At 31.8% G+C, this 72,089-nt stretch overlaps 4 protein-coding genes across 4 annotated transcripts; 2 read left to right on the forward strand and 2 right to left on the reverse strand.

The window, feature by feature from the left end:
• The first annotated feature begins 266 nt into the window (after positions 1 to 266).
• On the forward strand, positions 267 to 7,969 carry LOC120635566. The gene is made up of 10 exons (XM_039906579.1): positions 267 to 299; positions 562 to 637; positions 2,543 to 2,596; positions 2,997 to 3,062; positions 3,527 to 3,592; positions 4,080 to 4,145; positions 5,089 to 5,154; positions 5,615 to 5,680; positions 6,291 to 6,337; positions 7,688 to 7,969. The coding sequence occupies exons 1-10, from the start codon at positions 267 to 269 to the stop codon at positions 7,688 to 7,690; spliced, it is 543 nt and encodes a 180-aa protein (XP_039762513.1). The 3' UTR covers positions 7,691 to 7,969.
• Positions 7,970 to 9,844: 1,875 nt separating this feature from the next.
• Positions 9,845 to 18,430, forward strand: LOC120635771 (uncharacterized protein MAL13P1.304-like). Its single transcript, XM_039906924.1, has 4 exons — positions 9,845 to 10,004; positions 10,825 to 11,182; positions 13,197 to 13,403; positions 15,255 to 18,430. Exons 2-4 carry the CDS (start codon positions 10,840 to 10,842, stop codon positions 18,050 to 18,052), a joined length of 3,348 nt encoding a protein of 1,115 aa, XP_039762858.1. The 5' UTR covers positions 9,845 to 10,004; positions 10,825 to 10,839; the 3' UTR covers positions 18,053 to 18,430.
• Positions 18,431 to 20,827: 2,397 nt separating this feature from the next.
• Positions 20,828 to 22,495, reverse strand: LOC120635567 (piggyBac transposable element-derived protein 4-like). Its single transcript, XM_039906580.1, has one exon. It carries the CDS (start codon positions 22,493 to 22,495, stop codon positions 20,828 to 20,830), a length of 1,668 nt encoding a protein of 555 aa, XP_039762514.1.
• A 4,118-nt stretch (positions 22,496 to 26,613) lies between these two features.
• Positions 26,614 to 41,308, reverse strand: LOC120635639 (zinc metalloproteinase nas-4-like). Its single transcript, XM_039906678.1, has 9 exons — positions 41,132 to 41,308; positions 40,133 to 40,317; positions 38,472 to 38,559; positions 37,462 to 37,505; positions 35,808 to 36,033; positions 30,776 to 30,948; positions 28,622 to 28,772; positions 28,347 to 28,489; positions 26,614 to 26,734 (listed from the first exon to the last, which is right to left on the reverse strand). The coding sequence occupies exons 1-9, from the start codon at positions 41,262 to 41,264 to the stop codon at positions 26,621 to 26,623; spliced, it is 1,257 nt and encodes a 418-aa protein (XP_039762612.1). The 5' UTR covers positions 41,265 to 41,308; the 3' UTR covers positions 26,614 to 26,620.
• Positions 41,309 to 72,089: the final 30,781 nt, after the last annotated feature.

The following is a 72,089-nucleotide window of genomic DNA, read 5'->3' on the forward strand; positions in this document are numbered from 1 at the left end:
ACCCCTATAATAAAAGAGTTAAAAAAAAACCATAGAGAGTTTTCACAAGGAGTATTTCGTGTTTTAATATAGCTTACTCCCTATGTACCTACCTCACAGCAACACTTATCTGAGACGAAAATTCTCCTGTTAATATTTGCAATGATAAAAAAGAAAATGTAATTAGATTACTTAATATTATGTACATAGGGTTTAGAAGTTTATGTATTCTGTATAAAAGCCGTCTAAATGGTAAGTGCAGAACCAGTGCCCAAGTGTTCTACAAGATGAAGGCTTCCGTTTCTTTCCTCCTATGCGTGGTGAGTATCTTCTTAAAACTGCTGTTCTCCATAATTATTGTAACACCAAAATATGTACCACATTCTAGCAAATAAAGTAATTCTATTAGATTCTATGTTCTTTTTTAACATACTCTGGGCTTTTTCTTTTTGGAATTAAATCGCTTTTGTGATTGGAAGGAAACAAGTTAGACGTTCCCTGTTAGCCTAGCTTTATATCGTCATTGCTAACCGCCATCGTGTTAAGTAAAAAGTATACTTAAATCCCATTTTCTTATTGCAGGCTGTCCTCAGTGTGACGTTCACAAGGCCTTGCTCGGGATCGAATTGGAATGTGTTCGAATTATTGCCTGATCTTGGTAAGTTGGTACCATAGAAATAAAGTTATCCTCCTTGGCGCGCCCAAAAAAAAGCAAAAAATATAATTAAATAATATCCAATTTGTTGTATTGAGTGATAATAATGAATGACGCAACTAAAAAGCCACTTAAATAAATAAAGTGAATCGCCATTCATTCATTCAATACTAGCTTTTGTTTGTGACTTCGTCAGCGTGGACTTCAAAACTGTTTTTAAAGCTTCAAGATCTAAGGAACTATTTGAGAGATCAGTATAGAAAGTACATGATCTTTTCCATAGCGCTGCCTGGTTAAAATGTAGCCTGTAAGGAATCTTGATTAAAGGAAGCCTATGTTCTTTTCCATGTCAAAGGCTACATGCATGCTAAATATCATCCAAATCCGTTCTGCCGTTTTTGCGTGATTGAGTAACAAACATCCACACTTTCAAATTTTTAATATTAGTAGGAAGTAAGATTAGCAGCCACGACCTCTCTGCTAAGAGTGTACGACTAAGAAGAGTTTAGGAAGTGCAGGCGGCTTTGTCAGCTGTGATACTTATTCGCATTCAATGCACCCCTATTTCTCCGCCAGTTTTTTTTTTTTACTACGACATTATACACATCGCCATCTAGCCCCGAAGTAAGCGTAGCTTGTGTTATGGGTACTAAGTTGACTAATTATTTTATTTTAATGAATAATATACATAAATGCTTATAATATACGTATAAACACCCAGACACTGACACAGTTATGTTCATCACACAAACATTTGTGGGAATCGAACCCACGGCCTTGGACTCAGATAACAGGGTCGTTGCCCACTGCGCCAATCGGCCGCTAATGTTATAAATGCAAAAACGTTAATGCTAGCGTGGAGAGGCTAAATTAGTTTAGTAAATTAGTTTACGAAGTACATTCACTCTATTTTTGCCGCCACTTTTAGCCTGTCACCCTGAGCCATGGCCCTTTTGGCCCTAGGGTAAATACGTCATGGTTATCCCGGTATACTTAGCCCGGTTGTTTTAGCCCCCCTCAGGTGGTGGACATTCTGTGGTACACAATTCATTCTTCTTCGTTCTCATTCGAAAGAAGGTCGCCAGACATTTTAGCAACCTTAATGTTGACGCAGCTCTGAATAGTGAGCTTTCAATAAACTGCCGGGATATTCTACTTCTTCCAACATTCTTTTTGGATTGTACCTTACGCTGGATAATCGCTGGACACGAATCATGTTACCCATTCGCGCAAGAAATAGTGTGCGACGGCTAGGTACAGTATGTGACTCTAATCTAATTTGACAGTTATTTAAGAAGAGTCTTAAATAACTGTCAAATTAGATTAGAGATTTGTACACAAACGTGTTGGCAGTTGGCAGCTGTTCTGACACATCCTCTTACCTCTTTGTTATGGAGGGTAGAGGTAAGGAGGATCATCTGTGTATATGAAAAAGTGTCGTCAAAATGTATTAAATTAGGATGGCGCCACATTTGCATCAAGGTAACTCTTAAAAGAAGCGCCAAATATAAATATTGTTAGAGTAGGCTTGAAAAATAAACAAGGAAGTAAGGTTATATTTACCACAATATTTTGTACAACGTAAGTTGTTGAAATTCTCAATAATTAACTACTTTAGTCGATAATGACATTAAATTTTTTAACTCGGCATACTTCAATTCATCTACGATTGCTACACTCATACCATACCCTGTGCATCCACCAGCGCCATTGTGGAGGATTTTTGAACTGTTATTTAGCGCAACAACTGGACACTTTTTCAACTTTTCTCCCATATAAGATGACTCTCCTTACCTCTACCCTCCATACTCTTTGTACCAGTTATGCGTCACTTTATTGCGTCACTCGCCGTTGTGACAGATTGTTATGGTATTATCCCTGGAAATTTATATTGTAATTTTTTTTTAGTGGAAGGTGCGGGCAATGTGGTAGTATCTGTCACAAATAAGACTCTTGAAGCAGGCAAGTACTTAATTATTTGTAAAATAAATTAAATCTGAAAGTGACCAGTCTTAAAATATAGTATAGCACATACTATATTGCCACGGGTAACATTGTAAAAATCACAGCTCTAATTTCAGATCTTTTAATTTAATTTAATTCAGAGAATTCAGAAACATTTCATTCAGAACTCTAAATATAGCCAAATAATATTTATCGTACCCTGTTCGACAAATATTATTTGGCTCTTTAATAAATTTTGATAATTTTGTGATAACAGATAGTGGGGAAACTCGGTTAGAAAGGTCCTTTAAATTAACGCGTGAAGTGATTGTTTAGCAATACTGGAGCGATCAGTGTTGCAAGTGTATAGGAAGATACAACCGCTATAACTACAATAAACCATAATTTTTTGTTCCAGTGAAAGAGACTGTGAATGGCGCGGGCAATCTGGTGACCAACGCTGTTAACGAAACTGTGGGGGGAGGTAATTTCTACGTGGCTTAGGGTCTCGCACAATGGCGGTGGAAATATTGCGATGACTGTTATCTTAACTGAATTAACAGGTGTAGAAATAGTGCTATTCACGGAAAACGTAATCGTATTCTACCTAAAATTCCCTGTAACTAGTGAAAGATTTATTGCCCATATATTATTATTGCCTATTTCAAGTGTTTAGCAATGTCATTGTCAGACCCAAAATTGTGAGTCAAAATTTTCTCTGTAGCACGGGCCACCAGGTGTGAGTTGCTACACCCACTGTTATCACAGAATATAATATCTATTATATTTTCTGATCGTAGTTAGTGGGGAAACTGAGTGCAAAAGGACATCTGATTGAGTTACCGCGTGAACGGATTGGCATTTAGCAATACTGGAGCGTTCAGTGTTGCAAGTGTATAGGAAGATACAAACACTATCACTAAAATAAACCATTTATTTTTGTTCCAGTAAATCAGGTTGTCAATAGCACGAGCAATCTGGCAAATAACGCTGTTAACGGAACTTTGGAGACAGGTAATTTCTGAAATTAGCCTACGTGGCTAAGGGCTTCGAACAATGGCGGTGAAAAAATTTCTAGCAATCTCGACTAAATTAACAGGTGTAGAAATAGTGGTAGTTACGGAAAACTTAATCGTATATCCTCCATCTGGTGGGGGATCAAAGAGTGAAAGCAGCAGTCCAGGGCACGTACGTGCGTTGTATTTTTATTGCATATTTCAAGTGTTTAACATTGTCATCGTCAGACCCAAACATGTGAGTCAAAATTTTCTTTGTAGCACGGGCCACCAGGTGTGAGTTGCTACACCCACTGTTATCACAGAATATAATATCTATTATGTTTTCTGATCGTAGTTAGTGGGGAAACTGAGTGCAAAAGGACATCTGATTAAGTTACCGCGTGAAGGGATTGGCATTTAGCAATACTGGAGCGTTCGGTGTTGCAAGTGTGTAGGAAGATACAAACACTATCACTAAAATAAACCATTTATTTTTGTTCCAGTAAATCAGGTTGTCAATAGCACGAGCAATCTGGCAAACAACGCTGTTAACGGAACTTTGGAAACAGGTAATTTCTGAAATTAGCCTGCGTGGCTTATGGCTTCGAACAATGGCGGTGAAAATATTGCTATAAATCTCGACTAAATTAACAGGTGTAGAAATAGTGTTATTTACGGAAGACTTAATCGTATTCTACCTAGAATTCCCTGTATCTAGTGGGGGATCAAAGAGTGAAACCAGCAGTCCAAGGCATGTACGTGCTGTGTATTTTTATTGCATATTTCAAATGTTTAGCATCATCATCGTCAGACCCAAAATGGCGAGTCCTTATTTTCCCTGTAGCACGGGCCACCAGGTACGAGTTGCTACACCCACTGTTATCAGAGAATATAATGTCTATTATATTTTGTGATAATAGTAAGTGGGGAAACTGGATGCAAAAGGACATCTGATTAAGTTACCGCGTGAAGGGATTGACATTTATGGAGGGTAGAGGTAAGGAGAGTCATCTTATATGGGAGAAAAGTTGAAAAAGTGTCCAGTGTATGCGCTAAATAACAGTTCAAAAATCCTCCACAATGGCGCTGGTGGATGCACAGGGTATGGTATGAATGTAGCAATCGTAGATGAATTGAAGTATGCCGAGTTAAAAAATGTAATGTCATTATCGACTAAAGTAGTTAATTATTGAGAATTACAACAAATTACGTTGTACAAAATATTGTGGTAAATATAACCTTACTTCCTTGTATCTCCATACTTCCTTGTTTATTTTTCAAGCCTACTCTAACAATATTTATATTTGGCGCTTCTTTTAAGAGTTACCCTGATGCAAATGTGGCGCCATCCTAATTTAATACATTTTGACGACACTTTTTCATATACACAGATGACTCTCCTTACCTCTACCCTCCATATTGGCATTAAGGAATACTGAAGCGTTCAGTGTTGCAAGTATATAGAAAGATAAAAACATTATCCCTAAAATAAACGTTTTTTTTTTGTTCTAGTGAAACAGGCTGCCAATGACACGAGCAATCTGGCAAACAACGCTGTTAACGGAACTTTGGGGACAGGTAATTTCTGAAATTCGTTTACATGGCTTAGAGCCTCGAACAATGGCGGTGAAAATCTCTTATCTTAACTAAATTAACTGGTATAGATATAGTGTTATTCAAGGAAAACTTAATCGTATTCTACCTAAAATTCCCTGCATCTGATCTGCACGAACGTGCGTTGTATTTTTATTGCCTATTTCTAGTGCATAGCATCGTCAGACCCAAAATTGGGAGTCTAAAGTTTTCTCTGTAGCACGGGCCACCAAGTGCGAGTTGCTGCACCTACTGTCATCACAGAATATAATGTCTAGTATAATTTGTGATGAAAGTTAGTGAGGAAACTCAGTTCAAAAGGACATCTAGTTAAATTACCGCGTGATGGGATTGGCATTTAGCAATACTGGAACTTTCAGTGTTGCAAGTTTATAGGAAGATACAAACGCTATCACCAAAATAAACAACATTTATTTTGTTCCAGTGAAAGGGGTTGTCAATGACACGAGCAATCTGGTATACAACGCTGTTAGCGGAATTTGGGAAACAGGTAATTTGTACACCACCATTTTTCACCGAACAATGGTGGTGAAATATCGCGATAAATCTATTAAATTGTCAGGTGTAGAAATTCACAGAAAACAATAATATAGGAATATATCTAGAACTTTAGTTGACTTTGTTAACTCTAGATATTTGAGTATACCAACCCGTTCCTTACAAAAACTTCTATTGCCAAAGGTTGTCTGGGAGAAATCGCTTTAGCGATAAGACCGCCTTTGCACACTAAACAAACTAGTTTTTTAGTAAAAAAAACTAAACTAGTTTTTTTTATTATTTGTTAACAACTAATAAAAAACAACATCCAACTTACATTGTAATGAAATGAATTACCAGTTTTTACGTGACACTTTATTAGCTTATATTTAAATATACATATAAAGATATAATTATCAAAACTTTAATGCCTGTTTGTAAAGTTGAAATCACAGCTGTGCATCTATGCCGTTCACACCCCGATTCATATAATTCAGTGGTATGTCTTTAATCTGTGTCATTGTCGAAGTATTACAAAGAAGAAACCAAATAGTATGTACCTCATAATGAACCCTGAATCTGAGTTTGTTGCTGTATCATATTTTTATTTTGCATTTTTTTAGTGAGCCAAGATGACAATGATGCTGACAACACCAAAACCAACTTGGAGGTAAGTACCATAACTATTATGGAGGGTAGAGGTAAGGAGGATCATCTGTGTATATGAAAAAGTGTCGTCAAAATGTATTAAATTAGGATGGCGCCACATTTGCATCAAGGTAACTCTTAAAAGAAGCGCCAAACCAAATATTGTTAGAGTAGGCTTGAAAAATAAACAAGGAAGTAAGGTTATATTTACCACAATATTTTGTACAACGTAAGTTGTTGAAATTCTCAATAATTAACTACTTTAGTCGATAATGACATTAAATTTTTTAACTCGGCATACTTCAATTCATCTACGATTGCTACATTCATACCATACCCTGTGCATCCACCAGCGCCATTGTGGAGGATTTTTGAACTGTTATTTAGCGCATACAACTGGACACTTTTTCAACTTTTCTCCCATATAAGATGACTCTCCTTACCTCTACCCTCCATAATAACTATGAAAGTATTTATAAACTACTAGCTGTTGCCCGCGACTTCGTCTGCGTTTGATTTTGTTTTTAAAGTATTCAGTATCGCTAAGCCTTAAGTGAGTATTTTGTAGTATATATATAAATATATATATATAACATGTGACAAATAATTTGCAATAAAATAAAATTGCGACTATAATTAAAGATCTAAGATATCCTATCTCTTAAGTTGGACCAGACTGCTCACAGTGAGCCAATTTTATTTTAAATCGGTTAAGTAGTTTAGGAGTCCATCGCGGACAAACATCGTGACAGGAGATTTATATATATTAAGATAATTTGGTCCCTAACATTGATTATCATTAAAAAAAACGAATTTCTTCTTTTTTTTGACTTTGCTCTGTCAATGTCAGCTGTAAAACGAGAGATGTATGTTAGACCATGTCAGACGATAAACTTTGTCTTTGTATGCTCTTAAAGCTTAACTGTTTTTAGGTCTGGGAGTTCCTTGGTTCTCTTTTCTGTAGAGAAGGCTTTTAATCTCTTTTATTTTTTTCATTAATAGACCTGCAAAACTTTATTTTCAGCATGTTACTTCATTTTTTTTAAATCATTTTAGTGCCTATATCTTTATTAATATTATAAATAAAAAAATGTGTTCTTTGTCAACGAATCAACTTTTGTTTTTGGCGTAGAATTAATTGCAACGACGGAGAGTAACATCAACAGTTCAGGAAAACAAACTTTTCCTACGAGATTCGGACAACTGTTGTTAATTATTTATCGTATTGAAGCTTTCCGCAGCAGTGGAATTAAGAAGCGTTCTTGCATTTACTTTTTACAGCACTTCGCAAAGTTGCAGCCATACAAAGTTATAACGCTAGACACTACTATATAGATCGCTTCTAATATATTCCTTGTTTTTCATTCCACAGTAACTTCCAACAGCCAATACTGATCGACAGCTGGAGTATATACGGACCGACATCAATACTTTAATTTTTTTCTACAATTCACAAAAGTAACGCCAGATGGACAAGTTACGAACACCAAGAAGGCAAACTCATAGTTACGGCTTTTAACTAGTATTTTGTCTGTGGTTACGGCATCCAGGACGAATGTAGTCTGTAGTATGTCCTCGAGGACATACCGGTCACATCGCAACCTACACAGTGAGAACCTTAAGATTAAACAAAAAAGAATCAAATATTACTACTAATGCTTTACCATCTGGATTTGTAAACTTGTTTTTAAAACTTTTAATGCTGCAATAAAGACTATATTTTCATACAATGCATTTTACATGTTATAGTTATACTATATTTAGCTTTGAGTAGCCAAGCCGGTATTATACAAAACCAAATAGATATTCAAAACCTCAAGCTTGTTCAAAGTATCCAAAATCCTCAATCATCAGCTTCTCAGTATTTTTCCTCCGGATGAATTTTAGTCCTCTGTATAAAACCATCATCGTCAACATACCAGGTCCACTACAGGGCACGGGACTCCTCCCAAAATGAGAGGGGGTTAAGGCCGTAGTCCATCACGCTGGCCCAGTGTGGATTGGGGGACTCCACACACCTTTGAGGACATTATGTAGAACTCTTAGGCATGATGGTTTCCTCACGATGTTTTCCTTCACCGTTGAAGCAAGTGATATTTCAATTACTTAAACTTAGAAAAGTGGGAGGAGCATGCTCGTCCCCACGAAAGTCAAGTTTAGCTCTTGCCCACTGGGCACATCACCGCACCGCTAAGAAGCAGTTTGGACTTATCTAGAACTATAGTCGTAAAAAATGTAATAGGCCCGTTTTGACATTTGTGCAAGACCATAGAATGTAACTTGGAACGAAACTGAAAGAAACAATAAAATAAAAATCAATTACATACAGTGTTTTAAAAAATACGTAAATTTTTTTGGAACGTTTAATAATATAAAAGAATATATCGCGAGTATTCTTTTTGCGCTTACTTTATAGTATCATACAATTTATAATTGTTGCGAAACATTTCGAAAACAGTTACGTTCTGTCTTTTTTTTTTTATACTAGAGCTGTAACCATTTTTTTTACTGAATATCGAAATTAAATATTGTGTAGTAATCTTTACTGCAAAGAATGAGCTTGGTTCTCAAAGCCGCAAATAAAATTTTGAATTGACGACACTGGGTTCTAAATAATGAGTCTGAGTTGATGTATCTGACCAAGCGGCACATGACTGAAGCGCAGGCAGTATTTCGTTCCTCATCTTGTAAAGATGACTGTGCGCTCGTTTAAGTTTGATATATATTGTTTACTATTACGTTAACTTTGGCTCTTCTATTTTGGACATTAATTTAAACATAGTGATTTGACTAGATTTTTGTGTTTGTTGTTACTTGTTATATAGTACTAACTCTGTTTCAACATGTTGAAAAGTGGACGTATAATCAAAGGCCAGTCACGCGTATTGGTTGTGAAGTTAAAGGAATACTTTCAACGAACAAACACTTTACAATACATAATCATATCAATCAAGTACTGATACAAACTTGAATTGATTTATCGTGAGTATCGAGTACCGAGTCTTATGGTTCCATAACTAGTTACGTCGCGATGACAAATGTCAAAACGGGCATATTACTTTTATACGACTATAGTATACGCATACGCATGTTTAGGTACTCATAGTACATTGAAATCGACTGTATCATGATGGGTTAAATTCTATATTACATTAAACGCTATAAAAACAATTTTTGCGTTTTATTTAAGCACTATTATTAAATTTAAAAAATACATACTCAATAGTAGTCCATATCTCTATTGCAAGGGCCTTGACTTAATGCTGCAAAGAGCTCAAATTTTATTTATAATAATCTTCTTGAAGAATCTTTTAGGCCGTTGATAATAATTGTAAGTTGTGAAGAAATTATGTAAGGATAAACAGTTACAATGTCAATAAAAGTTTAAAGTAGGTACAGAAAGGATACCTTATACTGTGACAAAGTTCCAACTTAACATCATTGACAGTAACGTAAGTGCTGCCAGTGATAAATAAAGTAAAATTTAATATTTTTTTTAAATAAAGTGTACCTAAGAATATTGGTCGGAGTTCGGACTTCATAGAATTTCGTATCGAATTAAAAAAACAAAACCCTTTCTAAAAATCTAAAGAAGACTGAAGAACCAATGTTGGAATGTTGATAATGTTTGTGTCAGTTAATAACATCGCACAAACAATGGAATATTGAAAACCTACTGAAGATCACAGGTAAATAATTCATGCTAGTTTTATTATTAATATATAGTAGGTACTCGAAAGGAAATTGTTTAAGAATTGTACGATGCCTACGGTTTTTAAATGTTAGGTACCAAGGCCGATATAGGTAGGTAGTTTAAGAACATGTCGTATAATCTCATACTATAACTACACTAGAATTGTTACAGCACCCTAACTTAAAGCCAAATTAATAGAGTATGCACTATTCATTTACCGCATTATATCATTTTGTACAAGTTATGTATTGATGAATAAAATCTGGTTGTACTATCCAACCCACAGATGAGTTTATCTCTCGTGATTGCTATATATACTAAACAGGTAAAGAGCGTATTATAAAATTAGATTAAACCATAAACATGCTGTAATGCAAGGCTTTGGTAAAAAATTCTTTATCTTCATGTCTGCCACATGGTGATGAAAAACAACACAGTTGAGTAATAAAACAGTAGCTATTAGTTAACCATTATTCAATATCTACCTTTGCTTGATTATTATATTGTATACAAATTATTATGAGTCAAATATATGCCAAATATTTTTTTTTTAATTTTTTTTATTAATGGTTCAAGTTCTTTCAATCCATTAACTCTGCACCTAAATAAATAGTAATACAACCTGGAGACAGATGGACTGAGCCACCATAAAGAATGGCTCAGTCTGATATCAATTCCTGTTCCCATGGGAGCTTAGGGATGAAATGTATTGTATAAAAAACTCTTAAGAAATCACTCCTAATCCTATCAACTCTATCGACCCAATTTTTGTACACACAAACACATAAAAGCTTATTTTGGACATCAATTTTCAGAGTGAATCAATCAAAATGTCCAGTTCTAAAAGATCCCCAAGGGCTATGCCAATGGAAACTATAATAACTCGTTACAAATCCCAACAAAAGCATAATAACATCAAGCAGAACAAAAATGTCACAAAATCAAAATCTAAACCGAAACCTCAAGAGCAATATGTGTGGAAACAGAAACAAACAAAGTCTTTAAACGAAGAAAATAATATAATAGTATTGGATGACGATCGTGAGTTCTATCCTGACAAACCTAAGAGGAACATTGGATGTCCAAAAATTGTATTGAAGCCAAAATATAGCATGAAACTGATTGGTGGTACTAAGAGCAGTAACAAAAGGAAACTGCATATGCCACAAAAAGGTAATTGAACAACTTCCAAGAAGGTTTTAATCATTTTTTGATACAACATATTACATGTTTTATTTATGCATTCTTTGCACCATTTTTTTGCATTGTCTACCTGTATGGGTATTGCACATTCCTTTTACATAAAAGATAAGGTACTTAAAAAAACCAAACAACAGTCATCATTGCTCGCAATGCAGGTATGCGAGATAACATATTGTTGGTATGGTATTTTGTTGGTAAAATACTTAATGCCGATAGCTGGATGGTCTTTTTTGGGGAGTTCCGAAATCCACAGTCCTGGGCAGCCCGCTTCCAGTGGCTCCCAGGAAGTCATTTGATGTTGTCCATCTACCTTATGGGGGTCAGATCAACGCTGCGTTTACCGGGACTCTAATGTAGACGGCCGATTATCGCAGTGGGCAGTGACGCCGCTTTCTTTCTCACTTATCATAGGTGATGATGCAGTCTAAGATGGTAACCGGCTAACCTGTTAGGGAGTATGGTAGTCATACCTACCTAATCGGTTCCCACGCGACATCGCACACTAAATCGCTCAGCGGCACGTCTTTGTCTGTAGGGTTGTAACTAGCCACGGCCAAAGCCATCCACGAGACCAGACAAGAAAAAATTCAGAAATTATAAATTCCGCTCCCGGGAATCGAACCCGCGACCTCCTACTTAAATTACACTCAAAGACGTCACCACATCCACTTAAGTAGGTCTTATTGCTAGAAACGCCGAATACTAATCGGATCTGGGAAACTCTGTAACATCTTTAAGTCCAATATCCCTCTGTGCGTGAAGACCAGAAACTTTAAAAAGAACATGCCAGTAACGACTTTTGACAGTATTTTTTTTTTTTTAAATAAACAAAGCGCTTGACCGCAATCACACCTGATGGTTAGCGATGATGCAGCCTAAGGTGGAGCGCGTTTGCCTAGAAGATGCCTATTCACTCTTGATTTGAAGGTACTCATATTGTAGGCGCTGGGGAAAATGGAAGCTGGAAGGGCATTCCAGATCCTAGCGGTGCGGATCAGAAACGAAGATGCGAAGCGCTTCGTACGCGTCCGCGGTATATCGACCACGTAGGGATAATAAAAATTTAATTTATTTGCATTAAACATGGGTTACATTATATATGGTAAATAGGTACAAAAAAAAAATTAATCCAAACATGTTTTGCCATAAAGGCGTGCAAAATTTTTTTGGATGCAGATCGGTGCCTCGCGGTTCGATGGTAAAAAGGCGAAGGGGGAACTAGATCAAACGGCTCAAACACTCCGAAATATATCCTATGGAATACCGAAAGGCAGGCAACCTTGAGACGATGTTACAGTTCTTAACTGTGGCCCTCAATGGCAATCATTTATATTAAATTCAAAATTCAATAGTGGTTTTTGTTACTAACATTATTTTATATTTATTTTGTGTGTATTTTATTATTTTTATGATTGTGTTTAATTTAATTTGATATTAGTTTTTTTAATTGGCAATTGCACTACAAATATGTGGGCTATGCCTGAAAAAAAAATTTTTCTTAATAATATCATTATTATTAAAATTTATTTACTTCAAGAAACCCTAATATGAACACTTCTGAAACGTCAAGTATTTCTGTTTGTGTGTAGTCACTCTTCAAGTGACTCTACCACTGGTCTCTCAATAAGTTCAAAGTTTATATCAAACGTAACCTTACAAAAAAATCCTATTATAATATTAAGGATTAAATAGCTTGGGTGGTAATTGTCCTAGCTTCATAGCTTGATATAAATTTACTGTGAGATGGTGATAACAAAAAATAATTTTTCTTGGCTAAGTTTGTTGTTGGCTCTTCTTAGACCAGGGCGCGTTTGGGACCCTCGTAGCTTTAGGTTTAAGATGGCGAACGAAGTTATCACCACCCCTTACAATTATGTAAACATATATGTATGAACGCTTCATAAGTGCCTGTGATAGGCCTACATGAATAAAGAAATTTTGAATTTGAAGGCAGATTCCTTATATTATAACTATTTCCTTTCAGATGTAAAGCGGACCAGGCCAAATACACCTTCGTCAGCATCTAGTGATACTGACCCTTCCCCCAACCACCATCAGCCAGAATTGAGTATAAAGGACATGGTGCTTCTGATTGAAGAAGAGGGGGGATTAGACGATGAGGAGTTATTAGAGATACTGACATGTCCTAGCCCCGTGTGGTGGGAAGACCCGCCCAATGGTTATATAGAAGGTAAGCGCCCTTTTTATTTTTATATTCCACTGCAAGTGAGACCTTGACTGCTATACTTGATTAAAAATAAAAAATAATAAGTGATGGGTGTTTATTTGTATATTAGAAGTATTTTTGTATATTATTCATAAAAATATTAATCAGTTATTTTAGTACCCATCCCCCACCCAAAAGTAATCTGGTTATACTTGATTAAAAATAAAAAATAAAAAAAGTGATGGCTGTTTATTTGTATATTAGAAGTATTTATGTATATTATTCATAAAAATATTAATCAGTTATTTTAGTACCCATCCCCCACCCAAAAGTAATCTGGTTATATTTGATTAAAAATAAAAAATAAAAAAAGTGATGGGTGTTTATTTGTATATTAGAAGTATTTATGTATATTATTCATAAAAATATTAATCAGTTATTTTAGTACGCATAACACGAACTACGCTTACTTTGGAGCTGTATAGTAGAAATAGTACTAAAAGTAATCTGTGGAAACAATACTGACCCCCCAAAGATATGGGATTTCCTAGTTGAGGTTTGTTTTGTTTGTTTTAAGTCTTTATTGCACACACACATTTTATATAAATTAAACACAAAAACAGAAGTAACTTAAAATATAAAAATAAAATAGAGCGTGCAAAGGCGGTCTTATCACTAAAGCGATCTCTTCCAGACAACCTTTGACGGTAGGATAAAAAAACCAAGGAACGGGTTGGTGCAGCAATTTCAGTACAAAAAATATATATTTATATATATACAAAATAAGGTGTTAGGATTCCAAAAAAATATTGTACTTTGGTTAGGTTGAGATTGAGGAATAAAGATTTTCTATTCCTTTTGCTACTCTATATTTTAATTACCTTAACCCACAAACGAACTGCCCAATGTCACAAGACAGATTACCGAGTTGCAGCAATAAAAGAAAAGAGAGAAAAAAAATTATTCTATATCAAACTTAGAAGTACTTGTGGACAATATCCTTATTACAATAAGTTGTTCAGAGTCGAACTATAAAGAACCATTAGTCATTCATTAGTGTTCTTATTACCCATAACAGAAGCTACGCTTACTTTGGGGCTAGATGCTGATGTGTGTATTGTAGTAGTATATTTATTTACTTACAATATATCTCTGAAGTCTTTTAGAGAATATTACTACCCCTGTGTCAAAAGACAATTAAAATAAACTTAACAAATTACCGGAAAAGGAATGTAGTTACACATACAAAACAAGATATACAATGATATACAAAAGGATAGACATGTTATACAGAAATTTAGTTCTTTATAAAATAAAAGATTGATACACCTAGTTTCTAAGCTACATCGTACTGGAACGCTGAATCACTTAGCGGTACGTTTCTGTCGCTAGGATTGTAAGTAGCCACGGCGGAAGCTTCCCACAATTCAGAAATAATAAATTTACAAATTTTCAAAGTTATCAACATATATAGATATTTTTTGACGACCTTCCTAGGGCAACGGTGAGCGCTGTGAAATTAAGTAGGCGGGCCTGGGTTCGATTCCCGGCAGGGGTAAATTGGGAAATTATAATTTCAGATTTTACTCTGATCTGGTCGGTTGGGAGGCTTCGGCCGTGGCTAGTTACCACCCTAACGACAAAGACGTGCCGTGGTATAGAAATTACCCGACCTGGGTAGTCAGATTCCGCCCGTGACATCCCACTTGACATCTCGCAAGCAGTCCCGTCGTGACCACGATCCATGGGTCGAAATATCGACAAATCCAATAATATTATCTTGGCTTGGTATCCCGTTCAAATATGTTTAAGAAATAGTGTATATGTGTTTAGTTTTCCATTTAAATTTTAAATAAACGTGACTATATTTTCTAGATCCTATATTCTCAAGATCAAAACCTGCTGAGCAGAAAAGCATCAAGAGTCAACTGCTAGAAGAGGAAAGTAAAGAAGCAGAAAGGCGGAAACAGAGGGATAAAGAATTAGAATCAAAAGATCCCGAAAATCTGGATGTTTCGAAATTAGCTATTAACGTTGAAAATCGCGGAATTAATTTTGTTAACAGGCGTAGTAAACTAGAATCATTACTAGGTAACATAAGAAATAGAATAAAAAGCGACAGCGATGGAAATAATGGAGACAAAAATATGACTAATAGATTAAATGATAGGAATATTGATAAACGTGGCAAAACTGACGATTCGAATACAATTCTCAATTTGGAATCCAAAGCGAAAGAAGTTAAAAGAAATACTGACAAGGCATTAAATACAAATAAAAAAAATAATAGTCACACAAATAAAAATCAAGGTGGACTGAAACCGAAATATCGTAAACGAAAAGTTTTGGATTCGAAAAAAGACAGTACTGCGCCTAAAACGAAAATTACTAAAAATAGTAGGAAAATAAGGCGAAGCAAAAGAAAAACTGCAGTTATTAAACTGGAGTTTGATCTCAAACATGATGATAAGTTTGAGGGTAGCAGAAATATAACTACAAACGTAGAAACTAAATCAACTAATAGTATGAACAACTGTGATGAGAACAATACACCATATACAAATAATCTACAGGATCATAATAAACATTTGAAAAAACGTAACAAAGAATCTTCTAGTTCGAATGAATCATTGGAAGAAGATCATCTAATAGATTTAGAAGACCATGAACTACTCAGTTTAGAAAACATAGAAATTCCCATTGCTCCTAAAATTAGAAACCCAAAGTACAAAATAGTTAAAAGAGTTGGTGTTAAATTAAAGAAAAGAATGAAATGCGAGGAAACCGCAACCGATAAGTCATCGAATAAAATTAATAATACCGCATTAAATTGTAACTTAGTGAACAAACCTTCTTGCAACAATCAAAATGAAGTTGTCTGTACGAAAAAGGAAATAGAAAAATCGGATGAGATTCCAGAATACTGTGATGATACAAGTCCTGATAAAAGCACACATAATCGAGTAAAAAAAATTGATACTACACCTAGACAAATCACAAACAAATCAAAAGTAGATATAAGTTTGACTAACATTAAAAGTGATATTTCATTAGATAAAATTGCGCCTACTAATATAAAAAAGATAAGAGCAATTAAAAAAAGGCCTTTAAATAAAAGAAATAAAAATGGTGGCTTGAAAAACACTCCCTCCATTAAAGTTGTGATACCGTCAAGCTTTAGCAAAGACGATGTTCGCCAAAGTGTCAAAAGGGAAATGTCACACTTTTTAAGCGATATAAAAAAGGTATGTAAATTGAAGAATAAAGAAACGACTGTCATTGAAACTAAAGATATTGAAAGCTGTATTAATAATAGCAAAACAACTAAAAAGGATTTATGCGCTAAGGCCGTTGATGAAATACCAAGTGCTGAAGCTAATAAAGTCGCAAATGAATTAGATGATTTTAATAAAACCATTAACAACTCTGTACCAAACGAAAATATTTTAAGTTATAATATCACCAAAAATGATTCTACTTTGAATCAAATTACCGTTAACTGTGAGAAAGGAAACAAAACTGACATAATAAGTGATACTAAAGGTGAAATTGATAACGCAAGAAGATATTCCATAGACTCTGCTTTTAGTGACAAAAACATGTCTGTTGAATATCTTGATATGAGTTTATTAGATGAAGATGAACATAAAGTTGAACCGCTAAGTAATGAAGTCAAAAGTGAATGTGATGATAAAACACAAGATGTAGAACCAGGTATTAATAAAAATAGTCAAATAGATATCAGATCAGAGCCTGAGTTGTATGATCAATTTAATGAATCCGGTAATAATGACATAATTCAATATATAAGAAGAAATAATAAGGACATAGATAAAGAAATCATAAATAACGAAAGTTTTAACGCTGGTTGTACGATGAGTCGAAATTTTAGATCTTCAAGTCCAATAAAACCAACAAAAAAGTCACCAAATGTATGGGCACCAGAAAAAGACAATTTAGATAATGATAAACAATCAGAATATATTGCGGTTTACAAAATTATAAATAACGATTCCGACATTGAAAGTAATTTATTGAAAACCAGTGGAGTTCAAGCTTATGAAAATAATGATGTGCATTCGATCAAAGTAATCAAAACTGAAGATTCATATGATGCTGAATATTTATCGGAATTCTATGAAGAAGATAATGAAGGAAATACATCTGTGAAGTTAGATAATGAAATAAATTTAATTAACTTAAATAAAGTCCAGAAAATTCCAGGAAAGATAAACAATTCAGAAAACTTAATTAAACCAAATGAAGTTGCTGACACTGCATCTAAATGTAATGAAGGAATTCTAGTAAACCCGGATGCATCTAAAATAAACAATTATTTTCAACAACGAAAACAAGTTCGCAAAAAGAACTCGCGTAGCAACACACCTTGTAATGACAAATATAGCGAAGGAAAACTCAGACAAGTAAAAAAAAATAATTGTCAATCGTGTAGTTTAAAAAATAAATCGATTTTGATCTCAACGAATGATACAGTAAAATACTGCTTGGTGTGCTCCTCTATCTATGACACAGATAAGTGTAAATATTGTATTAAAAAAATTAAGTGTTCATGCAAGACTCTTGAAGAGTACATATGTGATAAATGCAGTATAAAAGTGAGTGATAAAAAAAGTATTATTGATCATTTGAACGTGTGTAATGTGGGTGGGTGAAGAGTGTAACTGACACAGCACAACCAGTTGATACATAAAAGAAAGAAACGAAATTATGGATTGGTACGTCTATGTAATGTTTATTAAAAAGTTGATCTTTCATTTAATTTACTCATTATTGCAATAGGGTTTTTGGCTTTTTTTTATCGTCTCAATTTAACCATAATGCTATTTTGAAGTTTACAATAATTATTTTTTCATTTCGTCACGATTTTTCAGCATTTTAAATGTAATACAGTAAAAAATTAATAAAAAAATGGCGCGTAAACGCTCTGTTTCCGGTCATGTGACTGCAATGGCGTCACAAGTCTAAAAAAATGGATTAACGACTAGTAAACTGCAGTTTCTAAAATCTATTTTTAAAGGTTTATTTAGGAGATTTTTTTTTATTTATATGAGCAATGTTCTATAAATTAATGAAGTATGTTCAGTGAATCTGGTAGACTCTACATTGTCTCGCACGATTATTATATTTTTATCTGTACTAATAAAATACTTTCTAACAGTAGCAATACCACATTGTTTACAGTCTTATGATGTCACAATACTGTAATCAGACAATCATACAATCTATATGTATGCAGTTGAATAAAATAATATATATATATATATGAAAATTAACCTTAATTTGCTATATTTTTGACGGCCGATTGGCGCAGTTTGCAGCAACCCTGCTTTCTGAGTCCAAGGCCGTGGGTTCGATTCCCACAACTAGAAGAAAATGTTTGTGTGATGAGCATGAATGTTTTTCAGTGTCTAGGTGTTTATATGTATATTCTAAGTATTTATGTAATTATTTATAAAAATATTCATCAGTCATCTACTAAGATACTAACCCATAAAACAAGCTATGCTTACTTTGGGGCTAGATGGCGATGTGTGCGTTGTCGTAATAATATATTTATTATTTTTATTAATATTTGTCTTAACATTTATTCATTGTAAAGTCAACATCTCCTGAAGATGCTGGAGGTTTCGGAGCGAAACATTGCCGAAGATCTGTTTGGTGATTGAAGAAATTATAAATTACACCATACAGATTCTCTTGTTCGCAGAATATAGCAAATTAAGCTTAATTTTCATAATATACCAGCACAAGTGATATTTTTATACAATCAAAAACCCTATTGTCCGGATACTGTTGTGATAGTTAAAGGGTTGTTGATATACATGTAGTATGATTTTATAAATTTAAAATGCATATAAAAAAATTCAGAACCGACAGGATTTGAATTAAGCTACGGCTCTCCTACCTACCGTCGAAAAGTAGATCGAAACTGCAACGTTTCCTACTAGATGACGCTACAGTCGCTGTAAGACTGATGTAAAAGGCATATACTAATTTCGGCATCGACGGTAGGAGCGCCGTAGCTTAGTTGGAGAAAGCGCTCAGGCCGCGATTGCCAGAGAGTCGCAGGTTCAAATCCTGTCGGTTCCGAAAATTTTTATATGCATTTTAAATTTATAAAATTGATAATTCCTCCAAGTGTAGGTAAAAAAGCGAATAAAAAGAAATGTAGTATGATTTTAGTCATAAGTTTGTGGAACAAATTATGAATTCTTTAGGAAGAAGTTTAGCTTTTACTAATTTACTTGTTATTGCAATTTTTACCCAATGCTTTTGTGATATAGGTACATGCAGAATGGCTTTAGTCTAAATTTTAGTCACATTTTATCTTCGCAGAATTATTATAAACTATGGCATCTTTGTTTAGCATTATTTGCATAATATTTGATTGGCGCAGTGGGAAGCGATTGCTTTCAGAGTCCCAATGCTGTGGGTGCGAAGCCCACAACTGGAAAATGTTTATGTTATGAACATAAATATTTTTCACTGACTCACACTGTGTTTATGTGTATATAACAAGTACTCGTCAAGTCGTACAAATATTCGTCAGCCATCTTAGTACCCATAACGATGGTGATGTGCGTATTATCGTAGTAAAGTAAATTTATTATATCATTTGAAGATCACTGAGGAACTCTCCCTTTTAGTTCTATTCCATTTTGCTGCTAAAATTCCCTTCTAACGATCTCTCTCTCTCAAGAAGTCGAGTATATCAATAAAAGTTTTCCTCTTTAGAATCCTTAAAAACTAATACTTTAATTAAACAATGTTCAGTATTTTTTAGAAAGAGCAATTTAAAATAGACTTCAATAAGAACTCTGTTTATTAGAAACTATGATCATATTTGATGCCCTCATTATCAAACGTGTGGTTTAAAGTTAAGGTAAATAACCAATGGCTCCAAAATAGACTCTTACTACCATTAGGTATATGTGAATTTATGCTCGGTAAAAATAATATGTATACTGTTGTCTCAGTGTGATCTGATCTTTAACACTCTCACCGCCATACTTATTTAAGGTTTTTCTAGCGCAGCAAGCCCTGTGGGCGGCACGCCTACCATGCGATTTCTTCCACCTATCGCCACGTCCGATTTTAAATAACTTGTGTAGCATGCCATGTGGGCTATCGGCGGGATACGTCGTTGACTTTATCAGCAGGCCGTGGGGTCCGCTGTGATCCCACAAATTCATATTATTTTATAGAGCTTGGCTTGCTAGATAAATATTCAAAGATGACTTCATTGATTAGTTCAGTTAAAACGCTACCCGTGAAAAAAAAATTGATGAAAATTGGACTATATTTAAAGTAATATAAGGATAAAAATTGAATGAGTAAAACTAGTATTAGAAAAATATTATTTATTATTTATTAATCCAAAGCAGTCAAAATCACAGTTATAAAAATCAAAATACGTAATAAAAAAACTAAGGATTAATTTGGATGTGGATTTCTGCGTAACATTGTCCACAAACACTAGGTTTAGTTGGGCATTCCAGGCACACTGTATTTACCTTTTTTGTTTGATCTCTGGCTTCTTTAGCTGATAGTCCAGCATCTCTGTTTTTTTTATAACAATGGATGCATCGTCGCCGAATAAGTCTTCCTCTATGATCAGTAAGTGTTGATTTACTGAATTTATGTTGTATTTGCCGCCTTGGCAAACTACCCACTGAGTTCGAACTGGAAGTGATTCCCAACATCTGCAAGCAGAGATTCTCTCTGAAATCCGTTATGGTGTACTTCTTGCTACTAAGCTGCTTATGAGTTTTGTAAATTATAAAAGCGTTTGTGACAGCAGTCGAAAATAACAGTTCTATGGCTAGCTTCTGGAACCAACGGATACTTCTTCTGGCAGGCTTGGCATAGCTTGCCATTTGATCTGATAAATCTATGGAGCATTTGTGTTTGTTATAATCAGCAATCAGGGTAGGTTTCATAACTTTCTTGTTACGGTTCCTTTTGCTCGTAACAGTAACAAAACCAACAGAGTGTTTTGTCGACAAAGCTAAAACATCACGCTTGTCCTTCCATTTGAGTATAAGAATACCGTCATTGTTTTCTAAAGCGATCATTTCACCTTTGTTCAATTTTTCTTGAACAACTTTTTTCGGCAATCCTTTCCTGTTTCTGCGTAATGTACCAATCAGATGCGTATCGTTTTGCAATAATTGTTGCGCTAAGTCGACGCTGGTATAATAATTATCCGTCACCACACTCCTGCCTACCCCTAGGTAAGGTTGACATAGTTTCATTACTAAATTCGTAGGTGTATTGGTTTGCCCGCTTGAGTTTTTACCTTCGTAAACGATAAGGTCGTACGTATAACCGTCATCATCACAGACTTTAAAAAGTTTGATCCCATACTTGTGTCTTTTGCCAGGAATGTACTGCATAAATTTTATACGCCCTCTGAAAGCTACCATGGTCTCGTCCACAGTGATATATTCTCCAGGTGTTTTGGCATTTCGAAATGTGGCTGTGAGTAACTGCACCAAACGTCTTATCTTTATAAGACGGTCTGTATTTGATGCATGGAAAAAACTGTCTTCAAAATGCCAACATCTCAATAACAGCTCGAATCGGTTTCTACTCATAGCTTGGCGAGCTATTTCGTTTTTATACAGTTTTTTATTGCTCCAGTAGTCGCTAATTTTAGGTAATTTATTGAGTCCCATAAAAATCAGCAGGCCCAAGAATTTTAAAATTTCTTCTTCAGTACAGTCTGTCCATTTGGCAAGTCTCATGTTGCGTGTGACAACTTTAAGTATTTTTACCTTATTAGCATAACAATTGGTCATTTGCACCATAAGATCCATAATATCTTGGTTTAAAAATAATCGAAAAATATCAAGTTCCCTGTTACAATTGTTAGAAATATTAATACCTGGTTGTATATCCAATGGAAACCTCTTTTGTCGCGATCCGTTAGGTTGATGCCAGTCAGGTCGCGGTGGCTCCGGGGGCACTGGTGTGCTTTCGTGCAGAAGTGAAACATCGTCTTGAGATAAACACGAGTCGCTGCTAGTCGAATTAGATCCATCCCATAATGGCGGCGGTTGATAGTCCGAATCAGAGTCACTAAAATCCGACATTGCAAAAATGCGCGCCAAAAGTCTTTCTCCGCAGGCTAGGTGGGCGGCGCGCGGTCAACTGACCTAATTACACGGGTGGCGTGCCTTATAACTTTTTGACAAGTTATGACAAGTAAATATAACAGCAAATTTGGCGCGCTAATTTTGGTATGCCGGCCGCCCACGTGGCTTGCCAGTTAAAATTTAAAAAACAATATTGGCTCGTTACACTCAAATTTACGTGGGCGGCCAGCAGTCCACGTGGCGGTGAGAGTGTTAATTAGTATCACTCATGCCCGTTTTCAATAACGACGCCTTTGCCTTGTTGGCAATGCCTAAGTAAGTAACGCCTAATCAAAGATTTCTAGGCATACATTTTTTACCTTTCACCAATCTATTTTCACTACTCATAACCTAACTTGTCTATGGTCCTTGCCATAAGATGTGGTATTTTGTGTTTGTATTATCATATTATTCCTTTCTTGGATGGATTTCAGGTTATTAAAAAAATGAATTTTTATTTTTTATCTGTCAAGTGTACTTACAATTGACAGATAAAAAAAATATAAATTCGTAAAGTTAGGGTGCACTGACTGCAGTGCTTCCTAACTTTAAGATCCGCCGAATCGGTGTCTTGTAGCTTTGGACGGAGCCTAACGTTTTTATTTATCACATAAAGTGTTCGTGAAACGTTTTTATTCTTTAGGAATCATACAAATCACTAGGCATCCGATTGAGGCTATTCTTAAGTTTAGTGAGAACGGGCATAACTTTTTTATCTTGAGTAAGATTTTCTTATTTCCGTACGATTACTTTTTTTTTTACAAATTTAACTACGAATTGTGTGACATCAAAAAAGTAGCACCGCCTTCTCGTGAAAATACTGGGAAACAGTAAGAGCGCCAACTAGTGACGATAATGAAAAACAGTAACAGCGCCACCTACAGACGATACTGAGAAACAGTAACAGCGCCATCTAGTGAAAATACTAGGAAACAGTAACAGCGCCATCCAATGACAATGCTGGGAAAAGTAACAGAGCCACCAAGTAACAATACCGGGAAACAGGAAGAGCGTCATGGTTCTTTACTTTCCATACAAATCGTAGTTAATTTTTACGTAAGCGAATAAGTAATAAACGTATTCAGTAAATCTCATACTAGGCTTGAAGTTAATGTGAAATTCTATTTAATCATAAGAAATGTATCGAAATCTTCTCAGTAATGCGATTAGATGCTTCAGAACTAGCTTTACTAGAAAATTTGTTCGCTCACAGTTTAGGAGTAAATTGGATTTGCATCCAATTAAAGCTCGAATTGCCTACAACTCCTTAGCTTGAGCTCTTGAGGATCTGAGGTACTTACTTGAGTTATATTAGGTCCATTTTACTATGACGATACAGAGTTTGATATGCGAAACTCGTCATCAGTTTGTATACTACACTTAAAACTATTTGAATATTGTCTTCAGATACTATAAGAACTCTGTGTATTATATATGTAGTGAAACTAATATTGTCTGTCTGTATATATTGAGTCATGATATATGTGGTTTTGACGTTAATTAAACCTTTATTGGAAGTCATTTTTGGTGTTATTTATCAACCGAATTCAGCATTCTAAGCAAACTTATCATTTGCGTCCTAGCTAAAGTCATCCCACTTTTATGTTTCATCTTTTTTGACGGCCGGGTGGCGCAGTGGGCAGCGACCCTGCTTTCTGAGTCCAAGGTCGTGGGTTCGATTCCCACAACTGGAAAATGTTTGTGTGATGAACATGGATGTTTTTCAGTGTCTGGGTGTTTATCTGTATATTTTAAGTATTTGTGTGTATTATATTCATTCAGCTATCTTAGTACCCATAACACAAGCTACGCTTACTTTGGGGCTAGGTTGCGATGTCTGTATTGTCGTAGTATATTTATTTATTATTATCTTTTACTATAGTAGGATTTTTAATTCAATGTTGAAATAAATCAGTTGGCAACCTGTGGCAAGTTCTTTGATGGCAACTGTTCACAGTGCCCAGCTTAATTTCAACTGTGATGCAGAATATTCCTGTGACGACGGTGCTGCCATTGGAAATATAATATGTAAGTATACTATTTAAAAAGTATAAACATCCCATTAACATTATCAATTACCGGCCTACCACACGGGGCTCCTCTTAAAATAAGAAGGGTTTAGCCGGAGTCTAGATTGGTAGACTTAGTTTACTGGAGTAGATGTTTTATTACTGTACTTTCTTACAACATTGACTACTGTACAACATATTCGCAAGTTTTATGTCCGACTTGCTTAACTCTTTGGTATGTCCCATAGACATACCACACCAAGTGAGTTGCCATAGTTTATCCTTATTATGAAAATGAAGCTTAATTTGCTATACTCCGCGAACAGCAGGAGAATCTGTATGGTGTAATTTATAATTACTTCAATCCGTATAAATGATTTTAACATAGTAGTAACTTAAGTAACTTAACAGTTATTTATTATAAAGTCCACATCTCCTGAGGATGCTCCGGTTTGGAAATGTGAATGCGAAACGTGCGTAGAGGGTGCATTGCCGAGGATCTGTTTGGTGTGGAGTATACGGATTGAAGTAATTATAAATTACACCATACAGATTCCCCTGCTGTTCGCGGAGTATAGCAAATTAAGGATTTCCCCAAAGTAACGCCTGCCCCTATCTAATAGTTTATCCTAAAACAAAGCTCATGACGTAAACAAGCTTTAGCAGCCTTAAGAAATAACAATATCTGTAATCTGTATATTGAGAACATTATGAGAAACTCTCAGGCATGCAAGTTTCCTCACAATGTTTTCCTTGACATTAATATATCAAACATTAATTAATAATATTTATTATTTGCTAATATTTCAAATATAATTCCGAAAAATAAGTGTTGCAAACTCTGTCCATCTGAGAGTGAGCCCAAACCTAGACTATCATAGCTACAATGTCAACATAAAATGTCGATTTTTCCACATTTATTTATTTATTTCCAACTTACGACTAGTTTACAGGAATTTCCTCATGCACTAGCGTAGATACTGATGCCTACCTACACACTAAACTTTATCAGAGTAGCAAATGCACCACAAAGCAACCTTTGTGAGTTCAGTCAGAGTACAACAAAACAGATCCGTTCTCTCAGCTATGGCTATGTCGTTTAGGGTGCGAATCGCGCGCGTCAGCGGCGCCTTGTTGAGCAAGTTGGTTTGTCCGCGCGGCACCGCCAGCAGGGGCGGCCTGCGCCTGCGTCACACGAACCGGTCCGGGGCACAAATATTAATCTGACCTAAAACGTCCGCATTATGCAACTTCCTCCTAAATTCAAATTCAAAATTCAAATTCAAATTCAAATTCATTTATTTCAAGTAGGCCTACTTTATAAGCACTTTTGAAACGTCAAGTATGCATGTTTGTGTGACTCTACCACCGGTTTGGAAAGCAGATTCTACCGAGAAGAGCCGGCAAGAAACTCAGTAGTTGCTCTTTTCCAACATCAACATTTACAATCATTTTGCTATCTTGCGGGAGATGAGAGCGAGGCTGGCTGCTTCCATTCTACCTTGTCATTGAGGAATTCATCAAATGTATAGTAACCTCGCTGTACTAGATGCGTTTTTACACATTTTTTAAATGTATGCATTGGTAGGTCAAGAATTTCCTTAGGAATCATGTTGTAAAAGCGTAATTATTTTAACCTAATTATTTTAAACCTATACAATATAATTAAAATTACCCGCTTCAGCTCCAAAAGCAAATTAAAATGTTATAAGAGAGTAGGTTATCTAAGATATTAATCATATATTTGAATTTTTAGTTTTTTTTATTATTGAATTTTTGGTTATTATTAATGATTTTTTTTTAATTCTTAATTTTGTTACATTCTTTTGATAGCCCCGGGGAGACGAATTGGGCAACTGTAATGTCTTCACGGGGTGCTTTGCTAAATAAACAAATAAATAATTTCATAATAATTCTTAATAAAACACAGTGGTAACCATTTCTATTTTAATTAATGACCATAGAACATTGCACAATACAGACTCCATAGCCACCATGCGTAAAAAGTTTACCGATTTATATTTACGATTTTGAAGTTGAATGAAATAAAAAGTTTATTGGAGTAAATGTTTTATTACCGTAATTTCTTACTACATTGACTACTGTACAACAAATTCACAAGTTTTATGTCCCACTCGCTTAACTCTTTGGTATGTCCCATAGACAAAGTGCGTTGCCATAGTTTATCCTGAAAAAAAAAGCTCATGACGTAAACAAGCTTTTGCAGCCTTAAGATATCTACAATACAATATCTGTAATCTGTATATTACACAAAATCGCTGCCAAATCGGACTAGTACTTTCTTTGATTCCTCACGATCCACTCATTCGTTACCCTGTAGGATCGCTGAGTTTACTCGCACAGAGTTTATGTTATAAGTTCTTATATTAAATACCAAGCAAGCGATGTTTTCTAAGTATGATTTGACAACTCGATTCGAAAAGAGAATCGTAAGATAGAGACGATCTCTCTACAGCTGTTGAAAGTGCTAGATGCAAAAACAAAATCGGTGTTAAAAAAAGAAACGCACGGCGTTTCTTAACGTTTCATTGTTGAAGTTATACTTCTTTTGGCGCGTTAGGTAAAAATGATGAGAGTAAATTTTTACGATGCGTCACAAAAAACCGACACCCTGAAGTCCGCTATAAGGTTTGACAGTGTACACTTTCAATTGTCAAAGTCTGCGGGCGCATTCAGGTGATCAATTGTATATAAATATCAAATTTTAATGTTGGTTGTCCGTTAATGAGTCTTAGTATTCCAAATTTGTTTATGTTTATTATGTCCATTTCTTTAATTAAATAGAATATGTTTTTTGTGATATTTAAATAAACTTTATTTAACTAACTGATATTGTGTCAAAATAAAACTTTCAATGTATTAAATACCTTTTTCTGCAAACGTAGAATAAGGTGAAAGATGAAATTTTTGAGTTTAATTTTTTTTATCTTGCCAAAGGAATATTACTTCTATCGTTTAGCGTTTTTTTATTTACAATAAATAAGTACATACATTCTAATTTCGAATAACTTATCCACGCTATTGGTCTAACTACTTTGCGCGCGGATTTTGAATAATAAAGATCAAATACTAAATGACATTGATTAATGTCAATGTCATGTAGTATTTGAAGATCTGTTGAATGTTGTTATTAGATAATGGGAAGATCACCGCAACAAACCACAGTGAACCACTTATCATCAATAATCATATATATATATATATATTAAATATACATACATGTATATATATATATATATATATATATATATATATATATATATATATAATATATATATATAAAGGGTCTTACCCGCTTTTAGTTTGTTATAGGTATGGAGGGTAGAGGTAAGGAGAGTCATCTGTGTATTTGAAAAAGTGTCGTCAAAATGTATTAAACTAGGATGGCGCCACATTTGCATCAGGGTAACTCTTAAAAGAAGCGCCAAATATAAATATTGTTAGAGTAGGCTTGAAAAATAAACAAGGAAGTATGGAGATACAAGGAAGTAAGGTTATATTTACCACAATATTTTGTAGAACGTAAGTTGTTGAAATTCTCAATAATTAACTACTTTAGTCGATAATGACATTAAATTTTTTAACTCGGCATACTTCAATTCATCTACGATTGCTACATTCATACCATACCCTGTGCATCCACCAGCGCCATTGTGGAGGATTTTTGAACTGTTATTTAGCGCAACAACTGGACACTTTTTCAACTTTTCTCCCATATAAGATGACTCTCCTTACCTCTACACTCCATAGTTATAGGTTACATAGTAGCTGTATTATACCTGTATAGGCTGCACAGTGGCGCCCCCAAGGTCGCAGTTGCCGCACATATAGTTGGCGGGGGCATGAGTGACGCTTCCGAAGTCATACGGCAACTGTACGATCCATGCTTCTTCTGGATACCTTTCTAGATATTGTTCTTTACCTAGAACAAACGCCTTCAATATTATTTATTCTTTTATCGTAAATATTAAAAAGCCCGGCTGCTGCTGTGCGCATTTTGACATTTTAAAATGGCGTCGCCCCGCCGCCATATTGAATTCAGTATGGTTCTTACCCATATCAACGTTGCTCCAGTTTATAACGACGTAATTATCACGGTCGTATCGGTTTGACATCATTGGTATTGCCAGTATCCTCAAGAGGTTGTTTATGGTATGCGCGGTGTGACCTGGAGTCCCAGTGATCATTGAAGACAGCTTTATTGTCTGCAATCGAATGATCTAGCACTGATCGGAAAAGGTAACGAATACACATAGAATTAAAAACATTCAGAACCCTTGTATAAGACTTATATTGAAGCATCAAGAACCACTCCACTTTAGTAGTGTTTCTCGGACAGGAAGTTAGTCACGTCATTTCATTAAGCAGTTGACAGAAATTATTTTACCACTAATGTTCCAAACGCTAAAAATAAAATTGGGAAAATGGGCTAAGAACAAATTTACAGTGCAATATACTAGGTTACATAAAATTCATAATTCGTTTAAAGGAAATTGCATACAATTCTACAATAATCTACCCCATTGACATCTTGGAGATGTCTCTTAAAAAGTTCAAAGTTTGTATTAAACGTAAGCTTATAGAATAGCCCTATTATAGTATAAAAAGGACTACGTAATCAATAAAAAACCTTGGGTGTGGATTATTTCTCTAACCAGGTTGCTCTTGTTATAATTTTAAATGAAATTGCGAGATGGTGATAACAAAAAAATAACACCCGGCTATGTTTGTTGTGGGCTTCTTCTTAGACAAGGACGCGTTTGGAACCTTCGTAGCTTTAGTTTTAAGTTAACGAATGTGGTTATCGTCATCATCTCACTACCGTGTAATTCTTATGTACGCATCAAAAGTGCCACCTATAGTGGGCCCCTACTTGAATAAAGATATTTTTAAGTTTGAAAAAGTTAGTGAGCTAGCAACATTCCGCGGGTGTTAGGTGAGAACTGCGCCGGGCGTTTTCTCTGTTTTTGCACTGCAAGCAATAATGGCTGAATGAGGGTTCTGTATTTTCTCAAATCTGTGATACATAATTTTGAATTTAACATTTTAAAAACAATATGATATACGTTAGGCTAGGGTTTAACTAATGTTAAGCTCTTTCACAAAAATTTAATTCGCCATTTTTAATGGCGGCCATCTTGGACAGTTTGATAAAAATGGGTCAGAACACTCTCGACTAATCAGCGTTCGGAAAAAAAACAATATAAAATCGTTTCATCCGATTGTGCGCTACGATGTCACCGACAGTTACAAACACAGACATGTCAAACTTATAACAACTTGTCGTTTTGCGTCGGGAGTTAATTAAATACCAGATGTCCCCGCGTATTTACGGTTTTTTACAAAACCGTTTCTTTTCCTTTGCTATAAAATCCTATAAAAAATAGCTTTTGCTACTCCGTCCTTCCAACTAACTCTATGCAAATAAAAACGTTCATTCGTTGCTCTGTTAGGGCGTGGAGGAAGGACAAGCAAACTCGCATTTATTATTTTAGTATGGTTTTTCGGACCAAGCAGATTAATTCATGTTAGAGGACGTAATCGTCGAGCGTAATGCAGTTAGCTTGTTACTATTTCTGTGAGATTACGCGGAAGCGGTGATAGCTCAGTGGGTAGGACTTCGACTTCACTTTCGGGAGGCGAGTTCGAATCCCAGCACGCATCTCTAACATTTCTAAGTTATGTGCGTTCTAAGCAATTACAATATCACTTGCTTCAACGGTGAAGGAAAACATCGTAAGGAAACCTGCATAGATAAATAATAGATAAATAAATATACTACGACAATACACACATCGCCATCTAGTCCCAAAGTAATCGTAGCTTAGTACCCATAACACATGGGTACTAAGATAACTGATGAATAATATTATACATAAATACTTATAATATATAGATAAACACCCAGCCACTGAAAAACATTCATGTTCATCACACAAATATTGTCCAGTTGTCGGAATCGAACCCACGGCCTTTGACTGAGAAAGCAGGGTCGCTGCCCACTGCGCCAATCGGCCGTCAAAACACGCATACCTGAGAGTTCTTCATAATGTCTAAAAGTTGTGTGAAGTCCACCAATCCGCACTTGGCCAGCGTGGTGGACTACGGCTTTAATGCTTTCTCATTTTAGGAGGAGAACCGTGCTCTGTAATGGCCCGGTAATAGGTTGATATAATAATAGTAACATATTGAATCAATGCAATTTTACCTGCTTGCCTGCAACGAATCCAAACCTCGGCATTTCTTCACCTATTCCGTCGAACCATATATAGCTTTTTGGTAACAAAACGTCATCTAATACGACTTCTTGGAATACTACACACGTTGAAAGCTCTATTGTTGTCATTGCGTGTCTTAGAGCTTTGAAATCTTGAGTGTTAGCTGTAAAAGTATGCTCTTGAATTCCAAAGTCAAAGTCAAAGTCAAATATTTCTTTATTCAAATAGGCACATAGCTGGCACTTTTGATGCGTCCATAACATGTAAAATGTGACATAGGAGAGAGTTGATAGCGATAAATAAATTTGTCAACTTAAAACTAAAGCTACGAGGGTTCCAAACGCCGCCTGGTCTTTTTTTCGTTATCACCATCTCACATTGTCATTTAAAAACTATTTAAGAAGCAACATGGTTAGAGCAATAATGTAAACCCAAGCATTTTTATCGTTGACGTAATCCTTAATACTATAATAGGACTTTTCTATAAGCTTACGTTTAATACAAACTTTGAACTTTTTCAGAGACATCTCCAAGATATCAACTGGTAATTTATTGTAAAATTGTATACAATTTCCTTTAAATGAATTACTTATTTTATGTAGTCTAGTATATTGCAATGCAAGTTTAATTTCAGGTTAAAGAATCATTTATTTCTCTTAAAAGAATAATTTATATATTCACTTACAGAGAAATCATATTGAACTTATATTATTTGATAAGCAATCATATTTAACTTATTATTAAGGTATACATATAAATTATTAAAGACCTACCCTCAGAAACTTCGATAACCGTATGTTGCGAAATGCGAAGTCGTTGCCATAGTGTCATAAGCGGTATTACAACATTACAACTGAGATAGTATGCGATTTTTTAGGTTGCGTTTGAAAATTGTAAACGACTTCGCATTTTTCACTTCCGTGGGTAATTTATTGTAGAGTTCAAATTTCCCCTTCAAATTTCACATTTCTTCGCCCGAGGTAATTTTGCTTCTAATGTTCAAATTATTGCAGTCACATTCCTTAATAACCTATAACCTATTGCTGGGGGGTTTGCCCGTAATCACGCTGGGCAGACGGGTTGTTGACCGCATTAGGTAGTAGTTGCACAGACGACGGTGCTGTCCGCTCTCCGTTATATTCCCTCAGTCTCCTCGTACGACACCCGCGGTAAGAGGTGGGGTGACCAGTGGGGTGCACAGGAATTCGGACCAGGGTAAGCATAAAGAAGTAGAATTGCATAAAATGGCAAACTCCTCTTTCGTTGACTGTAGACGTACTTGGCTGCCGTCGAGTGCACACGCATGCACCGGCGCTCGGGTCCGTCATAGTTCGGTTTCGCACGACTGCCTACCGAACTCAAAGCGACCAGCGGCGGAGTTCGGAACTACACGCCTCTCCTCTCCGATTAGGTTCCCGGTCTGCCACTAGCGGCAAGACCAAGGGACCTTGGTTGGCGTGCCGACACCGCTGCTCGGACCGCGCCTAGGCAGCTCCGCCCTGCAATACGCACCGCGTCCCGCGTACCGCGTACCGTGTTCTGCGTCGAGCCCCCCGCGCTTTGCCCCCTCCTCCCCCCGTTTCCGCGTCGAGCGCCTTGCGCTTCGCACCGCCGCGTTCCGCATTGAGCCTCGCGCTCCGATCATGCCGCCACCGGCGCCTAACCCGCCGCCGCTACCGCAGCGGCGTGCTACCCGTCCGCGCGCATTACGGCGCAGAGTGTTCGTGCGGAACACTGCTGCCGCGCTCGAGGTCGGCCAGGCCACCTTTGCCACCCGCACCACCAAGGCCCACGGTGCTGGGCCCTCCACCGGAGCGGGAGAAGACTCTTTTGTAGCAAGCCCGCTCACCGCGACACCGACCCCGATCCCGACCACCGCTGCTGATGCACCTTCCAGCCGAAGGACTACCTTCGTTTCCTACCCAAGTCGGACCAGGAGTTCCACCTTATCCAGCGGTTCCTGACCCAGCTGGAGGGCGTTAGCGGAATCTCCTGGTTCTGCTACTCACTGCCAGCGGAGAGGAGCTTCAAGGTGGCGATCCGCGGCCTGTCGGCCGACACGGATCCGGCACTTGTGGAGCAGACCCCCAGACCAGGGCAGACCGGGCTGTTTGATGTACGCACATCTGCAGCGTACGTCGGACCTCACTCCAGGCATAAACGAGGTGCGCGAGCTCCTCTGTATGCCGGCGTAATTATCGAGGCATGGCGCGGCAGGAAGGGGCCCGCGCAATGCCATCGATGCCAGCAGTTGTGAGATGTGGGGGAAGTCACCCAGCCCGGGACTGCCCGCGTCCCTTGGAGGAGCCGCCGACGTGCGCCAACTGTGGTGTGGCGCACACGGCGAATAATGCAGCCTGCGCGGTCTTCCGTAAGGAGGCCCGCAACCGCCGAGCGGGCACCACTGCGCGCACTTTTACAGTTGCGCGCGCCACGACTGCTGTCACTTTGCAAGGAGAAGCAGACGCACCCGGCTCGCTGACGGCCGCTGCCAACCAGCCAGGACAGCAGCAGGGCCGCAAGCGACGCCGCAAGCGCGGCGGCAAGCGGGTCAAAGCGCGAAAACAAAGTGCGCCACCCACAACGGCGCCTCTCACCATGACATCCTCCGCGACGGTGCAGCCTCCAGCGCAACCAGCCGGACCGTCCGAGCCCACCGTGGTCCCTGCCCCCGAAGGCGAAGCGAGTGGGAGTACCGCAGTCGGCAGCTCAGCCGGCCCGCGGTCCTTTGGACCCAAGGACGACCCGCGTCATCAGTGCCCTGAACCAGGTCCTGATGGCGATCCAGGAGCAGCGCGAACCAGTCCCGCTCATTCTGGCCTGCATTATGGAGCTCTGCACTGGGTGAGCTTCATATTGCCTTCTGGAACGCCGATGGGCTTTCGAAGCACAAAGCCCATCTTCTCAAGGACCTACTCTCTCGATTGGACATCGGCCTGATCAACGAGACCCACCTCAGACCAGTAGACAAGTTGAAGGTTCCCGGATACTTTGTCTCTCGGGAGGACCACCCCTCGCCGATCGGGACTGCTTATCGCGGTTTAGCAGTCTTGGTACGTCGGAATATCCTCCACCAGCTTCTGCCAGTACCTCAATTGCTGACGTCGTACGGGGTGGAGATCTACAGCCTACTCGTGAATTCGCGAAGCACACGGCATGGAACTCCGTCTCCGTGCGTCCGGATGGCAGACGCCTCCTTAACGATGCAGACCGCCACGGCTACGAAGTGCTCGGACCAGAGGTCCCGACACACTATCTGTAGTGTGCAGCAGACACGCCGGACGTCATCGATATTGCAGTAACGCGCGGCCTCGCCGCAGCGCCATCGACCGACGTCCTGGATGATCACCTCATTTCCGACCACCAAGCAGTCCTCTTGACGCTGAGAAATGCACCGACGAACCTCCTGCGTTCTCCGAAGCATCGCCAGGACTGGCGGGTTTTCGCCACATACATGGCAAAGAACTCGCCGTCCTTTAGAGTAGAGAACATAGAATTTCGTACTATAGAGGTTACAATATGTGTTTAATATTGCCCAAACTTTGGTTGGAGATAGAGGAGAGAACTCCTCAGCGGACAGCAGCAATCCCCTCATTTAAGGCTAAGCGATACTGAATATTTTAATTTTTTTTAGATCTACAACTAAATTTAATGCCACATCGAAAAACAAAATCAAACGCAGACGAAGTCGCGGGCAACAGCTAGTATACATATAAACACCCGGACACTGAAATACATTTAAGTTCATCACATAAATATTTTCCATTTGTGGGAATCGAACCCACAGCCTTGACTCAGAAAGCAGGGTCGCTGCCCACTGCGCCAATCGGCAGGCCGTGTGAGATGATACAAAATAAAGAAAATCTCCAGTACTAGTTATAAAAACTTAAGGGTAGGCTTTTTATAACTCTTGCAAAGCCTATCCTTATATTTATTATTATTAGTATTTTATGTGTGTAATCTTGATAAGTATTAGTGCGTAATTGTTCATATAGTATGTATAAAATAATAATACACCCCACCAATCGGTTTCCCTTGGTTTTCCTAATCTTAAGGTTGCCTGGAAGAGATCGCTACTAAGCGATAAGGCCGCCCTTTGTATCCTTACTTTTTAAGTTATTTTTGTTGTGTCCATTGTTTTTTTTTCCTATTTGTGGTGTACAAATAAGTGTATAAATAAAAAAAAAAATATATCCTTATGTTTTTTATAACTCGTACTGGAGATTTCCTTCATTTTATATCATCTGCATACCCTGCGCATACCCTCTATGCTCGCCACTGGTCACCACACATGGTAGGTAAAGCCCGCAAGTTTTTCTAGCCGAAATATTCAATTGATGTTTTTTTTTAATTCCACTGCAGGTTAGCCCTTGACTGCAATCTCACCTGGTTTTAAGTAATGTTGCAGTCTAAGATGGTAGCGGGCTAACATAGCCGGGCAGGTTTGTGTTAAGGGTACTAAGATAGCTTATGAATATTTTTATGAAATTAATCCACATATTTTCATTATCACTTTTCTTTTCTTTTCTTTTCTTTTCTTATATATAATAATCTAATAATAATAATCTTGGTTTTTTTTAAGTTTATTTTTGTTGTGTCATTGTTTTTTTTCCCTATTTGTGGTGTACAAATAAAGTGTATAAATAAATGAATAAATAAAAATACTTATAGTAAATAGATAAAACCCACACAATGAAAAACATGAATGTTCATCACATAAACATTTTCCAGTTGTGGGAATCGAACCCACGGCCTTGGACTCAGAAAGCAGGGTCGCTGCCTACTTCGCCAAACAGCTTTTAAGGTATCATCATATCGACTCATTACCGGGCCACTACAGAGCACGGATCTCGTCCCAACATGAGAAGGAGTTAAGGCCGTAGTCCACCACGCTGGCCCAATGCGGATTGGTGGACTCCACATCCCTTGAGAACATTATGGCATGCAGGTTTCCTCACGATGTTTTCCTTCACCGTCGAAGCATGTGATATTTGTAAGGTATGTATGTACAAAAAAAATTACCCAACTTCTCCGCTACCCCGTACAAAACTATGCCCAAAGGCCACAGCTTGTCTCTGTAATAATTTAAGTTGGCATGACTGGGTTGCGACGTGTCCAGGTTGTCTTCTTGTACACGCCTTCGTGCAGTTGGCACTAATGGAGGGGCTATCAGTCCACATTCCGACTTGTAGTGAGAGTTTATGAAGTTTCTATCTTTCGTAGGTATTAATGATTTTATTAGATCCTTCTAAAAATAAGTCAGACGCCGGTCACTTTTATTTGCATGAAATGTATTAAATTAAATAAGTCTGGAATCGAAATTAGTGTTAATTGCTCGAAAACAAAGCGCGTACATCTAGGTACAGAGTACAGACACATTCTAGTCACAGAAAAAAGTGATAAAATGTAAACAGTAAAAAGATTTTTATTATGTAGTCCCATCGCCCCTGTTGAATGTTTTCTCGTTAACGGGGACAGTGGTATTTTAATAAAATGATTAAAAAATAGTCCCGTAGTCCCCGTTAGCGTTATCCGGTGTACTTAAAATACTATAGTCGTAAAAATGTAATAGGCCCGTTTTGACATTTGTGCAAGACCATAGAATGTAACTTGGAACGAAACTGAAAGAAACAATAAAATAAAAATCAATTACATACAGTGTTTTAAAAAATACGTAAATTTTTTTGGGACGTTAAATAATATGAAAGAATATATCGCGTGTATTCTTTTTGCGCTTACTTCATAGTAGCATGCAATTTATAATTGTTGTCGAAACGTTCCGAAAACAGTTACGTTCTGAGTCTTTTTTTTTTATACTAGAGCTGTAACCATTTTTTTACTGAATATCGAAATAAAATATTGTGTAGTTATCTTTACTGCAAAGAATGAGCTTGGTTCTCAAAATGGGTTCTAAATAATGAGTCTGAGTTGATGTATCTGACCAAGCGGCACATGACTGAAACGTCCCCGTGCGCACCGCGCAGTTTTTCGTTCCTCATCTTGTAAAGTTGACTGTGCGCTCGTTTAAGTTTGATATATATTGTTTACTATTACGTTAACTATGGCTCTTCTATTTTGGACATTAATTTAAACATAGTGATTTGACTCGATTTTTGTGTTTGTTGTTATATAGTACTAACTCTGTTTCAACATGTTGAAAAGTGGACGTATAATCAACAGCCAGTCACGCGTATTGGTTGTGAAGTTAAAGGAATACTTTGAATTAACGAACACTTTACAATGCATAATAATATCAATCAAGTACTGATACAAACTTGAATTGATTTATCGTGAGTATCGAGTCCCGAGTCTCATGGTTCCATAACTAGTTACGTCGCGATGACAAATGTCAAAACGGGCCTATTAAATTTTTACGACTATAGTAACGAAGTACATCAATGCTTTGTAATATTACAAATTGGCCCGTTGACCCCGTTATCTGTCCTCGTTAACGGGGACAGTTGGAAATGAAAATAAATATAAAAAAATAGTCCCGTTGACCCCGTTATACAGTGATCTTACAAAAACTAGTAGGTAACATAGTAAAGCAATGTTGCTATCTATCTTCATTAACGGGGCCAAATTCTTTAGGGGTGAACTGTCGTAGAAAAGTTATTGTGACATTTGCGTTGCAATTTTTGTCGTTGTCTAAACTTAATGTAACAAAAGTTTTTACCTTTCCCGCAAATCTGTCATCTAAGTCGTTATTTACTGCGGCGCCTGTAAAATACAAATACTGCAAAGCGTTTTGATCGGAACGGATTTCAGTTACAGCCGACACTCTTCAGATGCGGCTCCTCTTTCATCTCTCACAAGATAGAAAAATGAATGTTACAATGTAAATCGTTGATGATGGAAAAGAGCAACTGCTGAGTTTCTTGCCGGCTTCTTCTTGAAAGAATCTGCCTACCAACCCGGTGGTAGAGTCAGTACAAACAGACTGTGAGAAATAAAAACAAAAAAATAAAATAGTCCCGTTGACCCCGTTATCCAACCTCGTTAACGGGGACAGTGGAAAATAAAATAATATTACAAATGGTCTCGTTGACCCCGTTATCTGTTCTCATTAACGGGGACAGTGAGATTTGAATAAAATTATTAAAAAATAGTCCCGTTTTGTTAAATAGCGCCCAATCCAAGATTCGTAGACATATATTTACCTTTTACCAATCGATTTTTGCCAGGCAACTTATAAAACCTTACTTGTCTATGGTTCTTGCCACGAGGTGTGTTATTTTGTGTTTATATTCTCATATTTTTAATTTTTCGTAAGAACTTAAGGTTATTAAAAAAAACCAAATTGATATTTTTTTAATTTGTCAAGTGTCAGTGTAGGAATCCCTTAAAGCGTAACTTTAGACCGCGCCTAACGTAGTTAGACATCACATAAGAGTTCATGAAACGGTTTTTCATCTTCTAGGAATCACATAAATCACTAGGCATCCGATTAAGGCGATTCCTAGGTTTAGTGTAAACGGGCATAAGAAGCTGGGCGTCACTTACGATCTGAGATCCCAGATCCACTGCCGAAGACGACCCGTTCCTGACAGAAGACCGATTTCACCGATTTCAGTATGAAACATTGCAATAAGAATTTCATTATAGCAAATATAGCAAAATTATTTACACATTTGATGCATGGTTCTATTACCCTAGGCTGAGCTAAGTCAAAATGCCACATCTTACCACTTGAATCAATGCTTGCTCGTAGCATTTCGACAACAATCCTCGCGATGTCCTTTTGATTCAAACATTTGTAGCCTATAGGCATCTCCTGTGGACAGAAGAAAGACGGACATATGGTAAACAAGGATCTGTAGGGCTAAGATTTATAAGAGAAGGACGCATAATTTTTTTCTATACACACGTCACCTAACCCCAAAGTAAGCGTAGCTTGAATGATGAATATTTTAAAAATAATATACATAAATACTTAGAATGTACATATAAACACCCGGACACTGAAAAACATTCATGTTCATCATACAATTTTATATCTTGGAAATGTCTCTGAAAAAGTTCAAAGTTTGTATTAAACGTAAGCTTATAGAAAAGTCCTATCATAGTATTAAGGACTACGTTAACGATAAAAACGCTAGGGTGTAAATTATTGCTCTGACCAGGTTGCTTCTTTAATAGTTTTTAAATGACAATTATCACCATGATAACGAAAAAAAAAAATAACAACCGGCTAAATTTGTTGTGGGCTAATTCTGGAACAGGGCGCGTCTGGAACCCCCGTAGCTTTATTTTTAAGTTTCGAATTTATTTATCGCCATCAACTCACTCCTATGTCATATTTTACATGTAATGTACGCATCTATGTACCTATTTGAATAAAGAAATATTTGACTTTGCAAACATTTTCAAGTGTGTGGGAATCGATTGGCGCAGTGGCCCTGCTTTTCGAGACCTAGGCCGTGGGTTCGATTCCCAGCAAATAATGAGATTATAGAAATATAAATTACACCATACAGATTCTTTGCTCGAGGTTTAGCAAATTTCATAATATGCAAGAGCTCTATCTCTATCTCTACTAATATTATAAATGTCAATGTAAGTTTGTTTGTCACGCTTTCACGCAAAAACTACTTTACCGATCCTCATGAAACTTTGTACATATATTCTTGGAAGTGTTAGAAGTAATATAGGATACTTTTTATCCCAACATTAAGCTCGGTTCCTTTGGGAGAGGGGATGAAAGTGTTTGACGACTTTACACCATAACTCCGACAAATTATAACCGATTTAAATAATTACTTTTGTACTATAGAGGTTATAATATGTGTGTTAATTTTGCCAAAACTTTGGTTGGAGATAGAGGACAAAACTCCTCAGCGGACAGCAGCAAACCCCTCATTTAAGACATAGCGATACTGAATACTTTAATTTTTTTTAGATCTACAACTAAATTTAATGCCACATCAAAAAACAAAATCAAACGCAGATGAAGTCGTGGGCAACAGCTAGTCTTATATAAAACTGAAGAGTGTATGTGTTTGTTTACTTGAACGCGATGATCTCAGAAACTACTGGTCCGATTCGAAAAAATATATTTCAGTGTTGGATATAGGTATATCATCACGCTTAGGCCAATAGGAGCATAGCATCAAAGAAGAATATGTCCAATGAAGAATGTTTCAGAATCGAGGGTTTTTTTTACCTTTTGAGGGCTTCCGTAGTGTGCGCTGCGTAAACGGTTAGTTTCGATAAAATCATGTATGACAGAGTTGTTTGTTTAAAAGTTCTAAAAAAAGTCCGCGACAGCATATGTCTACCTTTTAAGGTTGCCTTATATGCGGGTGAAGTCGCGACACTAGTTTAGTATAGAAACAATCTTTACTTACCACAACATTCTTACTAAAATCATAAACACTGAGCGAACATGTTTTCATCTTATTAGGATTGTTTATGTACAGAATTTTATCTTTCGCCGTTGTGTTGAAGTCCTGCGTTATTTTAAAGAATTTTATGCATAAACTCTCTTGTATTTGTGATAGAGTCGACACTATTATGTCTTGGGAATGCACATCTGTAATAATACTTAGATTTGAACACTTCCTTTTGTCTGGTTAGAGGCTTCGGCCGTAGCTTACCGCCTTACCGACGCCTTTGATGTCGCGTAGATTTTATTTTTTAAGTAATATGTTACAGTAAATTTATAAACTCCGTAAATAAATTAAACTTTTGATAACTATAAATTCATATTGGCCAGATATTTTATTAAATTGATTAAGATTTTTACAAATTTGATTAAAAACCAATGTTCACGAACTATATTTACCCACTTTATAGATTTACTGTAACACTTGCTTCAACGGTGAAGGAAAACATCGTGAGGAAACCTGCATGCCTGAGAGTTCTCCATAATGTTCTCAAAGGTGTGTGGAGTCCACCAATCCGCACTGGGCCAGAGTGGTGGACTACGGCCTTAACCCCTTCTTTGGGAGGAGACCCGTGCTCTATAATGGGCCGGTAATGGGTCGATGTGATGATGATAAAGGCTTAACATGCCTTGAGAAGTGTTGCTCTGTCCCGTGAGCCATCCTCTTCAATTCAAAATTCAAAATTCATTTATTTCAAGTAGCCAATAAGCACTTTTGAAACGTCAAGTCGGTCGGTTTGTAGTGACTCTACCACCGGTTCGGAAGGCAGATTCTACCGAGAAGAAGCTGGCAAGAAACTCAGCAGTTGCTCTTTTCCAACATCAACAACTTACATTTTACATTTTAACATTCATTTTTTTATCTTGTAAGAGCTGAAAGCGGAGCCGGATGCTTCTGAGCAACCTTTTCATTATCATCATTGTATCTTGGGCCGTCAATAAAAAAAAAAAAAAAACTTACCATAGTCCTTACTGTTTATTGCATAATGAACAATGCCATTATTCCAGAGGACTCCTTGCACGATATTCAAGCACAATATTAAATGTATGCACCCATACAACATGGCGGATATATTATTCAAATAGTTTGCCATTATTTTTTTATTATTAAAAACTTCGTAAATTGAAAACCGAACGCATAGAGCTATAAAAGGTGAATTGCTTTTAGAAATGCCGCAGTTTAGCAATCTTACAGCGGGGATAATAATACCCTAATTTGCTACAGCAACAAAAAATTTATAGTTCTTAAATCGACATTAATGAGGCTTTTCTTTGAATCAGTTTTTTTTTCCGTTTTTTTCCGTATGTGTTTGTGTGTGAAAAACACTATAGTAGCAGGGCTGTAATTTGTTTCTGGCGTATGTACAGACGAAGTATCTAGCGTTTCCATGGACACTGCCTGTGGTAGGCTTCTTGGTTTAGATCTGTAAATTTTATATTCCGCACCATGTTTTATTTTTAATTTTATTTTTATTTTGTATAGACTGTGGCATGGATGATGTAGTCGCAAACACGTCTGTGAGCACACATGGTCCCCCTGAAAACCAGCGCTGCAGCTCGCTGCGGCTTCGTGCTGAGGTGGAACCCTATTTGTCCACATGCCATTTTATTAGGATATATTTTTGTATTATAATTGTAAGCGATTTTGTGGGCAAATAAATAAATAAATTTCAAATTTCAAATTTTACCCGTTTTCACTAAACCTATTACAGTAGAGTCAGCTTATAATGACATCAAAAGGAATTGACAAACATGTCATTATAAGCGGACTTTGACTTTGACTTTAAGTACATACATATGTAAATATGTGCATACGTATGTACTTACAAGTCAAAAATATCTTTATTCAAGTAGGCCCATAGGTGGCACTTTTGATGCGTACATAAGAATTACACGGTAGTGAGATGATGGCGATAACCACATTCGTAAACTTAAAACTAAAGCTACGAGGGTTCCAAACGCGTCCTGGTCTAAGAAGAAGCCCACAAACTTAACCGGGTGTTTTTTTTTGTTATCACCATCTCACAATGTTATTTAAAATTATTAGAATAGCAACCTGGTTAGAGCAATAATTTACACCCAAGCTTTTTTATCGATTAAGTAGTCCTTTATATTATAATAGGACTTTTCTAAAAGCTTACGTTTAATACAAGCTTTGAACTTTTTAAGAGACATCTCCAAGATGTCAATTGGGAGTTTATTGTAGAATTAAGTAGTAAACTTAAGTATTTTAATACAGAAACATAGTAATTATGTACATATGTATACATGCATATTAAATCAAAATCAAAATTGCACGTAATCAGCACATTATAACACATACAAGTGTATTTTTTACTGTAAGTAATCTGTAATTTTTGTCTGCTTTTGTTTTTTCATTTTATTGTAAAAACAGTCTCTAATAATATTGTGTAAAATTGTGATAAAGATTATTTTTATAGATTGCGAAAGCGTTTATAATAATGGATATTATAATTATATTAATATTGTAATATAAAAATCAACCGATAATTTTTATCTACTATAATATCGGAAACCTCATCAGAAATGGACTTGGAATTCACCTGGACATAAATACTTTAATGAAATAGACTACATTATAACTAATAAATCTTATTACATAAGTAGTTTTGACATAATACAAAATCTTAATTTTAATACTGACCACAGAATGATACGTTGCAAATTAAATCTCGACTGTAAAATAAAGAAAGTAAGAAAAAGACTAATGGCATCTACTAACAGAAATTTAAAAAATGTACTAACTGTTACAAATGATAACGGAAAGAACTTGGAAGAAACTTTCCTAAGTGCCGTAACAGAGATGAGTAATGTTCAGAAGTACATTATTTACTTCAGTACATTAAATACTTAAGTACATTATATACTAAAGTACATTATATACTTAAGTACATTATATACTTAAGTACATTACATACTTAAGTACATTATATACTTAAGTACATTATATACTAAAATACATTATATATTAAAGTTCATTATATACTAAAGTACATTATATACTTAAGTTCATTATATACTTAAGTACATTATATACTAAAGTACATTATATACTTAAGTACATTATATACTAAAGTACATTACATACTTAAGTACATTATATACTTAAGTAGATTATATACTAAAATACATAATATACTTAAATACATTATATACTTATGTACATTATATACTTAAGTACATTATCTACTTAAGTACATTACTATTATTATATACTTAAGTACATTATATACTAAAGTACATTATATACTTAAGTACATTATATACTAAAGTACTTTATATACTAAAGTACATTATTTACTTAAGTACATTATATACTTATGTACATTATATACTTAAGTACATTATCTACTTAAATACATTATATACTTAAGTACATTATATACTAAAGTACATTATATACTTAAGTACATTATATACTAAAGTACTTTATATACTAAAGTACATTATATACTTAAGTACATTATATACTTAAGTACATTATATACTAAAGTACATTATATACTAAAGTACATTATATACTAAAGTTAATTATATACTTAAATTAATTATATACTTTATATACTATATACTATATACTTAAATACATTATATACCTAAGTACATTATATACTAAAGTACATTATATACTTAATACATTATTAACTTAAGTACATTATATACTTTATATACATAAGTATATTATAGACTTAAATACATAATATACTTAAATACATTATATACTAAAGAACATTATATACTTAAGTAGATTATATACTAAAATACATTATATACTTAAGTACATTATATACTAAAATACATTATTTACTTAAAATAATTATATACTTTATATACTATATACTATATACTTAAATACATTATATACTTAAGTACATTATATACTAAAGTACATTATCTACTTAAATACATTATATACTTAAGTTCATTATATACTAAAGTACATTATATACGTAAGTTCATTATATACTTAAGTACATTATATACTAAAGTACATTATATACTTAAGTACATTATATACTAAAGTACATAACATACTTAAGTAAATTATATACTAAAGTACATAACATACTTAAGTACATTATATACTTAAGTAGATTATATACTAAAATACATAATATACTTAAGTACATTATTTACTTAAGTACATTATATACTAAAATACATTATATACTAAAGTACATTATATACTTAAGTTCATTATATACTTAAGTACATTATATACTAAAGTTAATTATATACTTAAATAAATTATATACTTTATATACTATATACTATATACTTAAATACATTATATACCTAAGAACATTATATACTAAAGTACATTATATACTTAAGTACATTATTTACTTAAGTACATTATATACTAAAGTACATTATATACTTAAGTACATAACATACTTAAGTACATTATATACTTAAGTAGATTATATACTAAAATACATAACATACTTAAGTACATTATATACTTAAGTAGATTATATACTTAAGTACATTATATACTTAATACATTATTAACTTAAGTACATTATATACTTTATATACTTAAGTATATTATAGACTTAAATACATAATATACTTAAATACATTATATACTAAAGAACATTATATACTTAAGTAGATTATATACTAAAATACATTATATACTTAAGTATATTATATACTAAAGTACATTATATACTTAAGTTCATTATATACTTAAGTACATTATATACTTAAGTACATTATATACTAAAGTACATTATATACTAAAGTACATTATATACTAAAGTACATTATTTACTTAAATTAATTATATACTTTATATACTATATACTAATACTATATACTATATACTTAAATACATTATATACTTAAGTACATTATATACTAAAGTACATTATCTACTTAAATACATTATATACTTAAGTTCATTATATACTAAAGTACATTATATACTTAAGTTCATTATATACTTAAGTACATTATATACTAAAGTACATTATATACTTAAGTACATTATATACTAAAGTACATAACATACTTAAGTACATTATATACTTAAGTAGATTATATACTAAAATACATAACATACTTAAGTACATTATATACTTAAGTAGATTATATACTAAAATACATAATATACTTAAGTACATTATTTACTTAAGTACATTATATACTAAAGTACATTATATACTTAAGTACATTATATACTTAAGTACATTACATACTTAAGTACATTATATACTTAAGTACATTATATACTAAAATACATTATATACTAAAGTTCTTTATATACTAAAGTACATTATATACTTAAGTACATTATATACTTAAGTACATTATTTACTTAAGTACATTATATACTAAAGTACATTATATACTTAAGTACATTATATACTTAAGTACATTACATACTTAAGTACATTATATACTTAAGTACATTATATACTTAAGTAGATTATATACTAAAATACATTATATACTTAAGTACATTATATACTAAAGTACATTATATACTTAAGTTCATTATATACTTAAGTACATTATATACTTAAGTACATTATATACTAAAGTACATTATATACTAAAGTACATTATATACTAAAGTACATTATTTACTTAAATTAATTATATACTTTATATACTATATACTAATACTATATACTATATACTTAAATACATTATATACTTAAGTACATTATATACTAAAGTACATTATCTACTTAAATACATTATATACTTAAGTTCATTATATACTAAAGTACATTATATACTTAAGTTCATTATATACTTAAGTACATTATATACTAAAGTACATTATATACTTAAGTACATTATATACTAAAGTACATAACATACTTAAGTACATTATATACTTAAGTAGATTATATACTAAAATACATAACATACTTAAGTACATTATATACTTAAGTAGATTATATACTAAAATACATAATATACTTAAGTACATTATTTACTTAAGTACATTATATACTAAAGTACATTATATACTTAAGTACATTATATACTTAAGTACATTACATACTTAAGTACATTATATACTTAAGTACATTATATACTAAAATACATTATATACTAAAGTTCTTTATATACTAAAGTACATTATATACTTAAGTACATTATATACTTAAGTACATTATTTACTTAAGTACATTATATACTAAAGTACATTATATACTTAAGTACATTATATACTTAAGTACATTACATACTTAAGTACATTATATACTTAAGTACATTATATACTTAAGTAGATTATATACTAAAATACATTATATACTTAAGTACATTATATACTAAAGTACATTATATACTTAAGTTCATTATATACTTAAGTACATTATATACTTAAGTACATTATATACTAAAGTACATTATATACTAAAGTACATTATATATTAAAGTACATTATTTACTTAAATTAATTTTATACTTTATATACTATATACTATATACTTAAATACATTATATACTTAAGTACATTAAATACTAAAGTACATTATCTACTTAAATACATTATATACTTAAGTTCATTATATACTAAAGTACATTATATACTTAAGTTCATTATATACTTAAGTACATTACATACTAAAGTACATTATATACTTAAGTACATTATATACTAAAGTACATAACATACTTAAGTACATTATATACTTAAGTAGATTATATACTAAAATACATAACATACTTAAGTACATTTTATACTTAAGTAGATTATATACTAAAATACATAATATACTTAAGTACATTATTTACTTAAGTACATTATATACTAAAGTACATTATATACTTAAGTACATTATATACTTAAGTACATTATATACTTAAATACATTATATACTAAAGTTCATTATATACTAAAGTACATTATATACTTAAGTTCATTATATACTTAAGTACATTATATACTAAAGTACATTATTTACTTAAATTAATTATATACTTTATATACTTTATACTAAATACTTAAATACATTATATACTTAAGTACATTATATACTAAAGTACATTATATACTTAAGTACATTATTTACTTAAGTACATTAAATACTAAAGTACATTATATACTTAAGTACATTATATACTTAAGTACATTACATACTTAAGTACATTATATACTTAAGTACATTATATACTAAAATACATTATATACTAAAGTTCATTATATACTAAAGTACATTATATACTTAAGTTCATTATATACCTAAGTACATTATATACTTAAGTACATTATATATTAAAGTTTATTATATACTAAAGTACATTATATACTTAAGTAGATTATATACTAAAATACATTATATACTTAAGTACATTATATACTAAAATACATTATATACTAAAGTTAATTATATACTAAAGTACATTATATACTTAAGTTCATTATATACTTAAGTACATTATATACTTAAGTACATTATATACTAAAGTACATTATATACTTAAGTACATTATTTACTTAAATTAATTATATACTTTATATACATTATATACTTAAGTACATTATATACTAAAGTACATTATATACTTAAGTACATTATATACTTAAGTAGATTATATACTAAAATACATAATATACTTAAATACATTATATACTTAAGTACATTATATACTTAAGTACATTATATACTAAAATACATTATATACTAAAGTTCATTATATACTAAAGTACATTATATACTTAAGTACATTATATACTAAATTACATTATTTACTTAAATTAATTATATACTTTATATACTATATACTATATACTTAAATACATTATATACTTAAGTACATTATATACTAAAGTACATTATCTACTTAAATACATTATATACTTAAGTTCATTATATACTAAAGTACATTATATACTTAAGTTCATTATATACTTAAGTACATTATATACTAAAGTACATTATATACTTAAGTACATTATATACTAAAGTACATAACATACTTAAGTAAATTATATACTAAAGTACATAACATACTTAAGTACATTATATACTTAAGTAGATTATATACTAAAATACATAATATACTTAAGTACATTATTTTCTTAAGTACATTAGATACTAAAATACATTATATACTAAAGTACATTATATACTTGAGTTCATTATATACTTAAGTACATTATATACTTAAGTACATTATATACTTAAGTACATTATATACTTAAGTACATTATATACTAAAGTACATTATATACTAAAGTTAATTATATACTTAAATTAATTATATACTTTATATACTATATACTATATACTTAAATACATTATATACCTAAGTACATTATATACTAAAGTACATTATATACTTAAGTACATTATATACTAAAGTACATTATATACTTAAGTACATTATTTACTTAAGTACATTATATACTAAAGTACATTATATACTTAAGTACATTATATACTTAAGTAGATTATATACTAAAGTTCATTATATACTAAAATACATTATATACTAAAGTTCATTATATACTAAAGTACATTATATACTTAAGTTCATTATATACTTAAGTACATTATATACTTAAGTACATTATATACTAAAGTACATTATATACTAAAGAACATTATATACTTAAGTAGATTATATACTAAAATACATTATATACTTAAGTACATTATATACTAAAATACATTATATACTAAAGTTCATTATATACTAAAGTACATTATATACTTAAGTTCATTATATACTTAAGTACATTATATACTTAAGTACATTATTTACTTAAATTAATTATATACTTTATATACTATATACTATATACTTAAATACATTATATACTTAAGTACATTATATACTAAAGTACATTATATACTTAAGTACATTATTTACTTAAGTACATTATATACTAAAATACATTATATACTTAAGTACATTATATACTTAAGTACATTACATACTTAAGTACATTATATACTTAAGTACATTATATACTAAAATACATTATATACTAAAGTTCATTATATACTAAAGTACATTATATACTTAAGTACATTATATACTAAAGTACATTATATACTAAAGTACATTATATACTAAAGTACATTATATACTTAAGTAGATTATATACTAAAATACATTATGTACTTAAGTACATTATATACTAAAGTACATTATATACTAAAGTACATTATATACTAAAGTTAATTATATACTTAAATTAATTATATACTTTATATACTATATACTATATACTTAAATACATTATATACCTAAGTACATTATATACTAAAGTACATTATATACTTAAGTACATTATTTACTTAAGTACATTATATACTAAAGTACATTATATACTTAAGTACATTATATACTTAAGTAGATTATATACTAAAATACATTATATACTTAAGTACATTATATACTTAAGTACATTATATACTTAAGTACATTATATACTAAAGTACATTATATACTAAAGTACATTATATACTAAAGTTAATTATATACTTAAATTAATTATATACTTTATATACTATATACTATATACTTAAATACATTATATACCTAAGTACATTATTTACTAAAGTACATTATATACTTAAGTACATTATTTACTTAAGTACATTATATACTAAAGTACATTATATACTTAAGTACATTATATACTTAAGTAGATTATATACTAAAATACATTATATACTTAAGTACATTATATACTAAAGTACATTATATACTTAAGTTCATTATATACTTAAGTACATTATATACTTAAGTACATTATATACTAAAGTACATTATATACTAAAGTACATTATATACTAAAGTACATTATTTACTTAAATTAATTATATACTTTATATACTATATACTATATACTTAAATACATTATATACTGAAGTACATTATATACTAAAGTACATTATCTACTTAAATACATTATATACTTAAGTTCATTATATACTAAAGTACATTATATACTTAAGTTCATTATATACTTAAGTACATTATATACTAAGGTACATTATATACTTAAGTACATTATATACTAAAGTACATAACATACTTAAGTACATTATATACTTAAGTAGATTATATACTAAAATACATAACATACTTAAGTACATTATATACTTAAGTAGATTATATACTAAAATACATAATATACTTAAGTACATTATTTACTTAAGTACATTATATACTAAAGTACATTATATACTTAAGTACATTATATACTTAAGTACATTACATACTTAAGTACATTATATACTTAAGTACATTATATACTAAAATACATTATATACTAAAGTTCATTATATACTAAAGTACATTATATACTTAAGTTCATTATATTATTAAGTACATTATATACTAAAGTACATTATTTACTTAAATTAATTATATACTTTATATACTATATACTATATACTATATACTTAAATACATTATATACTTAAGTACATTATATACTAAAATACATTATATACTTAAGTACATTATATACTTAAGTACATTACATACTTAAGTACATTATATACTTAAGTACATTATATACTAAAATACATTATATACTAAAGTTCATTATATACTAAAATACATTATATACTTAAGTACATTATATACTTAAGTACATTATATACTAAAGTACATTATATACTAAAGTTAATTATATACTTAAATTAATTATATACTTTATATACTATATACTATATACTTAAATACATTATATACTAAAGTTAATTATATACTTAAATTAATTATATACTTTATATACTATATACTATATACTATATACTTAAATACATTATATACCTAAGTACATTATATACTAAAGTACATTATATACTTAAGTACATTATATACTAAAGTAAATTATATACTTAAGTACATAACATACTTAAGTACATTATATACTTAAGTAGATTATATACTAAAATACATAATATACTTAAGTACATTATTTACTTAAGTACATTATATACTAAAATACATTATATACTAAAGTTAATTATATACTTAAATTAATTATATACTTTATATACTATATACTATATACTAAAATACATTATATACTTAAGTACATTATATACTAAAGTACATTATATACTTAAGTTCATTATATACTTAAGTACATTATATACTTAAGTACATTATATACTAAAGTACATTATATACTAAAGTACATTATATACTAAAGTACATTATTTACTTAAATTAATTATATACTTTATATACTATATACTATATACTTAAATACATTATATACTTAAGTACATTATATACTAAAGTACATTATCTACTTAAATACATTATATACTTAAGTTCATTATATACTAAAGTACATTATATACTTAAGTACATTATATACTAAAGTACATTATATACTTAAGTACATTATATACTTAAGTAGATTATATACTAAAATACATAATACACTTAAGTACATTATTTACTTAAGTACATTATATACTAAAGTACATTATATACTTAAGTACATTATATACTTAAGTACATTACATACTTAAGTACATTATATACTTAAGTACATTATATACTAAAATACATTATATACTAAAGTTCATTATATACTAAAGTACATTATATACTTAAGTTCATTATATACTTAAGTACATTATATACTAAAGTACATTATTTACTTAAATTAATTATATACTTTATATACTATATACTATATACTTAAATACATTATATACTTAAGTACATTATATACTAAAGTACATTATATACTTAAGTACATTATTTACTTAAGTACATTATATACTAAAATACATTATATACTTAAGTACATTATATACTTTAGTACATTACATACTTAAGTACATTATATACTTAAGTACATTATATACTAAAATACATTATATACTAAAGTTCATTATATACTAAAGTACATTATATACTTAAGTTCATTATATACTTAAGTACATTATATACTAAAGTACATTATATACTTAAGTAGATTATATACTAAAATACATTATATACTTAAGTAAGTTATATACTAAAGTACATTATATACTTAAGTACATTATTTACTTAAGTACATTATATACTAAAGTACATTATATACTTAAGTAGATTATATACTAAAATACATAATACACTTAAGTACATTATATACTAAAGTACATTATATACTAAAGTACATTATATACTTAAGTACATTATATACTTAAGTACATTACATACTTAAGTACATTATATACTTAAGTACATTATATACTAAAATACATTATATACTAAAGTTCATTATATACTAAAGTACATTATATACTTAAGTTCATTATATACTTAAGTACATTATATACTAAAGTACATTATTTACTTAAATTAATTATATACTTTATATACTATATACTATATACTTAAATACATTATATACTTAAGTACATTATATACTAAAGTACATTATATACTTAAGTACATTATATACTAAAGTACATTATATACTTAAGTACATTATATACTTAAGTAGATTATATACTAAAATACATTATATACTTAAGTACATTATATACTAAAGTACATTATATACTTAAGTTCATTATATACTTAAGTACATTATATACTTAAGTACATTATATACTAAAGTACATTATATACTAAAGTACATTATATACTAAAGTACATTATTTACTTAAATTAATTATATACTTTATATACTATATACTATATACTTAAATACATTATATACTGAAGTACATTATATACTAAAGTACATTATCTACTTAAATACATTATATACTTAAGTTCATTATATACTAAAGTACATTATATACTTAAGTTCATTATATACTTAAGTACATTATATACTAAGGTACATTATATACTTAAGTACATTATATACTAAAGTACATAACATACTTAAGTACATTATATACTTAAGTAGATTATATACTAAAATACATAACATACTTAAGTACATTATATACTTAAGTAGATTATATACTAAAATACATAATATACTTAAGTACATTATATACTAAAGTACATTATATACTAAAGTACATTATATACTTAAGTACATTATATACTTAAGTACATTACATACTTAAGTACATTATATACTTAAGTACATTATATACTAAAATACATTATATACTAAAGTTCATTATATACTAAAGTACATTATATACTTAAGTTCATTATATTATTAAGTACATTATATACTAAAGTACATTATTTACTTAAATTAATTATATACTTTATATACTATATACTATATACTATATACTTAAATACATTATATACTTAAGTACATTATATACTAAAATACATTATATACTTAAGTACATTATATACTTAAGTACATTACATACTTAAGTACATTATATACTTAAGTACATTATATACTAAAATACATTATATACTAAAGTTCATTATATACTAAAATACATTATATACTTAAGTACATTATATACTTAAGTACATTATATACTAAAGTACATTATATACTAAATTTAATTATATACTTAAATTAATTATATACTTTATATACTATATACTATATACTTAAATACATTATATACTAAAGTTAATTATATACTTAAATTAATTATATACTTTATATACTATATACTATATACTTAAATACATTATATACCTAAGTACATTATATACTAAAGTACATTATATACTTAAGTACATTATATACTAAAGTACATTATATACTTAAGTACATAACATACTTAAGTACATTATATACTTAAGTAGATTATATACTAAAATACATAATATACTTAAGTACATTATTTACTTAAGTACATTATATACTAAAATACATTATATACTAAAGTTAATTATATACTTAAATTAATTATATACTTTATATACTATATACTATATACTAAAATACATTATATACTTAAGTACATTATATACTAAAGTACATTATATACTAAAGTACATTATATACTTAAGTACATTATATACTAAAGTACATAACATACTTAAGTACATTATATACTTAAGTACATTATATACTAAAATACATTATATACTAAAGTTCATTATATACTAAAGTACATTATATACTTAAGTTCATTATATACTTAAGTACATTATATACTTAAGGACATTATATACTAAAGTACATTATATACTAAAGTACATTATATACTTAAGTAGATTATATACTAAACTACATTATATACTTAAGTACATTATATACTAAAATACATTATATACTAAAGTTCATTATATACTAAAGTACATTATATACTTAAGTTCATTATATACTTAAGTACATTATATACTTAAGTACATTATTTACTTAAATTAATTATATACTTTATATACTATATACTATATACTTAAATACATTATATACTTAAGTACATTATATACTAAAGTACATTATATACTTAAGTACATTATTTACTTAAGTACATTATATACTAAAATACATTATATACTTAAGTACATTATATACTTAAGTACATTACATACTTAAGTACATTATATACTAAAGTACATTATATACTAAAATACATTATATACTAAAGTTCATTATATACTAAAGTACATTATATACTTAAGTTCATTATATACTTAAGTACATTATATACTAAAGTACATTATATACTTAAGTACATTATATACTAAAGTACATTATATACTTAAGTACATTATATACTTAAGTAGATTATATACTAAAATACATAATACACTTAAGTACATTATTTACTTAAGTACATTATATACTAAAGTACATTATATACTTAAGTACATTATATACTTAAGTACATTACATACTTAAGTACATTATATACTTAAGTACATTATATACTAAAATACATTATATACTAAAGTTCATTATATACTAAAGTACATTATATACTTAAGTTCATTATATACTTAAGTACATTATATACTAAAGTACATTATTTACTTAAATTAATTATATACTTTATATACTATATACTATATACTTAAATACATTATATACTTAAGTACATTATATACTAAAGTACATTATATACTTAAGTACATTATTTACTTAAGTACATTATATACTAAAATACATTATATACTTAAGTACATTATATACTTTAGTACATTACATACTTAAGTACATTATATACTTAAGTACATTATATACTAAAATACATTATATACTAAAGTTCATTATATACTAAAGTACATTATATACTTAAGTTCATTATATACTTAAGTACATTATATACTAAAGTACATTATATACTTAAGTAGATTATATACTAAAATACATTATATACTTAAGTAAGTTATATACTAAAGTACATTATATACTTAAGTACATTATTTACTTAAGTACATTATATACTAAAGTACATTATATACTTAAGTAGATTATATACTAAAATACATAATACACTTAAGTACATTATATACTAAAGTACATTATATACTAAAGTACATTATATACTTAAGTACATTATATACTTAAGTACATTACATACTTAAGTACATTATATACTTAAGTACATTATATACTAAAATACATTATATACTAAAGTTCATTATATACTAAAGTACATTATATACTTAAGTTCATTATATACTTAAGTACATTATATACTAAAGTACATTATTTACTTAAATTAATTATATACTTTATATACTATATACTATATACTTAAATACATTATATACTAAAGTTCATTATATACTAAAGTACATTATATACTTAAGTTCATTATATACTTAAGTACATTATATACTAAAGTACATTATTTACTTAAATTAATTATATACTTTATATACTATATACTATATACTTAAATACATTATATACTTAAGTACATTATATACTAAAGTACATTATATACTTAAGTACATTATATACTAAAGTACATTATATACTTAAGTACATTATATACTTAAGTAGATTATATACTAAAATACATTATATACTTAAGTACATTATATACTAAAGTACATTATATACTTAAGTTCATTATATACTTAAGTACATTATATACTTAAGTACATTATATACTAAAGTACATTATATACTAAAGTACATTATATACTAAAGTACATTATTTACTTAAATTAATTATATACTTTATATACTATATACTATATACTTAAATACATTATATACTGAAGTACATTATATACTAAAGTACATTATCTACTTAAATACATTATATACTTAAGTTCATTATATACTAAAGTACATTATATACTTAAGTTCATTATATACTTAAGTACATTATATACTAAGGTACATTATATACTTAAGTACATTATATACTAAAGTACATAACATACTTAAGTACATTATATACTTAAGTAGATTATATACTAAAATACATAACATACTTAAGTACATTATATACTTAAGTAGATTATATACTAAAATACATAATATACTTAAGTACATTATTTACTTAAGTACATTATATACTAAAGTACATTATATACTTAAGTACATTATATACTTAAGTACATTACATACTTAAGTACATTATATACTTAAGTACATTATATACTAAAATACATTATATACTAAAGTTCATTATATACTAAAGTACATTATATACTTAAGTTCATTATATTATTAAGTACATTATATACTAAAGTACATTATTTACTTAAATTAATTATATACTTTATATACTATATACTATATACTATATACTTAAATACATTATATACTTAAGTACATTATATACTAAAATACATTATATACTTAAGTACATTATATACTTAAGTACATTACATACTTAAGTACATTATATACTTAAGTACATTATATACTAAAATACATTATATACTAAAGTTCATTATATACTAAAATACATTATATACTTAAGTACATTATATACTTAAGTACATTATATACTAAAGTACATTATATACTAAATTTAATTATATACTTAAATTAATTATATACTTTATATACTATATACTATATACTTAAATACATTATATACTAAAGTTAATTATATACTTAAATTAATTATATACTTTATATACTATATACTATATACTTAAATACATTATATACCTAAGTACATTATATACTAAAGTACATTATATACTTAAGTACATTATATACTAAAGTACATTATATACTTAAGTACATAACATACTTAAGTACATTATATACTTAAGTAGATTATATACTAAAATACATAATATACTTAAGTACATTATTTACTTAAGTACATTATATACTAAAATACATTATATACTAAAGTTAATTATATACTTAAATTAATTATATACTTTATATACTATATACTATATACTAAAATACATTATATACTTAAGTACATTATATACTAAAGTACATTATATACTTAAGTTCATTATATACTTAAGTACATTATATACTTAAGTACATTATATACTAAAGTACATTATATACTAAAGTACATTATATACTAAAGTACATTATTTACTTAAATTAATTATATACTTTATATACTATATACTATATACTTAAATACATTATATACTTAAGTACATTATATACTAAAGTACATTATCTACTTAAATACATTATATACTTAAGTTCATTATATACTAAAGTACATTATATACTTAAGTTCATTATATACTTAAGTACATTATATACTAAAGTACATTATATACTTAAGTACATTATATACTAAAGTACATAACATACTTAAGTACATTATATACTTAAGTACATTATATACTAAAATACATTATATACTAAAGTTCATTATATACTAAAGTACATTATATACTTAAGTTCATTATATACTTAAGTACATTATATACTTAAGGACATTATATACTAAAGTACATTATATACTAAAGTACATTATATACTTAAGTAGATTATATACTAAACTACATTATATACTTAAGTACATTATATACTAAAATACATTATATACTAAAGTTCATTATATACTAAAGTACATTATATACTTAAGTTCATTATATACTTAAGTACATTATATACTTAAGTACATTATTTACTTAAATTAATTATATACTTTATATACTATATACTTAAATACATTATATACTTAAGTACATTATATACTAAAGTACATTATATACTTAAGTACATTATTTACTTAAGTACATTATATACTAAAATACATTATATACTTAAGTACATTATATACTTAAGTACATTACATACTTAAGTACATTATATACTTAAGTACATTATATACTAAAATACATTATATACTAAAGTTCATTATATACTAAAGTACATTATATACTTAAGTTCATTATATACTTAAGTACATTATATACTTAAGTACATTATATACTAAAGTACATTATATACTAAAGTACATTATATACTTAAGTAGATTATATACTAAAATACATTATATACTTAAGTACATTATATACTAAAGTACATTATATACTAAAGTACATTATATACTAAAGTTAATTATATACTTTAATTAATTATATACTTTATATACTATATACTATATACTTAAATACATTATATACCTAAGTACATTATATACTAAAGTACATTATATACTTAAGTACATTATTTACTTAAGTACATTATATACTAAAGTACATTATATACTTAAGTACATTATATACTAAAATACATTATATACTTAAGTTCATTATATACTAAAGTACATTATATACTTAAGTTCATTATATACTTAAGTACATTATATACTAAAGTACATTATATACTTAAGTACATTATATACTAAAGTACATAACATACTTAAGTACATTATATACTTTAGTACATTACATACTTAAGTACATTATATACTTAAGTACATTATATACTAAAATACATTATATACTAAAGTTCATTATATACTAAAGTACATTATATACTTAAGTTCATTATATACTTAAGTACATTATATACTTAAGTAGATTATATACTAAAATACATTATATACTTAAGTACATTATATACTAAAGTACATTATATACTTAAGTACATTATTTACTTAAGTACATTATATACTAAAGTACATTATATACTTAAGTAGATTATATACTAAAATACATAATATACTTAAATACATTATATACTTAAGTACATTATATACTAAAATACATTATATACTAAAGTTCATTATATACTAAAGTACATTATATACTTAAGTACATTATATACTAAAGTACATTATATACTAAAGTACATTATATACTAAAGTTAATTATATACTTAAATTAATTATATACTTTATATACTATATACTATATACTTAAATACATTATATACCTAAGTACATTATATACTTAAGTACATTATATACTTAAGTAGATTATATACTAAAATACATTATATACTTAAGTACATTATATACTAAAGTACATTATATACTTAAGTTCATTATATACTTAAGTACATTATATACTTAAGTACATTATATACTAAAGTACATTATATACTAAAGTACATTATATACTAAAGTACATTATTTACTTAAATTAATTATATACTTTATATACTATATACTTAAATACATTATATACTTAAGTATATTATATACTAAAGTACATTATCTACTTAAATACATTATATACTTAAGTTCATTATATACTAAAGTACATTATATACTTAAGTTCATTATATACTTAAGTACATTATATATGTCGCCGCGGATATACCAAGGCGTGAAATTTACATCTAGACGTAAACAAATTAGCTCATAGGTCTTGATAGTTTTATTGTAATATGGTTATCCAAAACTGCTTCTTTATTATAACCTTACTTTCCCAACCATTTAATATAAACTTGGGTAACAATTAATGATTTAAAGGTAGAATGTTGTTGCAATGATTTGGACTTAAATAGTTTTAATTTCTACTAAAACAAACTAGCTACAAAAAGTGTTTATGAATTGTTAATGGATGACATTTTGACGCAGGAAATAAATTATTAAGTTTGCATTTTGGTTAATATTATTTCTGAGAGGTTTTAGACCTCCGTAAAATCGTTTCATATTTTAAAATTAATAACTGCATTGTAATTTAAATTATTAGGCAACTTAGAAAACATTGTAAAAATAAATGAGTGCAATAACGAAGCAACTTTGTCGCCTCTGAGTTACGAAGAGTGGGGATTCGTGACACGTGCACTCGCTTATTTAAGACCGAACGCGGCGGAGCTCAGACACCTTTTGTGTCGAGCGCTCGAGCGGTGAGGTCTTTCATTTCTATTTTTGTGCGATTATTTTTTTAATAATTTTACTTGATTTTTGATTGTTTGTTAAATTATTTACGTTTCGAGATTAACTAAACTATAAATCAAATATTAATTGCTTTGTCTTTTTTATTTACAGTCAAATTAAAATTACCCTGTTAGATTTAAAATTCATCGAAGTAATAAAATTAGGTTTAGATTAATAAGTCATTTCACTTGATTTCTATTATTTTATTTGTGATTAAAAATGAATAAAGACAACATGGCCGATGGCTCTAAAGGAGTCAGCGGTCATGACCTTTTTAAAAATTCTGATTCTAATCAAACTCCGACATCAGAAGTGGGATCACTCCTGCGATCCCTTTCTGCCGGTCATAATGTTACAGACCCTGACATTATCATAGGACCCTCCAGTGCAGATGTTTCTTCAGCAGTTACGCCTCAACAAATCAGTCAAACGTCACCTACGGACCCTGTAGCATTGCCATCGATTGGTAACGTTATACCTCCCCAGTTCTTTTTGCAGATGATGACCATGATGCAGAGCATGAGCGATCGTCTTCTACAGAAGCCAAGTGAGAGGGTAAAGATAACGGACATATTTTTACCTTCCTTTGACCCAGATGGCAGCGTTGGTGTACGTGAATGGTGCAATCACATCTCTACGGCTGTAAGTACGTACAAACTTACTGATTACGACATCCGGATGAAAGTAAATAGCTTACTCAAAGGACGTGCTCGTATATGGGCTGACAACTGGTTAGTCACTACCTCCACTTGGGACGAACTTCGTGAGACCATTTAAAACAAACTAGCTACAAAAAGTGTTTATGAATTGTTAATGGATGACATTTTGACGCAGGAAATAAATTATTAAGTTTGCATTTTGGTTAATATTATTTCTGAGAGGTTTTAGACCTCCGTAAAATCGTTTCATATTTTAAAATTAATAACTGCATTGTAATTTAAATTATTAGGCAACTTAGAAAACATTGTAAAAATAAATGAGTGCAATAACGAAGCAACTTTGTCGCCTCTGAGTTACGAAGAGTGGGGATTCGTGACACGTGCACTCGCTTATTTAAGACCGAACGCGGCGGAGCTCAGACACCTTTTGTGTCGAGCGCTCGAGCGGTGAGGTCTTTCATTTCTATTTTTGTGCGATTATTTTTTTAATAATTTTACTTGATTTTTGATTGTTTGTTAAATTATTTACGTTTCGAGATTAACTAAACTATAAATCAAATATTAATTGCTTTGTCTTTTTTATTTACAGTCAAATTAAAATTACCCTGTTAGATTTAAAATTCATCGAAGTAATAAAATTAGGTTTAGATTAATAAGTCATTTCACTTGATTTCTATTATTTTATTTGTGATTAAAAATGAATAAAGACAACATGGCCGATGGCTCTAAAGGAGTCAGCGGTCATGACCTTTTTAAAAATTCTGATTCTAATCAAACTCCGACATCAGAAGTGGGATCACTCCTGCGATCCCTTTCTGCCGGTCATAATGTTACAGACCCTGACATTATCATAGGACCCTCCAGTGCAGATGTTTCTTCAGCAGTTACGCCTCAACAAATCAGTCAAACGTCACCTACGGACCCTGTAGCATTGCCATCGATTGGTAACGTTATACCTCCCCAGTTCTTTTTGCAGATGATGACCATGATGCAGAGCATGAGCGATCGTCTTCTACAGAAGCCAAGTGAGAGGGTAAAGATAACGGACATATTTTTACCTTCCTTTGACCCAGATGGCAGCGTTGGTGTACGTGAATGGTGCAATCACATCTCTACGGCTGTAAGTACGTACAAACTTACTGATTACGACATCCGGATGAAAGTAAATAGCTTACTCAAAGGACGTGCTCGTATATGGGCTGACAACTGGTTAGTCACTACCTCCACTTGGGACGAACTTCGTGAGACCATTATAACAACCTTTGAACCAGAAAATAGTACCTATTTTCTGGTTCAAAGGTTGTTATAATGTCTCGCGATATCCTCAAATTTCGAGAACATATTTATAGCCCCAATAAGAATATTTCAGAATTCTTGTCCGAAGGTTGGTTACTGTGGAGACGAGTTACCAAAGACAAATTGGACAACAGTGATGCAGTGGAAGCCGTCATTGGAATGGTAAGTGACGAACGTTTGAGGATAGAATTGATGAATGTTAGGGCCAAGACTGTACCTGAACTGATTTCAGTGGCATCTTCCATCAGAACTAAACGCCCTAACATGCCTCCTCCGCATTCAAATACGCCCCCTCAGAAACGAGCTAGATTCTCTCAAGATCATAGAAACATTCCTCAATGTAGTTTCTGTAATAAGTTAGGTCATGTCTGGCAAAACTGTCGAAACAGAAATGAATCTAGCCATCAAATAAAACAACCTATTCCATCCAGCAGCACGGCACCAACCACCGCTGTCAACGTAAGTAAATATTGCTCATTTTGTGCTAAACCTGGTCACACTTTTGATACCTGTTTTCGTCGTGAAAAACAAGTTGCCTCCAACGTAAACTCCATAACCAACGATAACAAAGGTAAGCTAAATACTATGCGTATGCATGTTGGGAAAATGGAAATTGACACAGTTTTTGACAGCGGTGCTGAGTGTTCGGTGATGCGAGAGACTGTCGCTAAGAAGATTCCAGGACGTAGGCAGCAGGTAGTAAATTATTTACGTGGATTAGGCCCAGTACCCGTCATATCTACAAATACGCTAAAAACTGTTTGTACTATCAATAATATTAATGTAGAAATACTTTTTCATGTACTACCCGACTTTGAAATGACAACTAATGTGTTGATTGGATCAGACTTACTGAGCAATACCGGTTTAAGCGTAATTATAACTCTCAACACTGCGACATTAGTATCTCAGCCCCAAATCATGCATGTTCGTTCTAATAGTTCAATTTTCAGTAACTTAAACCATGGCTTATCTGACCAATCTGAGATTGATCAATTACTGTCACTACTTAACCGATATTCGTATCTCTTTACTAATGGTTTTGCAAAAACCCGCGTTAATACTGGACAGCTCGAAATTCGTTTGAAAAACCCAGATAAATATGTAGAACGTAAGCCTTACCGATTAACCCCCATTGAGCGCCAAAAAGTTAAGTCTATTGTTTTAGAGTTGATCGAAAACCACATAGTTAGAGAAAGTAAATCCCCTTACTCTAGCCCGATTATTCTAGTAAAGAAGAAGAACGGTGACGATCGATTGTGTGTTGATTACCGAGAGTTGAACTCTAATACCATTCGTGACCACTATCCACTACCTCTTATAGGAGACCAAATAGACCAATTAGCAGGTGGTAAATATTTCCATACACTCGATATGGCATCTGGTTTCCACCAAATCCCAATTTCCCCTGAATCAATAGAAAAAACAGCGTTCATCACACCCGACGGGTTATACGAATATTTAACTATGCCGTTTGGCCTTTGTAATGCACCTTCAGTGTACCAAAGATGTATTAATCGTGCTTTAGGACAACTTCTTAACCCTGGTAGTGCCCACAATGGTATAGATAGTATCGCTCAAGTCTACATTGATGATGTCATTAGTAAGAGCTATGATTTTCCCTCTGGTCTTACATATCTTGAAAGAATTTTTATTGCTTTACGAGATTCAGGATTTTCAATTAATGTCGAAAAATGTTCATTTTTTAAGCGATCCATTGAGTACCTTGGTAATATAATAGAAGACGGTAAAGTTCACCCAAGTCCCAAAAAGGTTGATGCCCTACTAAAAGCTCCAATTCCAACCTCCGTAAAGCAGGTTCGTCAATTTAATGGTCTCGCGGGTTATTTCCGTAGATTTATCCCAGATTTTGCACGCATAATGGTTCCCTTGTACAATTTAACAAAGCAAGGAGTTAAGTGGTCCTGGACAAATGACCATGAAGAGGTACGTCAAAAAGTCATCCATCATTTAACTTCTAGCCCTGTACTAACAATATTTAGGGAAGGCGAACCAATTGAACTCCACACCGACGCCAGCTGTCTTGGATTCGGAGCGGTTCTCGTGCAGGTAATCAATGGTCGACAACGCGTCGTGGCCTATTTCAGTATGCGGACGACTGACATTGAAAGCAGATATCACTCCTATGAGCTGGAGACACTAGCCGTTGTGCGAGCAATCAAGCACTTTCGACACTACCTCTACGGGCGTAAGTTCAAAGTCATTACAGATTGTAATGCCTTAAAAGCTTCAGAGCATAAAAAGGATCTTCTACCAAGGATTCATAGATGGTGGGCTTACCTACAGAATTTCGAGTTCGAAATAGAGTACAGGAAAGGCGAGCGTATGCAGCATGCTGATTTTTTCAGCCGAAACCCCAACTCCTTTACGGTCAACGTGATGACAAGAAATTTGGAATGGCTCGTTGTGGAGCAGCATCGAGACCCTCAGCTCAGACCAATCATAGATGCCCTGCACAACGGTGAAGCGGTACCCGGATACGTTCTCGAAGGTAACGCCCTCAAGTATGTACGGACAGACCAGGTGTTAGGTGCACAGAAGCTTACTATGGTTCCTAAATCTTTCCAATGGAGCCTGATAAACACTTTTCATACCGCTCTTAAGCATGTAGGCTGGGAGAAAACTCTTGGTAAGATAAAAGAAACCTATTACTTTGATAAGATGAACACCATTATCCGAGAATTCGTCGACAATTGTGTGGTATGCAGGATATCTAAGCAGTCTTCTGGGGCAACGCAGGTACAGTTACATTCCATACCAAAGCCAACAGTACCGTTCGAGGTGATCCACATGGACATCACTGGGAAGCTTGGGACACCTCAAGACCAGGAATACGTCGTGGTCACCATCGATGCCTGCACCAAGTATGTATTGCTTCGTTACGCTAACGATAAAAGTCAGCATAGCGCTCTTGGAGCTCTGAAACAAGTGATACACCTATTCGGAGCACCGAAGCAAGTAGTGGTAGATGGTGGACGTGAATTCCTTGGCGAGTACAAGAACTATTGCGATAAGTACGGCATAGAAATACATTCAATTGCACCCGGAATCAGTCGAGCTAACGGCCAAGTGGAACGAATGATGGCCACATTGAAAAATGGTCTAATAATGATCAAAAACTATGAGGTAGCTGAGTGGCATACTGCCCTTGAAAGTCTACAGTTAGCATTTAATTGTACGGTGCACAAAACAACTGGTATCGCTCCACTCACACTGCTGACTCGACGCCAGAATTGTGTACCGCCAGAACTACTGAACTTGGTAGATTTTGACAACCAGATAATCGATTTTGAAACAATTCAGAGGCGAATTCAACAAAGGATGGTTGAAGCGGCTGGTAAAGATAAAGAAAGGTTTGAAAGAGGAAGAGCAAAAATACAAAGGTTTCAGAGAGGAGATTTTGTTCTGATCAAGAATAACCCAAGGAACCAAACTTCACTTGATCCAAAGTTCAGCATGCCTTATGAAATCCATAGAGTACTCGATAATGACCGCTACCTTGTGAAGAAAGTTATTGGTCATCACGGACGTCCTCGAAAAGTAGCTCACGACCAACTACGTCGAGCACCACAGCCGGGATACAGTAGCGAAAGGTTGATGACCGTGTCGCCGTCTAACGAACTTGAATCTGTACAGATAGAAGCCCAGCCAAACGAACAGGAAACTAGTCCATCGACTCGCCCAGCGGAAGCTAACGATTCTTCTCAAGATGACTAGTTGTCTCTGGCTGCTTGGTGAATCCATCGTAATCTGGTGAGCTCTTTTCACACTAGTTGCTTTTAAATTATTTAACACGTGGTCTTATTATTGTTCTATTTCCAAAAAAAAAATAAAAAAAAAAATGTGATAATAATAATAATTACTAGTCACTGGTTTAATTAATATGCTTACTAAGCTATTTACGCACATGGTGGTGTTCAAATAGCTCATCTCAAAAGATGCCTTTGGCGTGCGGATCCGACCCACAACCACAAAACTTGTTGTTGACGATGTGGAGGCGTCATACAACCACGAAAAGAACAACCCTACTGTTGGGCAAATAATAATAAAAGAACAACCCTACTGTTGGGCAAATAATAATAAAAGAACAACCCTACTGTTGGGCAAATAATAATAAGAGAACAACCCTACTGTTGGGCAAATAATAATAATAAAAGAACAACCCTACTGTTGGGCAAATATTACTAAAAGAACAACCCTACTGTTGGGCAAATATTACTAAAAGAACAACCCTACTGTTGGGCAAACATTACTAAAAGAACAACCCTACTGTTGGGCAAATATTACTAAGATAATGTTATAGGCGGGTGGAGACGTTCTATAACGAATTAGAAAGATGTTGTGTGTGTTCGAGTGATGCCCCAAAGCCATATTAAGAAGACTAGATAGAAGATCGTTTAGACGATCCATATCCAACAATAAAAATCCAAGTATTAAAGTAACCAAATAAATTTCCTATGTACTGGTTTGCGTAATGCTAGAGTATTGAGCCGATTAATCCATGCATTTATAATTTAGATAACAGATGAATTAATATTGAGTTACAAATTACCAAAATATTAATGTGAAACTATAGATAATAAATACCTAGGTTTACTGTGGAAGTACCTAGCTAGACTAAAACAAATCAGTTTCATTACAGATACACGGCGCAGAGCACGCGCCGCACATCAGTATGGCCGTGTCGCCGCGGATATACCAAGGCGTGAAATTTACATCTAGACGTAAACAAATTAGCTCATAGGTCTTGATAGTTTTATTGTAATATGGTTATCCAAAACTGCTTCTTTATTATAACCTTACTTTCCCAACCATTTAATATAAACTTGGGTAACAATTAATGATTTAAAGGTAGAATGTTGTTGCAATGATTTGGACTTAAATAGTTTTAATTTCTACTAAAACAAACTAGCTACAAAAAGTGTTTATGAATTGTTAATGGATGACATTTTGACGCAGGAAATAAATTATTAAGTTTGCATTTTGGTTAATATTATTTCTGAGAGGTTTTAGACCTCCGTAAAATCGTTTCATATTTTAAAATTAATAACTGCATTGTAATTTAAATTATTACGCAACTTAGAAAACATTGTAAAAATAAATGAGTGCAATAACGAAGCAACTTTGTCGCCTCTGAGTTACGAGAGTGGGGATTCGTGACACGTGCACTCGCTTATTTAAGACCGAACGCGGCGGAGCTCAGACACCTTTTGTGTCGAGCGCTCGAGCGGTGAGGTCTTTCATTTCTATTTTTGTGCGATTATTTTTTTAATAATTTTACTTGATTTTTGATTGTTTGTTAAATTATTCGTTTCGAGATTAACTAAAACTATAAATCAAATATTAATTGCTTTGTCTTTTTTATTTACAGTCAAATTAAAATTACCCTGTTAGATTTAGAATTCATCGAAGTAATAAAATTAGGTTAAGATTAATAAGTCATTTCACTTGATTTTTATTATTTTATTTGTGATTAAAAATGAATAAAGACAACATGGCCGATGGCTCTAAAGGAGTCAGCGGTCATGACCTTTTTAAAAATTCTGATTCTAATCAAACTCCGACATATACTTAAGTACATTATATACTAAAGTACATTATATACTAAAGTACATTATATACTTAAGTACATTATTTACTTAAATTAATTATATACTTTATATACTATATACTTAAATACATTATATACTTAAGTACATTATATACTAAAGTACATTATATACTTAAGTACATTATTTACTTAAGTACATTATTTACTTAAGTACATTATTTACTTAAGTACATTATATACTAAAGTACATTATATACTTAAGTACATTATAAACTTAAGTAGATTATATACTAAAATACATAATATACTTAAATACATTATATACTTAAATACATTATATACTTAAGTACATTATATACTTAAGTTCATTATATACTTAAGTACATTATATACTAAAGTACATTATATACTAAAGTACATTATATACTTAAGTACATTATATACTAAAGTACATTATCTACTTAAATACATTATATACTTAAGTTCATTATATACTTAAGTTCATTATATACTTAAAAACATTATATACTAAAGTACATTATATACTAAAGTACATTATATACTTAAGTACATTATATACTAAAGTACATACTTAAGTACATTATATACTAAAGTTAAGTATATAGTATATAAAGTATATAATTAATTTAAGTAAATAATGTACTTAAGTATATAATGTACTTTAGTATATAATGTACTTTAGTATATAATGTACTTAAGTATATAATGTATTTAAGTAGATAATGTACTTAAGTATATAATGTACTTTAGTATATAATGAACTTTAGTATATAATGTAATGTTATGTATATATATAACATATATACATTATATACTTATGTACATTATATACTTAAGTACATTATCTACTTAAATACATTATATAGTAAAGTACATTAGATACTAAAGTACATTATTTACTTAAATACATTATATACTTTATATACTTAAGTATATTATATACTTAAATACATTATATACTTAAGTACATTATATGCTTATGTACATAATTTACTGAAAAACATTATATACTTTATATACTTAAGTATATTAAAAATTCAAAATTCAAAATTCATTTATTTCAAGTAGGCCTAATATAAGCACTTTTGAAACGTCAAGTCTGTCTGTTTGTAGTGATTCTACCACCGGTTTGGAAGGCAGATTCTACCGAGAAGAAGCCGGAAAGAAACTCAGCAGTTGCTCTTTTCCAACATCAACAATTTACATTTTGCATTGTAACATTCATTTTTCTATCTTGTGAGAGCTGAAAGCGGAGCCGGATGCTTCCAAGCAACCTTGTCATTAAAAAATTCATCAATTGTATAGTAACCTCGCTGTAATAAATGTGTTTTACAAATTCTTTAAACTTGTGCATTATATACTTAAATACATAATATACTTAAATACATTATATACTTAAGTACATTATATACTAAAGTACATTATATACTAAAGTACATTATATACTTAAGTACATTATATACTAAAGTACATTATATACTAAAGTACATTATATACTAAAGTACATTATATACTAAAGTACATTATATACTAAAATACATCCCTTCCCCTCGGTCCCTCAAGCGGTGTGAACGTGTCCAAGATAATTTTATTTTTGCGTAAATTAATAAATAAAAAGAAGAAAACCAAAAACGCGAAGACTAAATTGTAGTGAAAAATAGGAGTACATGAGATTAAAGGAAGTAACCGTGCAAAATTGTCTACGCCGCATCAGTGTGTGCAAGTAAGTGACAACTCACAAGACGTTATAGACATAATTACTGCAACACATATGCACCGCTTACGATAACTCTGCGGCTGGCTGCTCCCCTGGTACAACTGTTCGCATGAATAGGTTGTTTTTCGCGCCGTCTCTCTCGTAGGAACGACTCGCAAGAGTGAGCGTGATCTCCACGGCGCACGCGGCGAGTACTAAATACAAAACTACCCACTTGTCATCTATTTACACTATTAAGTCTTGCTGTGCGAAATGGATCCCTCTCAGCTGCAACATAAAATTCATTTTGCTTCCGATTCTGAAATTTCGAAGAAACCATCAACATCTGAAACTACTCAAACCCGTTCCAAACGTACTAAACGTTTGAGCGATGACCAGCCCGGTGATGTTTTTAGCCTATTCCAAACCGAAATGAGGGAAATGTTAGGTTCTTTTATGGACAAACAAAACTCACGCTTGGACTCGCTAGAAAAGCATATAACCGAAATCAAACGGCAAAATGAATGCATCAAATCAACTAATAAGGAAATTGAGAAATCCTTAGGGTATATATCGGACCAAGTCTCAGATTTACAGACCAAAATAAAGTTTTTAGAAGAGGATCGAGAAAAGCTGATGGAGTCGTGTAATTTCCTCCAAAACAAAATTGAGATAATCGAGCGCAACGCAATTAAAAGCCAAATTGAAGTAAGATGTGTCCCTAAGCGTATCACGGAAACGAAACGGGACTTATTTTCCCTGATCCAGAAACTATCCAGTCACCTTAACGTCGAACTAAATGTATGCGATCTACGGGATGTGCAACGTATACCAAACAAGCGAGATCAATTAAATTCAACTCTCATAGTCGAATTTTCAAATACAATTATAAAATCGGAGTTCCTCAGTGCAATAAAAAATTATAGAAAGAATAAAATGGGTCCCGCACTTAATACTATCCATCTTGGCCTTCTTGGGAATAATAAACCGATTTATGTGTCGGACAGCCTTACAAGCAAAACTAGAAAGTTATTCTACCTATCCAGGGAGGCCGCTAAGTCGAAAGGTTATGAGTTCTGTTGGACTGCGAACGACAAAGTTTACATGAGAAAAAAAGAAGGTCAACCCTATATTCTTATACAGTCTGAAGAGCAATTGGCTAAACTAGAGAGTGCCCCGACGTCTGTGTCCGTACCACTAAACTTGCAGAATAATATGTGACTAATGGGTGTTAATTATACTATACTGCAAACCATGTATCTGTGTTTTACGTTCAATTTAAGAAAGATGACTGGCGCGAAATGTTATCGTCCCTTTGGTAATATATTATTTGGGGAAAATATAGTTATTTTAAAGTTAAATCGTATTATTACTACAGTAGTGAAATATCCATGCATTTTTTTTCTGTTAAACATTTTGAATAAAGACTTAATACTAAGTCGATATAGCGTGATATGTAGGGTTAAATTGTTCAAAATATGTATTAATAACTTTATATTGTATATTGAAATCATCCAAACTCGTTTCATATTAACTAACTACACAGCAGCTATACTTACACTACCTCCATACCTTACTCACCATTATTTGTACATCCGCGCAAAGTCTAATATCGTGTGGCACATCCGTTACGTATATAAACATTGTTTATTTAAAAGTTGTAGTAACTATATATTTTGTTCCTTTTTTCTGGTAATTTGCCATTTTACCAATTAAAATGATTAATACAGCTGTAATAAATGATTTGGATACTAATGTATCCGCATCGACTAGTGCATATGTCAATGAGCCCCAGCTATGTATTAGATACCTAGGGGATATTAGACATCAAATTACAGTTCTATCACAAAATATAAGAAGTGTACGTAAAAACCTAGATGACCTAACTGTGTTCATACAAAAATTAAACTTCTTACCGGATTTAATAATTCTGACTGAATGTTGGTTGTTGGATGGAAATACTGCATTTAATCTTACAAATTATGAGCAACGAAACTCTACACAATATCTCAACAAAAGTGATGGAATTGTCATTTATTTTAGACAAGGCCTCAAAATTAATATATCTGAGCCATCGTTTTTAGATGCAAACTGCCTAATAGTAGAGTTAGAGAAGGCTGTAACCGTAATATGTATCTATAGGTCACCGTCCTTCAAAAACATTGATAACTTTCTTACTTCACTGGAGCAGTTATTAAAAAACATTAAAGGTGAAAGTTGCTTCATTGTAGGCGATATTAATATAGATATTAAAAATGACACAAATGATACGAAATCAGATGAATACTTAAATCTTACAGCCCAGTATGGCTTTATCCCTGGTCATCAACTTCCATCTCGGGGCCTAAACTGCTTGGACCACGTTCTTGTGAAATCACGAACAACAACTTCAGTAGTAGTCTGCAGATCAGATATAAGTGATCACGATTCTGTTATTTTTTCAATTAATAATAATAAGCAAATTACTTTACCTAGACCCATCCACTTAAAAAAGGTTAATTATGTGCAAGTAACAAAAGATCTTCAGCTTACAGACT

This window comes from Pararge aegeria, chromosome 27 (assembly GCF_905163445.1).
Source record: "Pararge aegeria chromosome 27, ilParAegt1.1, whole genome shotgun sequence".
In the NCBI taxonomy this organism is placed as follows: domain Eukaryota; kingdom Metazoa; phylum Arthropoda; class Insecta; order Lepidoptera; family Nymphalidae; genus Pararge; species Pararge aegeria.

Coding starts and splice junctions, on each gene's coding strand:
- LOC120635639 (XM_039906678.1), bottom strand. CDS start 41,264: ATGGCAAACTATTTGAATAATATATCCGCCATGTTGTATGGGTGCATA. Junction 38,560..40,132: donor ATTTTAGTAAGAATGTTGTG/GTAAGTAAAGAT, acceptor TTCTGTCCACAG/GAGATGCCTATAGGCTACAA. Junction 28,490..28,621: donor CTGGAGCAACGTTGATATGG/GTAAGAACCATA, acceptor CGTTTGTTCTAG/GTAAAGAACAATATCTAGAA.
- LOC120635566 (XM_039906579.1), top strand. CDS start 267: ATGAAGGCTTCCGTTTCTTTCCTCCTATGCGTG. Junction 300..561: donor TTTCTTTCCTCCTATGCGTG/GTGAGTATCTTC, acceptor TTCTTATTGCAG/GCTGTCCTCAGTGTGACGTT. Junction 2,597..2,996: donor AAATAAGACTCTTGAAGCAG/GCAAGTACTTAA, acceptor TTTTTGTTCCAG/TGAAAGAGACTGTGAATGGC.
- LOC120635567 (XM_039906580.1), bottom strand. CDS start 22,495: ATGTCGGATTTTAGTGACTCTGATTCGGACTATCAACCGCCGCCATTA.
- LOC120635771 (XM_039906924.1), top strand. CDS start 10,840: ATGTCCAGTTCTAAAAGATCCCCAAGGGCTATGCCAATGGAAACTATA. Junction 11,183..13,196: donor ACTGCATATGCCACAAAAAG/GTAATTGAACAA, acceptor ATTTCCTTTCAG/ATGTAAAGCGGACCAGGCCA. Junction 13,404..15,254: donor GCCCAATGGTTATATAGAAG/GTAAGCGCCCTT, acceptor TATATTTTCTAG/ATCCTATATTCTCAAGATCA.